This window comes from Anguilla rostrata, chromosome 3 (assembly GCF_018555375.3).
Source record: "Anguilla rostrata isolate EN2019 chromosome 3, ASM1855537v3, whole genome shotgun sequence".
Taxonomy (NCBI): domain Eukaryota; kingdom Metazoa; phylum Chordata; class Actinopteri; order Anguilliformes; family Anguillidae; genus Anguilla; species Anguilla rostrata.
The window spans coordinates 33,660,480-33,732,568 of record NC_057935.1 but is presented as its reverse complement, the minus strand read 5'-3'; the positions used below and the strand labels follow the sequence as shown (position 1 = coordinate 33,732,568).

The following is a 72,089-nucleotide window of genomic DNA, read 5'->3' as shown; positions in this document are numbered from 1 at the left end:
CATAAACAGAAGTACCTGTTATTACGTCCCAAAAGCCAACCCGAGTTCTAATAACCGGGGACAGCAATGGACAGTAACACAGCAAATGTCACAGACAAAACAAGGAGTCAAAATCTACATACAATAACAAAAATAAGAATTATTACAAACAGTAAGACAAACAGAACACATTACCATGTGTAGGGTAACAGGATGGTTCAGGCAGAAAACAGACCAGAGCTAGGCTACTCCTCATCTAAAAGAAAAGCACAGTTCCAAACCTCACCTCCAGGGCAAAGTAAAAGGAGTGAGTCTTCTGGCAAACCTTATTCCTACTCTGGCCTATCTATCTAAAAATGTGTTAAAACAAGAAAGAAAAGAAACTGCCTGACCTCCTGCAACCTACAACAGAAAAGTACCAACACAAAACATAAACAGAAAACAAACTATACTAACTGCAAAATGTAAAAACACAAAAAAGCAAAGTGTATCCTAAAAGGAGTCTGCATCAAAAGGAAATCTCTCTAAAAGCCATCTTCAACTGAAGTGTCTTCAGGCTTCATTCACTTGGCTGTTAGGTGGACACAGGTGCGCATCGTCAGGCAATCAAGCTCCAATCAGTTCCACCTACAGGATTAAGACAGGTATGCGGACTCCACAAAGCAAAGGAATGTAACACGTAGCTATTCCAAAAACTCCATGTTTATAAAATAGAGTTGATCTTTTTTCTAAATACAATGAAAGAAAAATAGATAACAATAAGAATAATCACTTTATGAACAATTCTGAGCTTGCTATGCAAGCCATCTGACATTCATCTGTATGTATCTTGTTTTATTTATTTTTATTCTCCTCTCTTCGTACATGCTTTTAGCTTTTACTTGGTGTGATTTATGTTTCTATGTGGTGCAGTAATGTAAATTTGTTCTGTAGGTGTCACTTTGCAATGCATTTTGTTGTATGTTATGTTTGCAAGTAAAAAAATAAAATAGAAAACACATGATCAGGCATGTGACCAAGGATACAGTCTGAGCATGTCTGTTGAGTAAAACAATTGTACTTCCTGGTTCTGATGTGCTCCTCCTATGTTTCTGTTGTCTCTGCATATTATATATCTGATGAAAAACACGTTTTCAACATACAAACATTCCAAGTTAATCACACCTACAAAGTACTGTCTATCCATCCACCCATTATCTATACCCGCTTATCCTGGGCAGAGTCACGGGGGGTGCTGGAGCCCATCCCAGTGTGCATTGAGCAAGAGGCAGGAATACACCCTGGACAGGCCGCCAATCTGTCGTAGGGCACACACACTATTCACTCACACACTCATAGCTATGGGCAATTCAGAGTCTCCAATTAGCCTACCTGCATGTCTTTGGACTATGGGCGGAAACCGGATTACTTGGAGGAAACCCTTGTGGACACACGGAGAACATGCAAACCCCACACAGAAAGGCCCAGGCCAGGATTCAAACCACTGTGCCACCCCAAAGCACTGTAATAGGTCATTAATTCTTACTGGCAAAATCTATGTACAAGCGTACAGTATATTAATGAGGCAAGCATTTTATGATATGTTTATATGTTTATGTTTATTGGGTATTTTCAGATTAATATGATTGTAAGAGTCAAGATCGATTTAATATCCCTCAATATGTCAAATTCTTATCTGTATTTATGTATATATCCACCCAGCCTTTCTGTATAGTGAATTATGTTTCTTGGTATAAATGTCTGTTTGTTAATGTGAATTTTATATGCTGCTAGGGAAATGTCCCCATGGGGATAATGAAGTATATATTCTCTATCTATGAGTATGTATGTATGTATGTACACTATTTATTTTAAGTTGCAAATATACAAGAACTTGTACATCTTGTAAAATCAACTTGACAACCAAGTATAGTGGGGTGGGGTACTGTTAGTTAGTACTTTGTAACTCCTCCTCGGGCAGCTATAACAGCTTGCAAACGCTTCCTGTAGCCAGCTAAGGGTCCTTCGATTCTTGCTTTTGAAATTTTTCTCCATTCCTCGTGGCAGAACACTTCTAGCTCAGAAATATTCTTCGGCCTCCTTACATGCATGGCATGTTTAAGATCTCTCCACAGATTTTCAATAATATTTAAGTCTGTGGTGGCCATTCCACAACCTTCATCCATCTTTCCTGGAGGTACTTCATTGTTTCGAGATATGCTTTGGATCATTGTCTTGCTGAAATGTCCAACCTCTTTTCAACTTCAATGTCTGGACTGACTTTCAAACATTTGCCATTAGAATTTCTTGATATTTTGTAGAATCCATTCTTCCTTCCACCCGCACAATATTTCCTGTGCTCCCAGCTGCCACACAACCCCAAAGCATGATGGATCCACCTTCATGCTTAACAGTTGGCAAAGTGTTCTTCTCTACAAATGATTCAGCCTTTTTTTCTCCAAACATATCTTCTTTGGTTGTGGCCAAAAAGCTCCATTTTAGTTTTGTCAATTCAAAGCACATTCTTCCAAAAGGCTTCAGGTTTCTCAAGGTTTTTTTGCATACTTCAAACGCTTAATTTTGTGTTGAGGTCGTAGGAAAGGCTTCTTTCTGGCAACTCTGCCATGTAGGTCTTCGTTGTTTAAAGTAGGTTGTTGTCCTGTGAACAAATAGACCTGTGTGTTCTACTTCTTTTTGCAGCTCTTGCAGTGATGTGTGGGTTGCGCTGAGCATTTCTCATTCTATCTGAAATTTTTCTTGGTCTTCCAGACCTTGCCTTGACTTCAACTGTTCCATTTATCGTCCATTTTCTGATAATGTTTCTAACAGTAGAAATAGGTAGTTTGAAACAGTGGCGGACTCAGGCTGTTTGAAGGGCAGGGGCGGAAAAATAAAAAGGGCACCTGCTGCACGACATGGGGCCCCACCAGCACACAAAAATCTATGATGCATCATGTATGATGAAATAGTCTTCATCGTTGATTAAGATTAACATTATGTTATTAGGTGATCCAGATTAAAAGTATAACCACACCTCTATGATAAAACCACACAGGGAACTATAAACCTTTACTATGTTTATTTCACAAACACCTCCAAAGTAGAACACAGAGGGAACTATTAACATTTGTTTCACAAACACACACACACAGGTCATAAGAGGCTTCCTCATTAACATACTCAACTATTTTAAAATATCTGGCAAACAAGATAATTTCCTATTTGACTAGTTAGCTGGTCAGATCACTTGTACACTAGCTGGCTATGTATAATTATCACTAATATGATATAAAATGCTACAGCAGGTATGGTGTTCTGGCTTACCTGTTGGTGTGGCCCTTTTTTTTAGAGAGCTGGTGCTAATTTGAGGAGATATCAAAAGTGCTATGGGCCTCTGTTATGTGTAAATGTTTTGTTTTTGATGAGCTACTGGTCATGAGTGATGCTTTTTTACAGCACTGTGGCCAGACCAGCTCATCAAACAGCATTTCCTCTGCACTTCACTGAGAAAGAACTTTCAAAACATTTGCATGTAACCAAGGCCGGTAACACTTTCACTCTGCAGAAAAATAACAGAAACACATTCAGACATTCTTCTGCGATTCATAAGATGATTTTTCCATTTTATACACATATATTTACATATAAAAAGTAGGCAAGCCATTCCAGCGGTTATTAAATATCCTACACACCGTCAACATACAGGTCATCATCAGCATGCAGGTCATCATCAGCATGCAAGTATGGAACATGCTAAGAGACGGAATATGACATTGGACGAGATATATAAAGACAAAATAAATTAAGCTGAATGCCTTGTGTTTCTGAATGTAAGACATTTCTAGCAAATCACTGTTCATTTTTAAGACATCCTAAAATGGCCTGCATGCCATGAGTGGATAAAATGCATCATTATCAACATAAGCACAAGACAAATGAACTGGCATAATACATTTGGTAAAATGGTCACAGAAAGCAACTAAAATAGCCTGAAGTAAAACACAGTTGTGTTTTTATTCAGCTGGATCATTTGCAGTAATGCAGTGAGGATACATTTGCACACTGCCTTCTGTGTGCTTATGCCATTGCTGGCTTTAGCTTGATGCTTTATGGCTAATATTGCAGTGTGTAGGCTATGTTTTGACTAGGGGAAAAAGTTACCCTATATTGACCTAGGAATTGCTGACTTCCTATGCGGCACTGTAACATATAGTATGTATAGTAGATATAATTAAAACCTCTGGTCATATAACTCCTCATATGAATCATGTGTGCTTATATAACAATTTCACCAGCTACAGAGAAATGTGAAAAGTTTGCAAATCTGGAAATCAGACATTATATTTTTTTTAAAAGACAGTGTTTTTTGTTGCTTTCGGTGGTTTTAAAAAAAAAACATAGTTAAAGGACATACATTCTTATTCTCATCATTTGGAGAAAGAGGCTCTGTAACTGTTTGCAATGAGAAGATACACAGTTGGGAAAATCCCATTGTTTCAAATGACATCCAAGGTCCAGTCACTTTTTGGGGTGGGTGGGACTTCTCTCCATGGACAGGGTAATGCTCCACAGGTGAGATAGCCTAAGAGCAACATGCAGGCATGAACGGTGGGAAGTAGTATAGCAATACACTCCTGAGGGTGCCTAACCTCACTGCTCTGTTAATGAATTATGAATTCATCTTTAGTGCAGTACTCAGGCTGTTTGAAGGGCAGGGGCGAAAAAATAAAAAGGGCACCTACTGCACGACATGGGGCCCCACCAGCACACAAAAATCTATGATGCATCATGTATGATGAAATAGTCTTCATCGTTGATTAAGATTAACATTATGTTATTAGGTGATCCAGATTAAAAGTATAACCACACCTCTATGATAAAACCACACAGGGAACTATAAACCTTTATTATGTTTATTTCACAAACACCTCCAAAGTAGAACACAGAGGGAACTATTAACATTTGTTTCACAAACACACACACACAGGTCATAAGAGGCTTCCTCATTAACATACTCAACTATTTTAAAATATCTGGCAAACAAGATAATTTCCTATTTGACTAGTTAGCTGGTCAGATCACTTGTACACTAGCTGGCTATGTATAATTATCACTAATATGATATAAAATGTAACCCATGGTATCATAGCGATACTAATTTCGGCCACAACGCACCCCAGCATCGTTCAGGCTACAGCAGGTATGGTGTTCTGGCTTACCTGTTGGTCTGGCCCTTTTTTTTAGAGAGCTGGTGCTAATTTGAGGAGATATCAAAAGTGCTATGGGCCTCTGTTATGTGTAAATGTTTTGTTTTTGATGAGCTACTGGTCATGAGTGATGCTTTTTTACAGCACTGTGGCCAGACCAGCTCATCAAACAGCATTTCCTCTGCACTTCACTGAGAAAGAACTTTCAAAACATTTGCATGTAACCAAGGCCGGTAACACTTTCACTCTGCAGAAAAATAACAGAAACACATTCAGACATTCTTCTGCGATTCATAAGATGATTTTTCCATTTTATACACATATATTTACATATAAAAAGTAGGCAAGCCATTCCAGCGGTTATTAAATATCCTACACACCGTCAACATACAGGTCATCATCAGCATGCAGGTCATCATCAGCATGCAAGTATGGAACATGCTAAGAGACGGAATATGACATTGGACGAGATATATAAAGACAAAATAAATTAAGCTGAATGCCTTGTGTTTCTGAATGTAAGACATTTCTAGCAAATCACTGTTCATTTTTAAGACATCCTAAAATGGCCTGCATGCCATGAGTGGATAAAATGCATCATTATCAACATAAGCACAAGACAAAGGAACTGGCATAATACATTTGGTAAAATGGTCACAGAAAGCAACTAAAATAGCCTGAAGTAAAACACAGTTGTGTTTTTATTCAGCTGGATCATTTGCAGTAATGCAGTGAGGATACATTTGCACACTGCCTTCTGTGTGCTTATGCCATTGCTGGCTTTAGCTTGATGCTTTATGGCTAATATTGCAGTGTGTAGGCTATGTTTTGACTAGGGGAAAAAGTTACCCTATATTGACCTAGGAATTGCTGACTTCCTATGCGGCACTGTAACATATAGTATGTATAGTAGATATAATTAAAACCTCTGGTCATATAACTCCTCATATGAATCATGTGTGCTTATATAACAATTTCACCAGCTACAGAGAAATGTGAAAAGTTTGCAAATCTGGAAATCAGACATTATATTTTTTTTAAAAGACAGTGTTTTTTGTTGCTTTCGGTGGTTTTTAAAAAAAAACATAGTTAAAGGACATACATTCTTATTCTCATCATTTGGAGAAAGAGGCTCTGTAACTGTTTGCAATGAGAAGATACACAGTTGAGAAAATCCCATTGTTTCAAATGACATCCAAGGTCCAGTCACTTTTTGGGGTGGGTGGGACTTCTCTCCATGGACAGGGTAATGCTCCACAGGTGAGACAGCCTAAGAGCAACATGCAGGCATGAACGGTGGGAAGTAGTATAGCAATACACTCCTGAGGGTGCCTAACCTCACTGCTCTGTTAATGAATTATGAATTCATCTTTAGTGCAGTGCTTAGCACAGCTGCATCTCCCCCTAGAGACCTGAGTTCAAGCCTCTCCAGATATTTGCCGTTATAATATATATTGTAATTAAAACTCCAGTAACTTTGCTATTAAATTAACTAGAACAACTTGCTGGCTAATTGTTGCTGTTTAACAACATTTTAATAACAGTGAACACGTAAGCATTCTTAAAGTTTTGTACATGTCTCTGCCATCTGGTTCAGAGAAATCAATTCAACAGAAATAGAAAAAACAAGAAATATTTTTGACAAAAAAAGAGTGTTTCCAAGAGTTCCATAACATCACAAAGCAAATGTACGTAAATTTAAATACAAAACACTTAAACCTGATTGGCAAACCAGTCTGAATACCAACAGACAAATTGAATGCACCATACAAGGCTAGATCATAAGAATGCAGGATTAATATACAATTTCAGGAACTATACATGTATTCTACTTTCAGAAGGACAGTCATACATCTGCAACAATAACTTCACATCCTAACTAATAGTACATCATAGACTTTATGAATTACCAAGTAAATTACTTAAATGATACAATAAGAATTATGTAAGAATAAATATCTACAGTGATTTTAGGGTATCTGACAACCTAAAATTTACTATACCAGGAAAATGTCCACTGAAAATAAAAACCCTTTCCACAGATTGTGAATACTGCATTTGTTTGAAAATGAATAAATAACATATTTACCAATGTTTTAAGTTTAATCTGTAGGTAACAAAGGACAAAAAAATTGTCAAGCTCTTTTTAAAGCTTTTTTAACATAATGTATTTGGGTAATGATACTATTTGTAGAGCTGATATACAGCATGAGAGGCTGATTTTTTTCTCAAAGTGAACTACTAGCAGTAAATGAGAATTAAAGAGAATATCTAATAAGGACAAAGTACTGTATAAGATAAACTCCACTTGACTCACCTAGGCTGAGGCTGATCAAGATTTGAGTAACTTAACCTTTTGGGTAAATTTAATGTAGCAACACCACAAATATACAGCTGACACAGTTTATAAAAGTAAGTAATATGACTCATAGCTTCTTAGAAGATATATCAATAATTAATCTTAACATTGGGTGAAATGTATTTTTATGGCATGTACCAGGTCCCTGTAGCTATGCTGAGCAGAAGGATTATGCAAATACTTTGGCTATAAGCAGTCAAAACCTATTCAAGGCATGCAGCCAGCTTCAGCATATTCCATTTACATAGGTCCCGTTATCTTGTTGTACCCATCTCGGCATGCATTTTTCTCACACACAAAGTTTCAATTTTTCCATCAACAAAGGAACACTTAATTATCACTGAATGCCACATTTTCCCCCAGAACACACCCATCTGGTTACAAAATAATCTAACAATCTAATTTTAGATATTAACTCTCCCTATGAAGAACAGTATGGATGTACATTTGGATTCAAGTTCATACTACTGATACATTATTTGTCTAATATCATCTATTACAAAGTAATATTGGCTACAGTAATGCATAAGCCAAAATGTCTCAGAGGTTTCATATATTAAATTGTTGATTATTTCCTTCAGAGTCACAGGAACCCAGACAGGGAGAGAGGCTTGCCCTTAAGCTGGCAGCAACAAGAAGAGCATGGGTCACAATACATCCTGCTTGCAAACTTTGAGCTAGGCTACAGCCTGGCAACACAACTCTGCCTGCATGTATTTTTCACTCATAAGAAAGGCCCTTATGTCTTACAAGAAATAAACACACTCTTTTCAGGACATTGGTCAGCCTAATGTATGGATTTCTACATGGTAACCCTGCAGGATGCTGTGGGTTTAGTTATTCTGTGTACAGTCACCCCCAGTATTTGCGTCTGTATCAGTGTGTATGGATTCAGATAAGAAATTATATTTGTTGAACTTGGGAATAGGAGACAGCATGGGTACTGGTGACAGAAGAAATGAGACACAGCTAGAAGGCCTCCTTCAGTTTGGAGTAGCATTTTTGGGCAGACCAGGGGCTATTAGGTGCTGCAAGAGAGATAAAAAAAAAACATATACAGAAGCACAGTCTCTCCATCACCCCAAAAGTCTCTATGCTGTTGTTATTAACAGAAGCTGCTGATAGTTTTAGGGCTGTGGCTGGAGCTGAGGTTGAAGTTATACTTCAATCGTGGACTGAGGTTACATTGATATATATATATACACACACACATATATATATGCCAGATGCAGTACAGTGGTGGTGCCTTCAATCAGCCAGGGGTCAACTGGCATAGTTACAATTTCAGATGCAGGGCTGGTATGTGTCTTTGTGCAAGATGAGAGGCAATCTATGAATACTGTGGTTTAACTGTGGTCTTGAAAAGTAGATTCATTAACATTGTGCAACATACTTCAGGCCACAGACATGAAACACAGCAGCAACGTTCTTACTTGAGTGGATCTCCCTGTGGGTCGTGGGGGTAGTTAACACATCAGCATGGTTGGATCAACCAGAACGCAGGTTAAGATGCAGTTGTTTACAAAGATCCCTGACATGGACATGGTTGTATTTTGACGCAATCAAAATATTTGAGATGACTACTAGACCTTGCCCTACACTTGAATAGCCCATCAGGGTGTGTCCTCACTAGCCTGGGAGTGGGCGGTAAGCTTATTTGTCGTAGCTGGATGCACTGGTTGGTCATTTAAAGGGGAATTAGCCTACACTTTATAACACTTCTGCTTCTCATGACTGATATTGTCCTTCTAATGAATGTGTCGCCCTTCATTTTTCGATTAGTTATTTTATTTTAAATGTCTAACGTTAGAAACAAAGACTTATTTTTTTTAGCGCAAGTCCACATAGTAGTACGGTTTCCGTTTTTTTCTTCTTCGATTTTGTTTTGCGGCAAAATCGAGAAGAAGTGAAGCAAAACATTCCATTAACTTGCGTTGAAATCGAACAAACTAACATCTGCTAGCTTTTGTTTGATGCGAGCCCAGTTTTTATAATGCCCCTGTTAAACTTGCCTTGAAAGCACATTTTCATATTATTCCACGCGATGCAACTTTGTGCCAGACATGGCTGGATGTAATCAGACACCCCAACATAACAGCCGAAGAAGTTCGCAAATGAGGACTAAGGATATGTAGCGGCCACTTTGAAGCCACCAACTACCAAGGCGACCATCAGAAGTCTGGAGCTGTACCCACCGTTTTCCCATCGTTGGTCGAACCGCTCGAGGTGGGTACTATGCGGGCTGGCTAACGCTATTGCATCTGTCTGTGATACATAGGATCACTACCACCACCAATTGCCGTTTATCCTGGGAATAGCCTGTGGTTCCTCAATTTCAGCCCGCTCCTGACTCGCTCTTGCTCTCGCATGATCAGCCTGCAAATTAGCCAGCTCTTCTTCTGTGTATTCCGGCTCGAATTAATAGGGCACAACAATCCCATGATCAAAAACAAAATCTCCTTTATCCTCAGACATTTTGGTTTCGCTAGCTAGTAGTCATACAACACTATTTCTACCATAGACATATATGTATATATGTCTACGATTTCTATGACCAACCTAATGTTATTGTCTGCAGGTACTGTGGCCCCCCAATCCCTTATCGGTGCTCCATGTTGAAACACCAGCAACACCACGGCGGCCGGCCCTATCGGCGCCGCGGAGCACTAGGACAAGTGGTGAGAGGCCATTACCACCCCAACTACCTGTTGGAGGATTTCAGCACCGGGGAAAGCACTGCGCGGACCAGGTGAGTCCACAGATTCAGCACCATGGACAGAGCTACAGCAGAGTGCAGGGCTGGAATTTTCCACTCTGCTGCAGCACACCTTAAGCAGCTCAAGCTGATTAGATCACAGGGCTTTTAAGAAGCAGCAGAACAACGGAGTGAGAGAGTTGCTGGGGCTTCCGACTGAGCCACACCTGGCTCCTTTCCTCACCTGCTCCTGGGACGGTAAGTCGGCCAACCAGATCTCCTCTAATGGGACTGTTAAATAATTGATGCATTGAATTGGAGTCTTGAAGAACTGAACAATTGAAGAGTTGAAAGATTGTAGGATTGGAGTACTGCCTTGCCTGTGCATCAGGATTTTCACCACAGACGGAGGGCTGGAGGACAATAGCCCTAAGGCCCGAGGGGAAGACTGAGAAGGGAAACAGCCAAGGACCTGACTGCCTGTACCCCCAGCCACCATCTAATGCCCTTCCCCCTTGTATCTCCCCAGGAGAAATCTCTATACCTTGGAGTGGAACATTAAAGCCCCGACCGGGAATAATTTAAGTTCTCCCCTTACCCTTCCCCAGTACTTGTTTTAATAAATATAATTTTGTTAAACCGCAACCTTTGACTTGGATGGATCTGTTCCTAATCCTGTTTTGTCAACTGCGACCTCCACATGATCGGGCAGCCCACAGTACGCCCACATCAGAAGCCGCGCAATGATATGCATCCTCGAGTTCGACACTAAACTGCCTGGGTCTACTTCCTGCATTTGTAAAGGAAAACGACGAAACAGCCTAAAATATTAACATAATGAAATAACTAATCGAAAAATGAAGGGCGACACCATTCAGTAGAAGGACAATATCAGTCATGAGAAGCAGAAGTGTTATAAAGTGTAATTCCCCTTTAAGTAATTTACTTTAACAGGGGACTTAATGCTCCTGAAGCAATCAATATGAGGAGGGGTGACTGGTATAAGTTATTACTAATGGCACTTTATCAATGTAGGTATTGGATCTAGTAATTTCTGTTTGGGAGGATTCTAAGTCATTACACTGATTTAGCAGATGTACAATAAATGCATACCAAAGGCCGTTGAAACAACTATAGAACACAGGTCGGAAAACGCACAATTCACATTCACACAGTAAGCATTGGTGCTATAAGTAAAATGGCATATCATAAACTACAACTGAGGTACGAGTACAAGAGATATGATAAACAGCTACAACATCAAGATGAAGATACAAGTCTTACATGAAAGTGATACTAGATTCAGAGAAGTCCTGCAGAGGAGTTGTGTTACATTTAGTGAACGTACAGTCTGATGATAAGTGTCTTCAGACCACATGGGAAAATGGGCAGTGATTGAGCAGTTTGTTGTGAAATGGGGAGTTTTTTCCACCAATGGGGAGCTAGGATAGAGAAGCTCTATGGTCAGGATGAGTCAGTAGTTGGAGGACAGATAAGGAAGGAGCTCACCAAAAAGACTGGAGGACTGCTGATATGATGGGGTCAAGCAGACAGGTAGTTGTACGATGCGTTGTCGTGAGTTTGAATATGTCTGTGTCTTCCAGCATCTTGAAGGAGGTCAGTGTAGCAGTAGACTTGTTTTGGGGAGTAGAGGGGCATCACTGGATGAGTGAAGGAGTTCCAGACACTAGACCCTAGTCTCAAATGGGGCCAGAAAGTGATCTGCAGAAAAAAAAGAGGGAAAAGAGGGTGGAGCACAAATGAGAAGGGTAAAAAAGTGGAGAGGAGTTTATGGTTAGACACACATGCATTGATTTTAGACTTAAAGTGAAGTCTTAGCCAATATGGTCCCAGAGGTGAAGCCTGCCAGCAAGGTGTGACATGATGCCAGGTCATTGGAGGATCTGGATTTTCCTCCACTTCCTCTCGGCAGGCCTGAGAAATGTTCTGCTGAAGCTGAGAGATTCTGTCAGCCACAGGCAGGGGGGGATGATCGTGCTGGTTTGGAGACAAGAGGACAAAGAGAGTCAAGAGACTGGAAAAGTGAGTAGGCGAGTGAGAGAAACAAAGAAGTGATTTGATACCATGAGTTGAATAGTGGAGAAACTCCTGGTGAATACTAAGTCTAGCTGGTTATCAGCCTTGTGGGTGACAGGAGATGAAGAATGGGTGAGGGTGAAGGAGTGGAGGAGTGAAGTGACAATGGAGGAGCTAGGAGCTCTCTGGTGGGAGGTTGAAGCTGCCCAGTAGAATTAGAAGGGTGCCATACACAGGGAGGGAGCTCAGGAGAGTGTCCTGTTCATCCAGGAAGCAGCTGAGTGGACCTGAAGGATGGTAGAGAACAACAAAATGTAGTTTAGAAGTTACAATAACTGCATGAAATTCAAAGGGGGAACTGTTAAGGCTATTTATAGTAGAGACAGAATTTCCAGGAAACCAGTGCCCCCGCCACAGCCAGAGGCCCTGGGGGTGTGTGAGGAGGAGTAGCCCACAGACAGTGTGTCTGCAGTTATCCAATACACTCCAGGTGGTGATTACCTAATTGAAGTAAGATGATTAAAGGGCAATATTCTCAGGTTAAACTATTCCAAATTAGCAAAACAATAGAACAATGCTTAAATCACAGTGACTGCAAACAACTGTGTTCAAAACTGTAACAAAATGAAGAAGATGATATGCTTATCTGAGCAAGTTGCAACAACACTGAACAAGTCCCCATTATACAGTATAAAACCTATAGTATGGTCACAAAAGCGTCTGTTAGACCTTCTGACATACCTAGGCAGTGTTGTGGACACCACTGGAGGGACAGAAGCCGACATAAAAAGCAGGATCAATAAGGCTAGGGTGGTGTTTAACATGCTCAGGAAGATCTGGAGCTCAAAACACATCTCAATCAACATCAAAATATGCATATTTAACTCCAACGTGAAGCAGGTGATGCTGTATAGATCAGAGACATGGAGAACAACAAAACACACAACAAATAGGCTGCAAACATTCATTAACGCCTGCCTCAGGAGAATACTAAACATCTGGTGGAGAGACAAAGTAAGCAATGTGGACCTGTGGAAAAGAACAAGCCAGGATCCCACTGACTTACAAATTCGAAGGAGAAAGTGGAGTTGGATTGGGCACACCCTCAGAAAACCTGCCACAAACATCACCCGACAAGCCCTGAAATGGAACCCCCAGGGAACAAGGAAAAGAGGTCGCCCCAGGAACAGCTGGAGAAGAAGTGTCCAGGCAGAAATGTGGGGCTCAACTGGGGAGATCTCAAAAGAACCGCCAACAACCGAGAGAAGTGGAGGACATTTGTCAATGGCCTATGCTCCCTAGAGGAGCAAAGAGCTTAAGAAGAAGCAAGAAGAAGACCTTCTGCTCAGCTCATTCTATAGCAGCACAAATGAACATTGTACAGGCCTAAATCGATACATAATTTCAAGTACACAACATAACATTTCATTTACTTCTCCAAGTTACTGGGTTAATGCAAACGTCTGTAAATGGTGGATAGACATTAGAAAACACAATGACTGGTATGATTAGTCAGAATGAGAATACGGGGGGGGGGTCGGATAAAAGCTGGCATTTCAGTCACGGGAAAAATCACATCCCTAGAGTCCCCCCCTTCATTCTGTTGAAGCATACAAACACAAGTTGATCAATAAATGGATCAGTGTATGTGTTTATCTATATTATGCATTTTGCTTGTAAGCCCCCCGTAGTGCTTTCAGTTAGTCCCTAATCTTTACCAATGCTTCATGTCTGATCCTTTGCTCATCTATGAGTTCCTGGCTAAAGTAACAAACTAACACAAGAAAAGGGTGGAGAACTTTGAATTGACAGAGCATGTTGCAGCAAGGGGAGTGGGCTACAAGTAGGAGGGGATTACACATATTTAACCCTCTCTCAACAACAGGATATTCATGGAAATGCTCATTCATGACCAGCAGGGTGACACAACATGTTTTACCACAGTAGGGATGAATTATTCAAAATGACTCAATATTCCAGTTCCACTTCAGACTTCAAAGGCAGTTTATCAACGAAACACATCTTCCTAAGCAGAAATGGAGTTTATGATTAAAAAAATTTATTTCTTTAAACTGCAATACATAATTTCCTCATGACACTTGTAAACATTTTAGATGTTTTTCCAAGCTATCTGAAAGCTATATTGTTCAAACAGACATTAATTCTGATTGAAAATGTAAGTCATAATCTATCAATTAGAGGTTTTTCATTCATTTTCAGATCCGGGAACAACACACATCTTTTGTGAAATTTGGGAACCAAGACGTGACAAACACCAACAAATTTAATATCAAAAAGAAAATCCATGTAAAGCCAGGTACTGTAGTATAACTGCAATGCAAGTATGAGTGTTTATGAATCAAGAAACAATGCTTGATTAGTTTGAACCAACACAGCATCAAAAATGAGCATTTTTTAGAAATGTTTTGCCATTCTCATAATGGTCTATTTCACACATTTTTAGTTCAAAGAAAAGGGGCTTTGCCCTTTGCCTAGGCCTCAAATACAGCCAGTTTTGCATAAAATAGGCACACCACTCACATTTCTAGCCTCAGAGTATAGTTTTTGCATAGTCACCCCCATATATGAAAACCTGGTCAGCTACAATATCTTTCAAGTAAGAAAATGATACTTTGTTCAAAATACATACATACAAATGTAAGCATTAATGGTCTTACAAGCAAGTGTTGCACCTTTTAATCGATCTAGTTATTTAAAAAATGCTTTTTAAGGTAGTGCCTTGACTCAGTTCCTTGTCCAAGTTTTACTTTGTCCAAAACTGTCAAGAATGCTGCATAAGTTGACTCATCTTTTGAGCTTTTTGATATTTCCAAACATAGTTTTAAATATCAAAAAGCATAGTTGAAGATTGGAGTTGCATCCTTCCCTGGAATATTTTACTGTGATAAAAAGAGAGCTAGCATGGTATTGGTGCATGTGTATACAGCTAATTAGGCCAGCTAATTCAGTGAGGCTAACTGGTTGAAACAAAAGCCAGCATGCACATCCGGCCCTCCAGGAATTAAGTTGTGCACCACTGCTTTAAAGCAACAGTGCACATTGATCATTGTGGCAGAATTTTATAAGACTTAGCACAGAAAATTAATAGGTCTGCACTTGCTATGTATAGGCAACTCGTTATAATGTTACAATTCCAAAGCATGCTGACAAACGTTTAATCATTCAGGGCTTTGTCAGTGTCAATGGCCTGTATTCACAAAGTGTCTCGGAGTAGAAGCGCTGATCTAGGATCAGTTTAGCCCTTTGGCTCAAAATGCAAAAGAATCAAATGTGGACAAGGGAAGCCTGATCCTAGATCAGCGGGACTACACAGAGGTGCTTTGAATGATGATGATCCAATGACTTTAGGATCAAGGTGTTCTTATTGGGGTGGCAGGTACGCCGTCCCGCCAAGTCATATACTGCACCGAGAGTTTGGCACTTTTCAGGGTTTCCTACAGAAAAGACCACAATGACCACAGACTATCAGCCCTTAAGAACATTAACTTATGTACCTTCTGACCTCATGAAAATAGACAGAATTCACAAACACATTCACACAATAAAACCCCAAACTTAAGGGACTTTGTTTTTTTCCTTTTTCTACTTTGTCCTGCCGATTAAATCATCACAAAGCTCCAGGCCCTCAAAGAATAAATCTCCCCATTGGACATTTAGCTACATCAGTCAATAACAACATCAGATACATGCAAAATGGCATATAAGCAAGTGCACACATTTAAAAAAAAAAAACTTTACAGTCGCCGTCTTTGGTTTGTGCGGAAAGGAAGTAAGCAAGGTTGTTTGATAACTAATAATTGACAAAAAAATACAACTACTGCTTTACAGCTGCATAATCTTTGTGGAAAATTCATTCATATTTCTGAAATACATTCTCTACCGACGCAGATCAACACAGATTTCCACGTTTAATTTTGGGGCCATCTGCACTAAAGTTATACACTTGCTTGGTCAACTCGCTAGCAAGCTAGCTAGCATTAAACTGGGTCAAAATGCCAAAAGTGACACTGTCTAAAGTGTGGCTGCATTTTCCCCAGAAGGATTCAAACAATGGGATGTGCCTTTGCAATAAAAACGATGTTCATCAATGTCGTTGTTTGCTCATTGTTTTCTTTAAAAGAAGGTATACTACCGGTTCACTTTTGAAAATTGTGTTGTTTTAGCAGGGATATCACTTTCATTTATTTGTCATTCATGACCACATTCCCTTCAGATGATAACACGAAAAAACACAGGGCCGAGTTACTTGAAAAAACGTTGGAAACGGCGCAGGGTTCAAAAGGGCTGAATTTAATAGTTTAATTTATTAATAGGTGTGTATTGGGCGTAACATGCAATAAAGCAATCAGAGTGTCATCTTCCATTAGTTTTAACAGGTGAAATCGGTGCTGGACTAACGCACAGGCCACACCTCGGAAAGGGGTGTCATGGTTTTGGGTGGCTTGAGCATTCTGCTCTATTCCTTTCTACCCCTGCTTCTCCAATTAGAGTTTGTCAGGTCGTTTGGGTTAATGGTCCGTACGCATGCAGAATTCACTCTGCCTACAGACCCCTTCCGCGCTGATTGGTTCAGAGCTCGGCAGGCGTGTAGATTGCGTTAGCTGCGGCACCTGTCTAACGTTACTTAAGGTGTGGGTTCACAGAAAGACGGCGCTTTCGTGTCATCTACACACAAGAGCCGGTACTGGTAACCAAACAGTGCTTTTCAGTGCTTTGTACCTTATATAAAGTTCACGTCCAAGAATTATGCCCATAGGCGTTAATAATCTCTTGTGTGAAAATTATATAAGGGAGGTATCTGGTTTAGCATGTCCATGACTCCTTTAGTCAGGATTGTCACGGGGTAGAGAGTTAGGAGGAGATCGGTTCTGCGAGTTGTGCAGTTAGTCCTATCTCTCCGAGGTTTTTGAGTACAGTGCCCAGAGGTTGGGTCTGCATCAGCTCGCTCCGTTGGGCTATTTATTTTATTTTCGTTCTGAGTTTTGGAGAACCTATCTACTCCTCCCCCTTGGTTCGGAGTCCTCTTTTTGAGGTTCCCTTATTTAGTTGGGATATTCCCGTGGAGTAGTAGCCGTTTCTGTTAGTTTATCTTTACCCTTCCTCAAAGAGATTTTGTGGCGTGCTCAGCTTTTAGTGAGACGCTTTATTAAGATCTCTGTTCGGTTGCACTTGGTCTCCGTACACCAACCCTTACAAGGGGCCCAAAAAAGCACCCGATGAGACATTATTATGTCTGCAGTGCGCAGATTGTGTAGGCTAATTTAAATGATCTTGAAGCACAGGTACTCCTGGTTATCGGCGCATTGCCCCAAGTGTAAGAGAGCTCCCAGTGTTAATACAATGACATGATCGATGATTTTTCAACATTTACATATCAAAATTTACACGGAGATGAATCCACAACCATATCTCAAAAACATTCCTAAAATACAAATGCCTTGGAATGCTATCTAAATGTACATGTCGACTTTAAAGATGATTTGAGCGAGTCCTGACAAAACTGAACTGATCCGGATGAAAGAACAGTACCTGCAAGAGTAGTCAAACAGACAATCTTTTGGGTGTCTTCACATAAATCTAAGCAAAATAACAAAAAAGTTCCAGTATGTTCACTCATACACACACACCTCAACACCATTGAAGTAGTGGTGGAATCTCACTTTACAGAGGCGGGGTCTCGGAAACTCACAGCCAGATGGATTAGCCAGACGTACCACTCCACATATAGCTCCAAAAAACGAGCCGTCTCCATTTTAATCAGTAAGAACATTTCATTTTCCCACAATTCAACATTGACTGACCCAGAAGGTCGTTATATCATTATCACTGGAACCATTGGAAAAAGACACTGTAACTCTAGCAAATATCTATAACCCCAAAGCAGACTCTTCTTTTTTCCACTCGTTATTCTCAGCACTATCTATTTTCCTGATTTACATATCATCCTAGGTGACGATTTTAACATAGTATTGGATCCACACATAGATTGCTTATCATCAACCTCCACCAAAAAACCCAACCACTCCTCATCCTTACTTAAACAGTACATGTCAGATTATGGACTGATGGATATCTGGAGACTGAATAACCCCAGTAATAATGAATACTCGTATTATTCACCTTACCATAAATCATACTCCCGTATAGACTATTTTTTGGATAACAACTCTATTACACACAAAATAACTGACCCAGCCATCCATAGCATTATCATCTCTGATCATGCCCCCAATAATACTAATCATCAGTATTATTTTCCTAGCAGAACACCAACCCCATCCCCCTCCCAGATGGCACTTCAATAACTCTACTTAAAGACAAAGAATTTCACAACTACTTCAATCACGAATGGGCATCCTTTATCGAATCCAATAACACTCCTGGAATAACAGCATGTATATTATGGGAAACTGCAAAGAATGTCATGAGAGGAAAAATAATATCATACTGTACATACAAAAAAGAAGAAATCGCAAAAGAATATAACCTATAAAAAGAGGTGAAGAGAGTGGACCTTCTGGCCTCTCATGCGCCTACCTGAAAACCAAACATGAACTAAACATACTGAACCAGAAAACCGAATGTATTCTCCTCAAACTCCGACAGCAACATTTTGAATTTGGAAATAAAACAGGTAAACTTTTAGCAAATCAGCTAAAGCAACAAACAGAGAAATTTATCATTACCTCGATCATATACTCATCTGGAAATATAACTCAAAACCCCTCCATAATTAATGACTCTTTTAGATCTTTTTACTCAAATCTTTACACTCCAGGCCAAAACACCTCTCCTTAAGAAGCTGAAACATTTGAGGAATGTCTCCCAACCTAAACTAACCAGAGTACTCCATCTTATGCCCAACAATAAATCACCTGGATCAGATGGCTACCCAGAAGAATTTTATAAACAGTTTTGGCCTCTCCTTTCACCTCTATTCTTTAAAGTGAAATCTGAAATTCACCAAAATACCACTATACCCCATCATATGAACACTGCCTATATTACACTCAACCCAAAACCAAATAAGGACCCCACTCAATGCTCAAACTATCGCCCCATATGATTAATTAACACAGACACAAAAATTATAAGCAAAGCTTTATCAGTCAGACTGGAATCTGTAATTTCATCATTAATACTAGATCAAACTGGCTTCATTAAGGGGAGGCGTTCCTCAGAAAACAGTTCCTCCCCCCCCCCCCCCCAATCTAAAGCTACAATCACTTAAACCTCAAAAAATGTTATCCCAAATATACAAACTCCTAGCATCTGAACACAGAACAATATCAATCCCTACAGATAAATGGACCACAGACATAAATAACCTACTAATAGATATCAATTGGCAAAGCATATGCAATAACACATTTTCTGTGACATGCAATTCCAAAACCCAACTAATACAGTATAAAGTTCTTCACAGAACCCACATTACCACCCACAAACTTTACCGCATGGGCTTCCGCCAAAGTAATACATGTTCATATTGTCCAACCTCAACAGATGATTACTTCCATGCCCTCTGGCTCTGCTCACACATCCAACACTTTTGGTCGGAGGTCATGAGCAGGCTATCTGAGATCCATGCCCCATCATTGCATTACTTGGCGACGTCTCTACATTACATACACCCAAACATCTCAAACCATTCATATTAATATCACTAACCATTGCCAAAAAGACCATATTACTAAACTGGAAAGACAGAACCAAGGTATCCATAACCCACTGGCTCAATCTACTAACAGACCATTCAAATCTAGAAGAACTTAACGCATCTTTGAAAAACAACATTAAATCCTATGAAAACACCTGGTTCCCCTTTCTACAAGACCTTCAAAACTGATTCCTCTTTCCACAAATGGCCCCTAATATATGACTCACATCCAAAAAATAATTATAAGTATTATTATTCTTTTCTACTTTTATTTATTTATTTTTCTACTTATTTATTTTTTCTGTTATTTTATTTTCTTTCTGCTCTAACAAACCTACAAGAAAACACCATGTGCAGTTTGCCCCATCAGCCTGGTTTGTCTGGTCTTGTCTGTCTTGTTATGTCTTGTTCCTCATCCTTTATATGTAAATATGTATCTATAAAGAATGATGTATTTTATTTTATTTTTTGTTACTGGGATGCACTCTTGTACTGTACTTCATATTGTGTAATTCTGTATTCATACAAAATAAAAAATAAAAAAGAAGTAGTGGCGGAATGAAAGTACAATTACATTAATAAAACCTCGCAATGATCAATAGCCTACTAAATTTGGAATACGTCTCTAAAAAAGCTGTTACTTAAATAGAATGTAGAAGAAAATAACAAACCCACTTGTACTCTGTGTAATCAAAAACGCTACCTTGGTTCTCTGCCAAATAATTAGACTTCTGGTGCCTTCTTTGAAATAAGACGAAATCCAGATTACCTGTCAGTTATTGACTAATTTCAGTGCCAACCATTTTAGAACTCTCTGCTTTATTTTTATTTAATCTTTATTTTTTTTTTTTAAGCGCACGGGAATAAAACATTGTAATACTTGCATGAGATTACGACAATAAAATTGAACTGGTGAATCTGAAAATGAATTTATTTTGACAACTTTTGTCTCGATGTAGCCTGCAACCCCCGACATCAATTGTCATGCCAATAGACCAAAAATTCTGTCTGGAAGCAAAAATAAAGATTAAAAATTTGCTTTATTCAAATTGTTAAACTGTAGGCTAAGACACTAACAGCAAAAGAATACAGATATTCCTTGGTTTGGAGTTATACTTTTATGTCAATTACGTCAATTATTTTGTTCACACCTTTTAAAAATATAAAACCATTGCTCAATGAAGTTTCGGTACTGTAAGCCAATTATCATGAGAATTTGGCAGAGTTTAAAATGAATTGTTTAAACACGCTTTGAGTGAAACTGCCAAACGTTACACAGAAACGCCCTTCTTAAAAACATAAACATCGTTACGCAATTAATTCAGCACACGTACAAAACACCATTATTAACGTCCCATATGTAACCTATTAAGTAAATTTAACAAATGAAAAACCCTACGATTTTACGAAAAGACTGCTAGCTCGTTCACTTTATCATTTTTACGAATTCAATTTCTTGAAAAATAAAACACATCCATCTGTTCCAGCACAATTCCATTTAGCAAAACCTATTCTGTCACACTCCAATTTTTTCCTGCTACATTTTTACTTCCCATGATCCACAAGTTACAAAAAACCGTCTCACGTGACAAAGCTCTCAGTGCCTGTTATGAAGCATTATGGGAAGTCGTGCATAGAAGGGGGCTGACCCGAATTAGTGCGGTGTTACTAGGCTCGCAATCCCCAGCAGGTAAAATACAAAGGAGTGGAGTGGAATACGTCGACGTTTTAAGGAAGTTATCAGAAGTTTTGTGATTGATGAATTGGAGCGTTTGATGGGATGAAATAGCATCTGCTTTCCGACCACTGACTGTACGTCTAAGAATGTTAAGGCCTGTTTAATTGCTTTACCTCGCTTTGCTAGCTTGTTACTTTAGCCTACTAACTTTTCACGTTTGTTTGTCCAACGGAAAGCTAATGCTATACGTTGTGGATTGCAAACTGTCAGAATACAGTTCTATAGTGTTTGTTTCACTCAGTGTGACGCTAGTTGCAACGAAACAGCTGCAATTCAACAGTTACAATGTAGCATGCCATCAGCAACTGGGAAACGTTGTTAGGCAAGTTGAAAAATATTTTGGCTAAGTTAAAAAAAATAAAATAAAAAAAGAAAAGTATCCACCTCTACTAACGTTCTCGGGTCGTACAAACGTCTAGTAACATTAGTTGCGATGTGGATTTCATCACACTCGTTTGAAGTTATGGCAGTTCAGTAAGCGTAAATGTGGAATATAGGCTACATAGCAGAAGTTTGCAATTTACGCAGTGGATAGTTTGGTTATTAAATTATCTAACTTGTTAGACTGTATCCACAAACATGTTGAATTGGATCAGCAGGCAGTGAATTTTACTTCGCCATTGCTAGTTTTAGAATATATTTGGCTTTAGGGTATATATAAGCTATTTAAGTTCGAATAGTTTCTCAAGGTATCAAGCCACTTATTGGAGAATACTAAATGTTATTTCTATTAATGTCGGAAATTCGATATTGGATTCGTTTGTTCTAGTTAGCAAAATAAAGTGTTTTCACTGGTGAGAGTAATTGCTGTTTAGCGTTCCAAAATAGTAACAGAGTGTTATCTTCCGAATTCTTAGTCTCCCTATCTGGGTTGGCTAAGCTAGTTATCTGGCTTGTGGCTAGGTATATTTTCTGTACCCAGTGATAATAAGACTAGAGGTAATGTAACGCTTGCCGAATAGCCACGAACTGTCTGGAGGTGAAATATTATGAATGATGTAGGCCTATGCAACGATAATATGGAATGTTTATGAAGTAAATGGTTGTTTTGAATTGGCTAGGCTATATATAGCTAAAGATTTCACTGTCGTCGGCGAACGGGCGGTAAAGTGGGAAGTATAGGCTACGCTACTATCTGATCAAACTTGATTATCAAGGCTGTTACTGCACCGTGCGTTTATACATTAACATTGCAACAAAGTAACCGTAGTTTAAAGTTGGTTTTCTAAATGCACGTGTGTCGGCAGGCGAAGTTATTTTTTTCAATTTATCGTTCGGGAAGGAAGAAAGTGTGTGCCGAGAAGAGGACTGCTCTACATCATACACAGAGATGGGGGCTGTTGTATCCCGGTGGAGGGTATGTATGGGTATTTGCATCTTTCACTGGGAGGATGTGAAGTTCCCAAGTTTTTTTTATTGTCTGCTTTGGGGACATGGTTTATTAAAATATAAAGTGCTAAATATTGTGTTTTGCCTTTTCAAAGATTGCTCTTAACCTATGTTTTTTGCACGTGTCCCTTTTCAAGGGAACTTGTTTTCCGTGCATTCTTACGTATTGCCCAGTTTTACAGCTGGAGAAAAGGTATCAAAATCATACACGGTGGTTGGTCGGTATTTAATTCTTTGAATGGTGCGGTGTTTGGGGTTTGTGAAATACTAAACGAATTGTGCGCTATCTGTAGGTAGTTTTCCCAAGACGTTATTTTGTGTAATGTAGGCCTAGTCCTCAAGTGATATTATACTTTCCTGGTGTCAGCTTTTTATGTCTGCACCATTATCTGGCCTTTTACTCAATGTTCTCACTTCCTGTTATTTTACAACACTACATAAATGCTTTCCTGTTGATAGATATTAAATTAATTTGGCTGATTACACTGTTGCCTTTCCATGACTGGAATGTGATTGTGATCGGTTAAGACTTTATCAAGTTTGGACCTATGGAACGTAAAGTCTTTTCAACATGTGCTTTGACCTATCATTCAAAATGTAGTGTTGGTTGATAATTAGATGCTAACTAGGGATGCGCTGATATGATCATTTCTGACCGATACCGATTCCGATTATTTGTTTCTGATTGTACTGGTTGTTTGGTTCCGCTTCCATAAGTTTTATGAACAACTGTTTAAGATCTTGCCATTGTAGTAAACACAAATTTGATTACATATTTTTCTAAGTAATGCAACAAAGTTAAGCATTTATTTTATGACATTTCTTCACATTCACCCAACTTAAAGTGCATTCTTCCAAATGAAGGTGTAATCTTTAAAAAATTTCAGTGTTTCCCCTAGAAGGCCTGGTGGTATGCACTGAAAAACCCCAAAATGGGTGCAACACACCAGGTGGCATATTGGTGTGGTTGGATGGTGCAGTGGGCAGTCTGAAATTAATATTTGCTTTCAAATATCTGTTCGCTCTTATTCAAGACCTAAAATGAACACTGAACATGGAAAACAAAATGTGATTACTTTGTATCTGACAGGAAAATGAAAACCACCTCTTCAATTACAAATAAGCAATAGACTTTTTTACTTTTGATTGCCTGGACATAATCAGAGTTGACCCTCTGTTGTTTTCAAAATATTGGCCGATCAGCGATTGTAGTAATATCAGCTGATGCTGATTGTTGGCCGATCAGTAGATGTATCCCAAATGCTAACATGCCAATGTGAAATATACAGTTCTGGTCACCATTATTGGCATCCATGAAATTTAAGTACATCATGTAGAATATCTCCTGAAAAAAAGGAATCTAGTGAAACAGCTTTGGTCTATAGACACTCATGTTTGGTACAGAACAGCAAATGATGAAACGATAACAATTTAAAAAAACTATAGGAGGAAAAAACTATAAAAACTGAAAGATTGCCATGACACTGGTATTGGCACCCTTCAAATCAGTTTGAAAAAAATAATTTTATTTGACTCACCTGTGATAAATTATAATTTATCACAGGTGAGTCTAATTTCTAAGTGCCCATAGGACTTGAATTAGCCAATGAATGATGACTTTAATGCTTAAAAAAAGCCACTTGTTATTCCCTGTTCTTTTTTCACAATGGTGAAGACAACAGAGCTGTCTGAGAGCATCAGAAGTGCTATTATCACATACACAAGGCCATCTCCAAAGACCTTGGTATCCCTGTTTCAACAGTGCACAACGTTATTAAGAAGTTTGCTAAGCTTGCAACTGTCAAGAACCTCCTTGGACGTGGGGGGAGGAGGAAAATCGATGAGAGAAGTCTTCAAAGGTTGGTGCGAACTGTGGAAAAAACACCACGTAAAACATCCAAAGAGCTGAAGGCTGACCTGGAACAATCTGGAGTCATGGTTTCAACGCATACCATACACCGCACACTAAACCAAGAAGGGCTTTATGGGCGAAGGCCGAGGGAGGACCCCACTGCTGAAAAAAAGACATAAAAAGGAACGACTTATCTTTGCCGAAGAGTACCTGGACAAACTACAATCCTTCTGGGCAAATGTTCTGTGGACAGACGAAACCAAAATAGAGCTTTTTGGCAATGCACACCAGCGACTTGTTTATAGACGATGAAATGAAGCTTATAAGGAAAAGAACACCCTACCTACAGTTAAGCATGGTGGAGGATCCATAATGTCGTGGGGCTGCTTTGCTGCCTCTGGTACTGGAGGCCTTGACTGTATCGAAGGAATCATGAAATCAGAGGATTACCAAGGGAATTTAGAGCGAAATGTGCTACCCAGTGTAAGAACTAGGTTTGGGTCGAAGATCATGGGTTCTCCAGCACGATAAAGACCCAAAGCACACATCCAAAAGCACTCAAGAATAGTTGAAAAGGAAGAAATTTACTGTTTTTAACTGGCCAGCCATGAGTCCTGGTCTCAATCCCATTGAAAACATTTGGAGAGAGCTGAAATCTGCCATTGGGGAAAGGAATCCTGCACACATTCAAGAGCTTGAAGAAATTGCAAAGGAAGAGTGGGAGAAACTACCAGCTGACAGGTGCAAGAAGCTTATAGATGGCTACAAGAAACATTTGGAGGCAGTCATCTAGGGCTGCCACTAACAACTATTTTTCTATCGATTAATCTATCGATTATTTTACCGATTAGTCGAGTAATCTAAACGATTAATTTTCCTCCAAAAAAATCAAATTGATCATTTAATTTAAGTTCATTTTATTTTAACAACAACAAACTGTATGTGTCATTGTATAATGCAGCACAAAACAAAATGTAAACAAAGGTTTACATATTAAAGTGCAAAACTGTAGGTTTAAACTGGCAATTCCAACATGATAAAAATAAATAAAAAGAGGGCTTATTATTTAAGTCAGTAGTACAACTCCAAAACAAATCCAAGTTTCTATTAAACCCATTATCAAAGTAAAAAAGTTAGGTCTGCATATTAAACGAAGTGCAGCATGTTTAGAGTGTAAGAGACGATGGCGTCCAGCTGAAAGTCCAACTCAAATATTGGAATCAAATGTCTGTTAGTCATGTGTTCTAATGTAAGAATGTCAACACATGTTCTGGACTTAGGCTAGCTCTTTTCTTGGAAACTTTTCAGTACTAACTAACACTTGCATTACAGTGTGCAATATCCACATTATATAATACCACTGACCTATTTAAAGACACTCAATTTCAAAAATAACGTATATAACCGAAATATTTTGAGCAGCAGTACTTACATAGCAATGATAAAATTTTATCTGTGTTCAGATAGACAGAGACAGGAAATCAATGACCGTTCTATCCAGAAAACGATGTCAGATGGGTCTATCAGCAAACATATGGCTTAGCTATGCTCAGTCCTCAATGATAGTATTTTTCAACAAATTACGAGAAATCGCTGACAACGTTTCGGTAGGTGCAGCGTCTTTTACTGCTGCCACAGAGTGAATGCGTAAGTGAATGCGATAAGAAAATGTTCGGTTACGCTGACCTAAAATACGCTATTCCAAAAGCAAATTTAGACATGTTATACATCATTAGAAAGCTTACACTTTCACCTACTGAATAAATGGATTGTCAATCAATCCAGACTGTATTAAAAGGGCGACAACGCCATAAACAACACGTGGTATTACGCACAGCTATTTTTGGAACTGAGTCGGACTCTGCTGCAGCCGCCAACTGTAGCGTTGACTGGAGCCGACCAATGACTGGAGCCAAAACTGACTGACGTTACGTAGCAATTACGTTGTGATATTGAAGAAAAACATTTGTTATAATGAATTGAAGCATTTTAGAAATAAAAACGGTAAATTCATTTAAAAAAAAAAAAGTTTTTGTTATGGTTATGCATAAAAAAGTTCCTAGTTTTTTTTACATTACATTACATTACATTACAGGCATTTGGCAGACGCTCTTATCCAGAGCGACGTACAACAAAGTGTATAACCATAAAAAACAATGTGTCGGTTTAAAATATTGATGTCGACGCATTTTCAGTGTCGACGTCATCGATTACGTCGACTAATCGCGGCAGCCCTACAGTCATCGTTGCCAAAGGGTGTGCAACCAAATATTAAGGAAGGCTGCCTTTATTACTGTCCAGGTCATATTTTCTATTTCTTCTTTGAAATTACTACATGTAAGTTGAAAAATAATGTTTTTTTTTTGTTGAATTACTTTGGACATCCTATCAAAATATTCTGATGATACAAACTTGGTACATTCCCATTTATTTCTGAAGATATTGTACAGGTTATACAAAAAAATCAAGGGTGCCAATAATGGTGACAAAAAAATCAAGGGTGCCAATAACTGAAATAAAATTTGGGTGGTGACATAGATGAAGATGAAGATATGTTTTTTAAAAAGTACAAGATACGTTGCTTCTTGAAAACTTGTAAAGTAGCAACTGGCAACAATAAACCAATGTACTAGCAATTGAGAATGGCTTCTCACAAAATTGTATGAATGCTAAACAGTTTGACTAAACTAATGGTTGCACGCTAGAGTTCCAAATATGGGGGGGAATTTAGTAAAACTCACTGCAGAATGACTGCAGTGACCAATGCCCTCATTGGGAACACAGTTATGTCCCTTGTGTTGTGACTACCTAGGATTGGCCACAGTTTTGGATTATTATTGCTCCTATGCCACTGTAGTCAGGACTGGCCTCACTACCTCTTATAAAACTTGCTTTGCTGATGGTGGGTTATTCCAAGTGACCTTTGACCTAGTTTACCACTTGAGGCCTCTACACCAGTCATTTGAATGTACATTTTCGAAGCCTCCATCGCGTCTTGCCCTGTTTTGCCTAGAGATTTGAAACCGTTGGCACTGTATTCCCTTCCTCATGCACACAAGTGGCCATAGCCGGCCAATGGATTTTTCACCAGATTGAAAATGTTGTAAAATGCTGAAAACGTATCTCTCTGTAAACTTTGCCCAATTTAAATAATTTTGGTACACAGCATGTTTAGATGATGTTTTAAAATATTATGAAGGAAGCTGGTATGCAAGAAAACATTGCTGCTGTAAATCAACAAACTTAACAGCAGGTGTGGTTTCTCACACAAAAGCTTATGAATCGCAATCTGTTTGACCGCTGAAAATAATGAAAGTTTATATGTACGCTTATGCCTACCTAAATACTCGGCTTCCAAGCAGGGCACATTTAAAACACATTTGGCACTATAGAGCTTTAAATATGGAACAAATATGGAGCCATTCTCTGCACAGGAATTTCAGACTTGTAGTAACTTGTCCCTGCACTTGAAAATGTTTATCTTCTGTATGGGCCACTGCCACATTAAAGGCGCAGTATGTAAGTTTGCTGTAGAACACTTCTGTTTATATTTGGTAAAATTTCCTTCACATCCTGACAGATATCAAAAATTTGAATGTCTTAAGAAAAACATCTGGTCCCTCTGACTGCCCCCAGCTCTGAAATCAGCCACTCCAAATTTTACCATGCCTGAATCTTCACAACCAATCTGGACAGTTTTCTGCTCTGTCTGCTTGTCAGCCATGTTGCGCATTCAGACACTGCGGAGACAGGGTGGGCGGAGCTACATAAGAGCAGAGCAGAAGTAAGGTTACTGCAGAAATAGCTAGTGCTAGACCTCCAAAAGTTTCAAACTATATTTTACCCTGAATTTGACATTGAGGCTTTCAGATTATGAAATCCAAGATATTGTTCTGCTAAAATAAGATGAAATCCTGAAACAAAAAGTTTAATTTTTTTGAGATAAACATTGATTCATATGAAATTGGCCATGGTAGCTTCTGACTGATTATGGTAGAACAGGTCACGTATGTCCTCTCTCTCCAGTACTCGGATGTCAGGCAGCACGCTTGCATGTGTTTGGAGAGCTAAGGGGCGGCTGTGGAACATTTTTTTCCCCAAAAAAAAGTTCTCGCTTGTTTCTCCAAACTTACGTACTGCACCTTTAAATTGTTTTTTTTTTTTTTTAAATTACCCTCTAAACCGCTTGACGTAACAACAAAATTATGTATGCTGGAATTATATATTTGCAATTTATTAAATGAACTGTAGTCCTGAACTTTCATATGCAGCTACATCCATTCTCATAGAAACAAACTGTAAAACAATACATAAGTTAGTACTATAATGATCAAATGTTTAGACTTTAAAAGCAATAGATACTTTGTAAGTTGCGCAATGACATCCACCATAAGCACAGCAGATTTGGCAATGATGTACTCGCTGGGTCACTAAAGACTGGCTTTGATATCGACTGGCTTCAGTTTTGCTTTTAGTGCTTGGCCCCAATTAATTACAACTTCAGCTATATTTATGTAATGAACATTTCACTTGAATTTATTCAGATTGTGCCTTTATCTTAATATAAGTCATGAAAAATATTAACGGAATTTGTTACATTACTGATTTTAATTGCACCTGTCCTTCTACCTGTGTATCAGTTTTTGCAGGTTACATTTCTCAAGGCTTTTTAGTTAAACCCTTTTTTGTGTGCTTTAAGTATGATATCCAATCTTGCATTTATCTTTATTTACAGGCCAAACCGTCCACAGTGGATATTTTGGAAGGAATAGAGAAGGTAAACCTATTTGCACTGACTTTCTTTTTTCATCACATTACAGGCAGTTTTAAAACGACTTCTCCAGCCTAGGAAAGTAATGAACCCCTTAGGTCACCTCATGGCAGTCGAGGCATTATCAGTCATGGAAGGGAGGTGTATTTTTGGATGCTGCACTTCACTGAATGAGGGTCTTGGTTTCATCAGGGGGCTCTGGCTTGGATTCCAGCAGTAAGGGGGATCAGTATGAGTTTAGGAGTGACAGTCACACATGTTCCCTGTCTTGCACTAGGTTACCCCCCATTTAGTTGGCAGTGGGCACATCTAAATAACCTTCCCCTTCAGATGTCTTTGGGTGGAGATTATGCTGTGCACAAAATGTTTGGCCTTCCCTCTCATGGTTATTAAAAAGTGTTTATGAATTGCTATGCCGTTCACTGTTTTCAAGCAAGCATTTGAGTAAATGATCAGGCTTTTGAGAAGCCATATTAAGTTTCATTCAACAGTTCTACATTTGCACATTTGATCCTTTATTTTCCTGTTTTTTGTTCCCTATGGTATTACTGCATGATTGATTATTTTGCATTTTCATCAATGTTCAGCATTTTTTTTACTTCTGTATGTTAACAGGATATACACACTCTTGAGGAGTTTAGGGAAAAAAACCAGAGACTGTTGAAATTGTGGGTGGGACGACTGCTGCTGTATTCCTCTCTGCTCTTCCTAATCAGCGCTTTTTTAGTGTATTTTTGGTATCTTCCTCGACAATGGACAAAGCAATTAATAATTGCCCTTCTATTTTTGGCATATCCAATCCTGTAAGTAATTTGTTTTAAATCATTTTATTTAATTTCACATTTGCTATTACAACACAAAAATAATACAGAACATGTCATACTGCTTTTCAGTTGATACTGACCCTTTTCTATGCTTACATATATATGAAACCTGAAGTGGACATTACTTTTGATTTGCTCCTTAAAAAGCCTCAATTACTTTTGACTCGCTTCCAAATATGCCAGATTTAGTTGTTTTCTACATTTTTGTTCTTTTCTTTTCAGAGTGTGGTTTACAAGGAAGTTGATGATTTCTGTTTTTTCAAAACGAACAGAAAGAAACAGTAAGGATTTTTTGTATTATGAGTTCATATTTAACTGTCTTTTTAAAAAAAGTTTCCTTTGTGTAGACTGATTTTAATTAAAATTCAGTGATAAATCAGGATTAATCAATGAAAATTACCGTAAAGCACATTGGTTTTAAACTAATAATGTGTCTTGTTTTTGTATTTCCAGATGAAAAATTAGAAGATCTGAAATCCCAAAAAAGAAAAATTGTAAGTCAGATTTTCTAATTACTTTTCATTCTGTGATATATTATCTGTGTTCCATTGAAGAAATATGCGTTTCTTTTTGGCCTGAATGACCTCTTCCCATTATCTGAATGCAAAACATTGGTGTTACAGTTCACATTTACTGAGTCTGGCCTTCTGTTCCATTAATAACTTGGTAACCAAGTTAAAATAACCCCTTAACATTTACTAATTTCCATGAGCGACTTATAATAGCGCTAACCTTTTAGACTTGTCAAGAATCCTTGCACTGTTCACGTGTGTCATAACCTCTTGGATCCATTAGCAAGTAACTCATGTTTAACTGCGCCTAATTTCCCTCTGTAGGGCACTACAAATTCCCTCCTCAGCAGTCGTATACGCAGTAACACGGGAGATAGAGGCTGTTATAAGCCATTACAGGAAGTTTCATTCCTCCTATTGCCTTTATTGAGTTTTTGCAGCGCTTTGCAGCAAGCTAATTGCTACTGCTAATAAATAATCTAAAATCAATGCAGACAGCGCTTAATTGGCAAAGAGACTTTATTCCGTAAAGCACTCTGCTAACGACCGTCTTTAAATTAATAGCATTAAGTGCTGAGAGGAAATAAATCTGAGAAATTGCCTGTCATTTACTGTCATGTCTAATAACTTCCAATAATTATGGCTGATGGATTTTCACACATTCCATTATCGAAGTTGGTGCATGTAATTATTCTTCTCATTATAATGTAAACAATTAGCAACATTTGGTGTTGCCTAGAAATAAAGCTGTTAAGCAAAATTAAGAAGCATTAAGGTTTGTTGATATTTTCCAAGCTTGCAGATCCCTAATTTCTGACAGAACACTTTTGGCATTGTAGTAATGCAATTTTTTCTTCTCCCTAGTACTAAGCAAGTTGAAAGAAACTCAGGGGAATCCTTATTTGTATTGATCTGAGGGTTAAATTTACAGACAAAGGATTGAAGGTTTTTTTGTTCTAATGGGATATAAAGGGAATCAACAGAATTTTTCCCACAGTTGCTTTGAGATAATACCTTTGTGTTAAATTTTGGCCAAAAGGTTGTATAATTTGGATATAAATTTCACTTGAAACCACTTATAATTTTAGGTTTTTGAAAAATGTCTAATTTAACTTTAAATATTAATCTGAAGGAACGGAAGAGGGGTATGGTTCTGACTTGTACTACAAAACACAATTTACTATAGTAAGTCATACGCACTTGGGACTGTTTAAGGGCAAAATAAATTCAATGTCTCTAGATTACTGGGGAGCATTATTTCTATAAGAACTTTGCCTATCATATTGAGATGCTGCAATCCAACTCCCAAGGTTCCTGCCTACTAAAAGGAGATTTCATTGAATGAATGACACCCGTGATTTATTGGTCCGAACCCTTTTTGGCACACTTTTTCAAGTGTGCTGAATTCTTTTACTTGTTACCTCAAAATAAATTTCCACCTTCCTTGAAATGTAATAATAATGTAAAAATCAAGGAGTTAATCAGTTACTTGTATTTCATTGTTGTCATTTGATTACATAAAATCGCCAGGACAGTTGAGTGCCCACTTGTGTGTTACAAATCCTCTTCTTTTTTTGTTTTGATCTACTTTGGCTTAAAGACACTGCAGTTTTATGAATGGTTTCATTGACTTCCAGAAATATATTTTAAGGACACACTTCTACCTGGACCCATGCAAGTGAGGTTGGTGATTTGGAGATGCACGATATTATACCGGTATGGAAAGACACCAGAACATCGTAGATCCATTTGGTCCATGCATTGTTACATTACAGGAATTTCCAAGCATTTCCTTTGTTCCTATTGCAGTAGCTGCTGCAGTTCTTAAAACAATTTTTAATCTTCATACAAATGAACGTGAATTAATTGTGCTCCAACAAAGTTAACTCAACAGAAATGAAAACTGCATTTTGGGGTGTCCTACTGCATCTTTGAAGTATAATGTTAATGCTAACGCTAAGTTAAACCTAGTAATTGCTGGTCCAAAGTTTATTTGCACTTTTGCACCATGGCAGTTATCTAAGTTGATGAAGTAATTGCCACTAATTAATCACTGATGATGATTGACAGTGATGTTCACAAGCGACACTCGTGTTTTATTCAGTTTGATTATTTATTTCCGTGGACATGCTGCAGTGTTTTCAATGTTGTACATGGGCATGATGGGTTTTGTTAGAAAGTGTGGGAAATGTCCACATTAAAAAGTAGGGCAGTTACATAATATTGAACTTGCACAAAAAAGTTTGAAAAAATAAAGATAAAAATTAAATTCAGGATTTAACTAATAACTAATCATGATTTTTGAATTCAAAAGACGAAGCAGCATCAAACAAAATAAGCAGAATAAAACAAAAACACTGGCCCTTTTTGGATGAGATTGTACACCCCTACCTTATATGGATGCATTTTTCCTTTTTACTCCAGTAAGTAAAATTAAAAAAAAATATGAATAAAGTACAAAATACTCAATCCTGGGCCTGTAGAGCCACAGAGGCTGTTGGTTTTGTTATTTTTCCCTAAGATCAGTGACCGATTCAGACGCATGAAACCAGGTGACCTGAGTTAAGTGTGTAACTGCCTTAAGTGATCATTTTCTGTGCTACTCAAGTTCTGAGTAACAATGAAAGCCAGCAGACCCTGCAGCTGTCCGTGGCCAGGAATGAGGACCACTGGCTTGTTTTTATAAATGATTTTATAAACAATATAAAAATTGTTTTGATATCTCAGTTAGAAACTCAGTTGTACAAGTAGTCACCTGAGTGTGCCATTGGAGTGCCTATGGGGAGGATATCCATTGAAATATTGAAAGGTCACATGGTGGAGACAGACTGGTCGCTCTAGTTATAGGGGAATCCTGTTATAATGTTTTAATGGTTAATTCTACTGTTTGCAGTGCATTACTACTTTTAATTATTATTTTTTTAAATTCTTTAACTCTAGTTTAAGCATATTCTGTATTATAGTCTTAAAGAGCTTTTGTTTGATTAGAAATGAGGCCGCTTAAGTGTGGTTTGATTGAATTGCATATGTCCTTACATTGGCTAAGTGCGCTTGATTGAATCTAGGTGAATGACTTTATACCAGTCTGAATTGACAGTAACTTTGTTCTTGTTGACATGGACCGTGTCATCAGAATGCAATGGATTGAGATGATACTACAGCTCTCAACGGCCCGTTCACATGGTGCCAATGAGCTCGCCCTCAGGGGATGGTTAGACGCTGTCATTTTAGTCCAATCTCTTGCCAATAGCAGTTAGAAATTAAGTCACTCATGGGAGGGGGGGTGGGGGGTAGTGGATATGTTAATGCATACCATTGCATTGTAATGTCCACTTTTATGCAGATGATAAAATCCTATATGCCACTGGCTCTAAGCTCAGTGTGGCCATCGCCAATTTGCAGTCCGCTTTTGATGGTTTTCAGATGTCCCTCATAGATCGTAAACTTGTTTTAAACTCTGATAAAACAAAGTGTATCTGTTCCTCAAAGACTGAACAAAAAGTTTCCCCCTATGTTGGTATTCACACTCTCCATGGTGCGCAAATTGAGGCTGTTGATTCTTACAAATATTTAGGCTTTTGGCTGGATGGTACACTGTCCTTTAAGAAACATGTGGAGAACCTTGCTCAGAAACTTAAAATTAAATTGGGATTCCTTTATAGAAAGAAAGCATGCCGTTCTCCTACCAATAGGAAAATTATTATACAATCAACTGTTTTGTCTGTATTTTGATTATGGGGATATTATCTAAGGGCATGCTACCTCTTGATGCTGTCTATCACAGTGCCTTGCGCTTTATTACTGGGGATGCTTATCGTACTCACCACTGTTTACTTTATGATAAATTTGGATGGCCCTCCTTAACAAAAAGAAGAGAGTGGCACTGCATTTTGCTTATATATAAGGCCCTTATCATGAAACTGCCCCCTTACCTCTCAACATTAATCACGCTGAAGGTCAAGAACTATTCCACAAGATCTGATTATTTGATTTTAGACACACCACGTGTGAAAACCAAGTTTGGTCAGTCCTGTTTTAAATTCTTTGCCCCTTTTATTTGGAATTCTTTTCAAGATGCACAAGGGCATAAACTAACATCCCTTGTCACATTAAATAATTTTGAAGATTTTTATACCGATTTTTAAAATTCTGTATGTAAATGTTTTGATTGATTGTATGCTGTCTGTTTGTTAATTGTATCGTGTGCCTGAACTGTACCTGTCTGTTTCTATGCCTGTATGTGCTATACTATGTATATAGGTCTCACTTGAAAAAGAGATTCCAATCTCAATGTGATTACCTATTTAAATAAAGGATTATTATTATTAATAATATTAATAATAATAATAATAATAATAATAATAATAATAATAATAATAATAATAAAAATGGGGGGGGGGGGGTCACCAAAAATAACTAGGTATTCTTAAAAAGCATTTAAACAATATTAGTCTTCATTTTTCCTTTAATTGTTTACTTAATTGATTATTCTTATTCCCCATTGATACTGATGCTGGTTAGTTGTCACTGATGCCTTCATCATTTGTTCACCATTTGATCTAAATGAAAGAAAATCAAATAAAATTGTTCACAAAAAAGTGAGAGAATGTAATGGATTGAGTACACTTGCTCACATCCCCCTTCAGAAACTTTTCTTTCTGAAACAATTATGCTCTGTCTGAATATAGCAGTGTTCCCCACATTGAGAATACGTTTTGAAGTATGGGCAAATGCTGTCATGGTGAAGGATCCAGTATCTACGTGTCTGTGTTGTGTAATTACCACAGCGTAGGAAAGATACAGATGAAGGGGAATATTGCGTAAATGGGAACGTCTTTGAGAAGTGGTCCATCTGTGTGTTTTTGCCAGGTAATTGTGACAAAAATAATGAAATAAAACTGCTTGTTGGGAAATGAATATTATATAAATAAACAAATGATTGAAACTGCATTCTTTTCGTGCTTCAACATGCAGGTTTATGAAAGGCTTTGTGTGCAAAAGGTGGAACGAGAGGGAGGTTCAGAAGATTAATGAGGAAGTTGTCTTCAGAGAAAAAGTGTTTAAATTTGGCTTTAATTGAAATTCTTTGATATTGTAGAATATCTTGTTTTACCATTTCCTTTTTTCCCCATTTTTGAAAGAGCGATGTGATTTTTCACTGTTGGCTGCACCATTTCTTTTGCAGTGCAGTCCACCAGTTGAGCTCCTTAGTGTTAGTGGCCGACTGGTATCTGAAAGGCTTGAACATTGCCTTTACATGATGCGAAGTATAGTTTGGCAGGAAGCACCGTACCCCTTGAATCATCACTTGGTATTGGCTCTTCTGGTTGATTGGGTGCCTGGTCAATCCGCTTGCACAACCTGAATCGGTAGCTCTGTCCTCCTGTGCCCTGACCTGGCGGGCGGCTTGACACGCATGTTCGCTTGCACACTGCGTCCTGAGTTGACAGAAACCAATTCCATACCCCCCTCCCGTTTCCAAAAAAATGGAATGAGGAAGCATCGTGCTGTATTAACAGCTGCCGTGTAGTTGTGGAGCGAGAGGCAGCTGACCTCTGACCCTACTTGAAGAAATCTAAGATCAGGTGTGCCTGCAGAAATTGAATACAAGCAACCCACTTGATTGTATCCAATTAGCAACTGTATGTTTTGAGTCCACAGAGAGAGGGAGGGCTTATTAGTTCTGATTTGTTTTATTTTCTTATTTTTATCAACTATTTCCCTCAAGTACTTAATTTCCACTGCACTTCCAAATCTTTAAGCCAGCTTTTGAATGACCTATACTTGTGAGCATACTCACTATACTGCCTTGTGCATCATATTCACAGCTGACATTTAAGGTTGTGACCTGTAATCTGACCATTGTTTTTATTGGCTGAAAGTGTCTGTACATTGCCCATCATGGCTACCCCTTTAGAATTCTGTCTGTTCAACATTTAGAAATGATAGATACCTCAAGGTTGCAGGCTTAATATAACGTTGGAATCACTTTAATGGCTTTATATCATATATCAGCCTATGCTATGCTGTAACCTGAAACCTGTCTTAAAATGGCTGAACCCTTGTAATTTATGATTGTGTCAATCTACAGGAAACAATTGGACCACTCTTGGGATTAAATCATCGCCTTTTCTGTTTATTGGCAAAAATATGGAAGTTCATCTTTTTTTCCTGTTTGCTCTGGTTATCTGGAATCTGTGATGGTGGTACTCATAATATCCTTCTTTTTTAAGCTTGAAGAGGTCATGGAGACAGAAACCTATAAGAATGCGAAAATGATCCTGGAAAGATTTGATCCAGAGTCAAAGAAAAAAGTTGTAAGTTTCTGCATGGAAAAGCAATAGATTGATAAACACGTTTATGAACATGAGAAGGAATGACGGAAATTCTTATCTGTTATTTTCAAGCTGGAGCTGGAATCCACACCAGTTGGGCCCCAGATGGCTCCTAGACCAGGCCAAGGCAAGTGGCCATTTGTTGTGTGTTTTTTGTGTTTGTGCTTGTGTGCGTGTTTGTGCTTCTTGTCTGTGGTTCTGTGTGTGTGTGTGTGTTTTAAAAATAGTTTTTTTCCTCCATCATTAGAACTTCGTCAGCGCAATATTGCCTCTCGGGCCCCGGTCACAGGGACCCCGGTCAGCGCTGCCGCCCGTCCCCCACCAGCCGTGGGCACTGCCCCTTTGGGGCCGTTGCCCCACTCGGCCCCGGGCGGACCCCCTGAGAGGAGCCTGGCTGCTGCGGCTGCCCAGCAGAGCCTGATGCGGAGGCCCATGAGCCCGGGCATGCCCGTCCCGGGAATGGGTGAGTAAAGCCTCGTTTACACTTTATCGCACGCTTTCAACGAGTACCGCATGATTAAATTAAATGACACGACTGACAAAAGTGTTGTGCTCCTCTAGAATTTTATGTCACAGAAAACAACTTATCTTGGTGTGATTGGACAGCCAGATGGAATGCCAAAATTTGTTGTCGTGGGTGTGTTTTTTTTTTTGTTTTTTTTTGCTCTACTTTATTATTTTGGTTTTGACTTGTGTTGATAAACATGGGAGGGATAGAAGAGACTGTCATAAGTTATAAAGTAATGACTGTGTCATGTAGGGACAGGTGTGGTTAATTAAATCATTAATCCGGTTAGCTGACATTATGAAATAGTTGAAATGCCTGTCTTCACCCAGCATGTAATGCATCTGCTTCAAAAGACACACAGAACTTGTTTTTCCTTAGATTGGTTTGTGACTTGGACCACCTTCTTTTCCATGCATGTTTTTTTTATTTTTAAAAGAAGGTAAATTTCCTCCTCCTGTATAATCTCAATAATTTCACTGTGCACCGCCGTGTTTTCAGGAATGCGAACCATAGCAGCTTGCCATCTCTTTCCTGTAGAGACTGCAGAACCCTCCCTGTAGGCCTTCGCTGAAGTATAAATACCAAGTGTCGTGCAACACCATCATTTTTGTTGCACAACACTTGTTGAATGTGTCGTGCAGTGAAGTATAAATCAGGCCTGGGGTTGCCCACAGGGGAGTCGCATGAGCCTGGGTCCTGAAGAATCCCCCCCACAAATAATACTGCAGTCTTGTGGGGCTGGTACTGGGTGCTTTATAGTCTGACGCATTCATATTTCATACCATACTCATTTCTGCTTCATACTGATTTGCAGTTTCTTTGAAGTTAGATGATGACAGTCGAGTAAAAGCTTGTGGCAAACAGAAATATGCTCGCCAAAACATGTGGTGCTTCTTTTCTCAGCACATTGAAAAAAGCTTGTATCGCTTGAGCAGCTGGGCGGCTCTTACTTGTAATTGTGATGGTTTCAGAAGTTTCTTGTGCTCCCAAGTGCATTTCTGTGTACTGTAAATAAGCCTCCTTGTCTTTAGATGTAAAGATTTACATAGAAATCCCCCCAACCACTTCTGAGCAGCTTTACTGCATTTCTCAAAAGATGCCAGTGCTTAATCTGAACGTTTTCACATTTTGTGTTTATTGACTGTTTGAAATGGCAGTGACTTGAATTTGAATTTATACAAGGCAACCATCTGATGACCTGGTTTTGTTGTTTTTTTTTTTCTTCCTTGACTTACATTGGCACAACTCTGGTCCATATGTTGTCAAACACCCATAGCAGACTCAAAAAGCCTAGAAATCAGAAGCCTAGAATCAAGACTGTATACTACACGCTGTGTTATACCTGTGCTTTGAAAGCAGTTGAACTCGCCTGACTAATCAGAAACACATTTGAAGCCATTTGTCCAAAATGTTTATGGTGCCCTAAAATTGGGAGCATATTGTATAAAATTTGCTGTAATTTCCACCTGGTGAAGCAAATGTAAAATGTAAAAAAAATACCCCTTAATGAACGCTGAGAATTTTCACTAGCAGTTGTTTGATTTCCAAATCTAATATTGTGGAGAACAGAGCCAAATCATGAGGGTTAAAAAAAAAATGAATTTGCCCCAAACATTATGGAGCTTACTGTGTGTCTGTGTCTGTCTGTCTGTGTATCCTATTTTTGTATATTATATACTTTATATACACTCCTGGGCAAAAAAAATGGGCCAAGCCCAAAATGGCAAAATATTAAGTTTTTAATGGTCTTAACAAATCATTGGTCAGGAAATTAGCAAGAATTAAGCAAATAGATAAAGTAACTTAGTATGGGATAGCGCTTCCCTTTGAAGCCTTGTGGGTAAACTTGCAGACAGCTTTTTACAGAAAGAAGAGTCAGTGTTTTCCATTAAATGTTGATTGCTTCAAACAGTTGATGAGTAGTTGAAAAATGTTTCCCGGTTAGTTTTGTGTTTAATGTGAGACCAAATATTCTTTATAGGGTTCAAATCTCTCTGACCAGGCCAAAACATGAGCCTGATGGACTTGTTCTCAAGCCACTTTTTGGTGGTCTTTGCAGTGTGGGCAGGAGCATTGTCTTGTTGAAAAATAACATCTGATCATTCCTCTTTAGAAAACAACTTCTCAATTGTGGGAAGCAAGCCTTTCTGCAATATTCTCCTGTATTCCCAAGCATTAATTGACTTTTTACAGTGAAGCAGCTCACCAGTACCAGCAGCTGAAAAGGCTCCTCACACCATGACACATCCATGCTTAACTGTGGTAGAGATGCATTCACTATTGTATTTCTCACCAGATCTTCGACGACGCCTCTCTGGAGCATCACCATGCAACTCAAATCGTGATTCATCACTCCACACAACTCTTCTGAACCACTCTGAATCAAACTTTACATATTCTGCCAAAAACTCAGTTCTGTCTTGGATGTTTTTCTGAGACAGCAATGGCTTTTTAACACATCTTCTAGACACAAAACCTGCATTAGATAACCTTCTTGTTATTGTTCTTCTCGAAAGAGTCTTATTTTCTGAGGTCTTGAATTCTGCTGACAGTTTTTGTAGGCTTTTTTTCCTGTCTTTGATAACTGTAAATTTCAGCAGGTGGTCATCCCTGCATGATGAGGCTTTGGGCCTTCCAGATCCTTTCTTTCTGGCAACATTACCTGTTGTTTCAAAGCGTTGACCTATTCTCTTAATAGCTGATAGAGAAATAGGGATTTCCTCTGCCTTTAGGGTCTTGTAAACTTAGCTACAGTTGGCCTGACGAAGACCAGCTATGCGGTTTCTGACAGCAACCCCTGCATGATGTTTTGCTTTTTTGGAGCAGATTTTCTTGCTCCGCTGTGGGACTCACAACACTGCATACTGTTCCATTTATGAGCTTGTTATCAAGCCCTTGATGGGCTGCATCAGGTGTGGCAGATAACCAAACAATGACTAATCCTTTAAGAAAAAAAAACACCCAGAAGATATTTTTGGAAAATTTTGTACACCCAGACATGTGTTAGTTTGAATTTTACATCAAGAAGTTTAATCATTATCATGATTTTACCTTTGCTTACAAGAAGACTATATAAGTGAATTTCCCTGTTTCTAGCTTCCACAAACCGTTCACTGCAGCAAAAGTAAATGAGCAAATGGTGGCACAGGAGGTCTCAGGAGTGCATTTGTTTAATACTTGCTAATTTTCTGACCAATGATTTGTTGTTAAGCCATTAAAAGCTTAATATTTTGTCATTTTGGGCATGGCCCATTTTTTTTTGCCCAGGAGTACATATGTACAATTGTTTGTTTATTCAGTTTATGCTTATGTGTTTTATCTTCTGGTATAAAACTTAAATCAAGTTCTATCTCACGCAAATTAGTAGTGGTTGAAAGATGGCCTTTTGTTCTCAAACTTGAATTTGCATTTATTTTTTAATGTATTCCCAGTTAAGGGTGTGTTTGTTTGTGTGAATGTAATGCATACATATATACATACATACTACACGTGATGTTCAGGTGTCCACATACTACTGGTCATCACAACCACATGTGCTTGTTGAACATCTCATTCCAAAACCATGTGCATTAATATAGAATTTGTCCCTCCTTTGCTGCTATAACAGCCTCTACTCTTCTGGAAGGCTTTCCACTAGATTTTGGCTGTGGGGATTTGCTTCTCTTCAGCCACAAGCATTAGTGTGGTTGGGTACTGATGTTAGGTGCAAGTCCTCACTTGCAGTCAGCATTCCAATTCATCCTAAAGGTGTTTGATGGGGTTGAGGCCAGGGCTGTGTGCAGGGCAGTCAAGTTCTTCCTCACCAAACTCGGCAAGCCATTTCTTTATGGATCTTGCTTTTTGCACAGCTGCATTTTCATGCTGAAACAAGAAAGGGCCTACCCCAAACTGTTACCACAGTTGGAAGCAGATAATTCTCTAGAATGTCATTGTATGCTGTAGTATTAAGATTTCCCTTCACTGGAATTAAGGGGCCTGGCCCAAAACATGAAAAACAGCCCCAGACCATTATTCCTCTTCCACCAAACTTCACAGTTGGCACTATGCATTTGGGCAGATAGTGTTCTCCTGGAATTCCCCAAACCCAGGTTTGTCCATCAGACTACCAGATAGTGAAGCATGATTCAACACTGCAGAGAATGTGTTTCCACTCCTTCAGAGTCCAATGTTGGTCTGCTTTACACTACTCCGGTCAAGCTTTGGCATTGCGCGTGGCAAAGGTTTTCATGGCCAAGCAGCCGCACACAAGCTTGTTTCATGAAGCTCCTGGTGAACAGTTCTTGTGCTGATGTTGCTTCCAGAGGCAGTCTGCAACTTGGGTAGTGAGTACTGCAACTGAGGATAGACTATTTTTGTGCACTACAAGCTTCAGCACTCGGTAGTCCCGTTCTGAGAGCTTGTATGGCCTACTGCTCCACAGCTGAGCTGTTGTTGCTCCTAGACATTTCTACTTGATGATAACAGCATTTACAGTTGACCGGGGCAGCTCTAGCACGGTAGAAACGTGATGAACCAACTTGTTGGAAAGGTGGTATTCTATGACAGTGCCACGTTAAGTCACTGAGCTGTTCGGTACGACCCGTTCTACTGCCAATGTTTATCTGTGGACATCGCGTGGCTGTATGCTTGAGTTTATACACCTGTTAGCCATGAGTGTGGTTGACATAGCCGAACCCACTATTTAGTACTGGTGTCCACATATTTTTTGGCATCATCTCTCTACCCCTCTCTTTATCCTACTTTATCTTTTGCTACCTCTCTCTCTGTCTCTCTTTCTCTTCATCTGCCCCTCATTCTTTCTCTGTACTTCTCCCTCTTTCCCCCTCTCTACCTCTCTTTACCTTATGTATTGGCATTTCTTTGTGTGAATATTTTTACTGTATGTATTGGCTTTTCCCAATATTTAAAGTTCTCACACATTGAGAGTTTTGAGTTCTTGGTCTGAAAAATGTGAAATCCAAAAGTTTCTCATTAAATTTATTTTTTTAAACTTATTTTTTCTTTTAACCTCCTGTAGCTCTGTGCTATTCAGCTTGAATTAACATGGCATGGCCATGTTTGCGCAAAAAGCATTGATGAAAGTAGTGAATGGCTAATGCTTCGGAAACAAAACCCCCCATATTTTTGTAGACTTTACACCTGAAATGACACTGCTTCAGTTCGGGCTTCCTCATAGGTCTCCCAGCCACTGTCAGCACCGCCATGGTCATAGACTCCTGACGGACTATAAGTGCTTTGGCTGGATGCTGCACCCTAAAGGCAAAATACCCTTTACACCAGTTTTACATAACCTCAGTGCTAGTGCGCAAGGTATTCTTCCTCAAGCATTCGTTTTCTCTATTACACAGTGCCAAAGTTTTCTGTGCTGTAGCTGGATGGCCACTAGGACTGCCTTGTCAAATATTGCCAGTCTGGCAGAACATTGAGATACACATTGGTTCTTCTTAAATTTTAAAATAAAGTTAAGATGTTCAGATACACTCGGTGTTACTTAAGGTGCGTTGAGCTCAATTTTGCTTTTGTCAGGGTTCACTAAATCAATAGGTGTTGATTTCAAGTATCTTTTTTTTTCATGGCCCCAAGTACCATTCTTTATTCATAAATGAAACTGACCATGGACATAATGCAGAAGCTGCAGACAAGAGCTGCTCAGAAGGGTTGGGAAATGTATGGTTTATGCCTCATATTTCCAGAAATAGACAAGATATTGTGATAAATATGGTCATTGTCCTCAGGGTTTAAAAGTGTCATGTTCTTCCCCCCCCCCAAAGTGACCCCTCCTAGTGCATAGATTTTGAAAATGTGCTTTGGTATTTTGGTAATGATCTGGGTGTAACAGTGTGTCTAATTGCTTTGTAGAGTGTGAACACAAAGGAGTTTTGTCGTGCAGACTCTGTGTAGGAGATCTAATGTCTGAACTGTGATTAATGAAGCAGGCGTACATTTTTTTTTCTGGGTATGCATGGCCCTGCTGGATGCTCTAAAGCAGATTAAATGATGCAGTTTGGCCAGAGTGATTTCTGTACTTAATGTTTATACTTGCACTTTGTTTTTGCAAAATGGTGCCAAATGCTTCCATCAGAAATTGAGAGTGAGAAACAGTTTGACTCAGTCACCACAGCGCTTCCATATGTTGGTAAATTAATAAGCAGCAGGTAGCCGAAGCCTTGCCAAGCTCCACTGAAATGACCAGTCTTCTCGTGATGATCGCTCTTGATGTTTAATTATATTAATTACCGCTCACCAAAACAGCAGGTCTTCTCCTGCACGTGATTCTTCAGGGACGCCCATCCACAAGTAATTATTAAAATCTGCCCGCGTCTGCGCATTCATCACTGTTCCTCCCCGCTAATGGCAGATTAATGGCTCGGGTTGCGGTCGTTGAGACATTTTGGCGGTAAATTGTATTGTGAGGCTGAGGAGCCTTTTAACCCTGACCGCGCCTGTGGTGTGTGGCAGGACTGCACCCCCCAGGCCCGCCCCTCGCCAGACCCATCCTCCCCCGGGACAGAGGCGCCATGGACAGAGTCATCGAGTACCTGGTAGGAGACGGCCCTCAGAACAGGTAACCCCTGCTCTTGGATGACAACGCTCCCGTTTCTTTTTTTTTACATTACCATCTTTAAAAAGGAATGTGTTCTGATTTCCCATGTGCGTAATGATGCATGTTATTGATTTATGTTACAATTTCAGTTTGTCGTTCTCATGAAGCCTCAGTAGCATTGTGTGTTTCTTATTGGTGATTCTCATTGACGGTACGAAACAGTTAATCACTTTTCACCTTTCCACTGTCTCCTTTTGCTCTTTATTTAGATATGCCCTTATATGCCAGCAGTGCTTTTCCCATAACGGCATGGCGTTAAAAGAGGAATTTGAATATGTTGGTAAGATTTAGAGAAACACGGCTCTCTCTGTCAGTCTCCATCAAACACAGTGCCTTCATTTGCCCTCTAGTGTTTGTCAGTACAGTATATCATAAGGCTCTTAAAATCTGCTGGCACCGCCAGCCTGTGTAAGCAAAAGCTGAGTGTATCAAGATTGAATATGTTAATAAGGGCAGCCCATCGATCTGGTGCGTTTATGCATCTTTGATGGATTTTTAGAATATCATTGCTTTCATTTTCATATATATTAATATGGGCGTCCATATAAAAAGGCAGGACAATGATTCAGATGACTGTGTGCTTTCTGAGCGCCGTGTTTTACGATGTCCCTCCCTCCGCAGCCTTCCGATGTGCTTACTGTTATTTCCTGAACCCTGCGAGGAAGACACGGCCCCAGGCCCCTCGACTGCCCGAGTTCAGTTTCGAGCGAAGGACGCTCCCCGACGTGCCCGTCCCAGGACCGTCCTCTGGGCCCAAGCAGAGCGACCCCCCCTGTGTTCCAGGTAACCCAATCCCAAGGTGCACTGTGTCCTCAACGAGGTTGCAGGAGCCGATAAAGGTAGTAATGTCAATGCTTAGAATGAATGTGGATTATAACTACCGAAACACGGGGAAATGGCCATATGGGCGTGGCTTTGTTATTTATTTTTATAACCTTGTCCTTTTCTGAATCACATTAAATACCTGTCATAATGCACTCTGTCTGATTTTACATTAATATGTGAATGTGCACCGGAATATGAATACTGGTAGCATGGTATGTGCTCCAGCACATCAATGTGTGTAATGCATAGCAAAACTTCCTTTAACCATGCTTTCTGTATGTGTTTCACTATCTTCTATACCTAATGATTGCTTTGAATATCTGAAGAAAGCAAAGGGACAAGGCTGTGGTTTTGGTCTCTGGTGTATCTTTAGCCATAGCCCCTGGAGTGATGCAGTTCCACAGTCACCAGAAAAAAGGTTCCACCAGTCACATTTCTTTAAATCAGTTTTTCAGTCAAATTTGCCAGTGAATTAGAGTGGTGCTGGATTTACAGCATCAAGATCTTTGTGGTCCCTTGGTCAGGAAACCTTTAACACTAGAACGGCCAAGATTCCATAAGATACCTTAAATAGCCAGGAACGGTCAATATGACCGTGACATGTAAATAGTGTAAAACATTGCAAATAATGTCAACAATTGTAAAAATAATACTGTAGTTGTGTTGGCGCAGGTCATAAGAAACGTGAACACACCATGTTTGTATGTCAAATAACACAATAACATATTGATTTATTTATTGTATCTTAGTGGTACATCCTGTAAAAAAAAATGAGAATGTGCTTTTTGTAAACAAACACCACATTTGATATATATATTGTTTTGTGGCCAAGAACGGGAAAACAGAAAACGGGAAATGACTAACCGTTGTTATGTTGAAAGAACAATGCCCAAAACCTCCAAAAGTTGTCAAATGTCCATTAAAAAACAAATGTTCAAATACAAAGTAATAGCGTAGTATGGAAAGAAAAATAGCCTATAGAAAAGATATGAAATATTTCAGTGTGATAGACTATTGCGGCTCACTGCGCACATCAGTGGTGTTGCTAGTCGGAGCTGTATGCAAGTAGGCTATACGCCTTGTGGTGTCTTTTCGCAATTACATCACACGCAGCATTCAAAATGATCAAGCATACAGGCAAGATAAACAACGGTAAATTTGACTGTTCATGGCTTTTTAAGGAGTAAGTGTTTATAAATTTTTGTTCCCTTCTGCAATATTGATATTCAAATGATATCAGAATGTTCAATACATATGTTTAGGTAAAGTCACGAAGGGGGAGCCATATGGCTTACATGATGGCAGAGATATCAAAATATTTAAAGTGAAAATGGTCAGATTGACTGCTGCAGTCATTCTAGAGTTTAACATGTAAAGTGCACGCACACACACAAACACATGCTTTTCTTCATACATGGTCTCCAAAAAGTTTCATCATTCAGCCTTAGTTCTAGAGTGTAGTCTCAATATCATTAAAGCAACTGGTGAAGTTCTTCTAGCAGTAAAGAAAGAGGTCTGACTTGATAACTCCCACATTATATATAGTCCATAAAAATTAAATCTAAATATACGAATCGAATCATTATTTAATATAGTGATTTTTTTTGTCTGCTCCGCTTCCTGTTCTTCATTTTCAGTGATACGCCTCCCACAACATCCGACTCCTGTAGCCTCTTCATGGGCGTCGTCTTTGTATCTGCCTCTATGGGACCCAGCACATGCTGATCCCTCTCTTTGGATATTGGGAGTCCAAGAAGTAAATACAAGCAGGGTTAGCCAAAGCATTAGCTTCCACTGTCAATAGGCTGCATATACATGCATGCAGTAGATGAGTACCAATTCTGTAATTTTACAGTTAGCTGCTCCTTGATCATCTGATGCTTCTGTCCTCTAATGTAACTCGGTGTCATTCTCCTACATTTGTTTCATTTTGGCTGTTCAAATGCTATCATTTTGAAAGGGACATCTGCTTAACACAGTGGAGGAAGTTTGAGTAAATTATGATTAGTGTCTAGATAAGTTTCTACGGAGTCCATACGGGTCTTTGAAAACAGAAATTTTGGATGTTGGAAAATTCAAGGTCATGCACAGGCTCATTTTTTGAGTCCAGAAGGCGCTTCATTTTCTGTTCATATTTGGAAAACCCTTTTTCCTGTGCTGTACAATGTCCTGTTCAGCAAAATCAGACACTAGTCAATCCAGTGATTCCAGTGTATTGTTTCACAAAGTATGTTGATATGCACTGGTTACAATGGCCTTTAATACCACTTAGTTAGCAGTAAATATCTGTTTACAGTTTTCGCTCCTCCCCTTATTAACGTGCTTGTTAAACTGGTAATGTTTTTGGAGTCGCCTGAGTTTGATGCATTTTTGTGTTTTTAATCTTCTTGATAAAGCTGATCTGTGGTCTGCTGCACCTTTGCTGTTGGTAACTGCAGAGCTCAGAGGAATGGCTGAAATCATAAATGCGTCCTTGGTGCTCCCCCGTCCCCCCCGGCCGCCCCGGCCCCCCAAGTCCTTATGGGAAATATGTGCATATCTTATGATTTGCAGATAATGAAAAGCTGGAGGATTCTCCCCCAGTGTCAGAACCTGAGCCACAGGAGAGCCCGGTCACTGAGGAGGCCCCAGCCACAGAGGATCCTGGTACCCCCGAATCGGAGAAAAGCCCCTCTGAGAACACTGAAGAGGAGCTGGAAGTTTCCCAGATGGAGGTCGAGTAGCAGGAGTCAACCCCCCACCCCCTCCCCCCCTACACACACACACACACACAAACTCATGTCAACACAGTCATATTGGTCCAGAGTTTCAGTTTGGTGGTGTGAATTGCTCATGGTTTTTTACATATGCTTTACGTGATGGCGAATAAATCACGACACTGTACACAAGAGCGTCTGAAGACCTTCTAGAAATGAGTGGATCCCAAATGCTGGATGTATGCGTGAGATGAAAGGGAAGTCCGGCTGTCTGCCTTTGCTTATGTATGTTTTTTTTTTTTTTAAGTTTAATAAAAGAACAGACTCAGCCATATTTCCTGTGCCAAGAGTTTACATATCGTATACTGTAGCACTTGTGCGCATACGGCAATAATGACCCAAGCACAGGAAGATCTTAAGTTATTGCTTTTTGAGTGATCAACTAAATGAATTGTGGGGATTTTCCACCAATTTTAGCTGAGCAGAGAAATGATTTGCTGCACAAGTACCATTCTGTTTCTTTGTATCTCATTGAATGTCTTTTTATAGTGTTACATAGCACAATGCATAGAATACAATAATATATTGTCAAACATAATATGTAAACGTATAAAAAATGTTATAGCGCCATTTCAGAAAGTCATGTTGGGATTTTTGGTACTCATGGCGCAGTGAGGCCATCCTCATGTTTCCCTGGTAATGCCACGGTGATGGAAGTGCCATGAACAACACTTATTTATTACTACTAAGAAAAAAGTATTAAGAACCTAACAGTCTTTTGTGCCTGTGTGTATTTTAAATATTCTCATACAAAAATGAAATAAAATGAGCTATTTTCATGTTTTAGGTTGTATCCATTGTGATTTGTGTGCACCCACATTTTATAAACTTCTTGCATACACATGTCCACTTTTTCCCCCCAATCATTTCTGTACTTTGATTCATTGTCAGGCCGTGCATCTCCAATGTTGAGATGATTGAAATTAGAGTTGTAAAATTACTAAAGTGGTATAATTTTGGTGGTGTAACTAAATTCTGAATGTGTTGAACCTGCAGGATATAAATGTGTGTCGATGCCATTTAACAACCTCTCAGCCTCCATGTTTCCTTGACTCTGGATCTGGCAAGACCCTGGTCACCATGTCTGTTCCGCTTCCGTAAGCACGTGGGTCCTTATGAGGGAAGCTCATTTTGGGACCAACGCCCCATTGCAAATGTTTCTTGTTAATCCTGCCCCCCCCCAGAGACCCAGGTGTATGAGTTGAGTGGAGGGCGGGAGGGGGGTGTTGTGTAAATAAAAGTGGGAGGGGGCTTTAATGCGAGAGAGAGCCATATTGACAGGCTAAGCGCTGAGCGCAGAAGAGGCCGAGGCAGATGGAGGGTCGTTTAAGAGAGCCGTCGCCTCTCAATTAACAAACCGACGGCTCACGAAGAGGCAACGGCGATTAAAACGGCCGTGCCTTCATGCATACGCAAGCAGGCTCCACGAAACATACAACAAACCTGTGTTTAAGAAAGAAAAAATAACCTTTTTATAAACTGCAAACCGCCTTTTCACGTTCTAGGGGGTAAATATAGAGATTTGGGCAGAAGCGCTTGCAAATGTTTACGGACATTTGATATCCTGATAGCCTGGTGCCAGCCGGCTGTATACACATTAGTGAACTTTAATTGCAGGTCAGTCCTCATCCTCACTAGCCCGTATGGATGAGCAAACCTTTTACTCCTCAGTGAAAGGCTGTCCTGTGTTGAAATGAGGTAATAGACATGTTAGCAGGCTGATTTATCTCCCACCCGCCACCCTGTCAGTGTCCTATCTGGCCATGTCACCAGGGGACGGCAAAAAATGGACGCGTTAAAGCACATTCCATTTTCATTAGCCTGCCTGTTTTAGCTTGTGATCATTTTATTTTAGCTCATTGATCATTTTGGACAGTGTTAGATAATGGCGCTAACACGCAACCCCTGGCCAGTCTTGATTGCTTGACCCTCTTCATTTGCAAAGAGTGTCATCTCTGCCGAGCCCGGGAGTATCGCCCCGTTTTCTCTGCTCGCAGCTCGCAGCCAGAGGGGTCATTCTCCCATATGTTTCTCTGGGATTTGATAATGTATGTTTACACAGACATGACCCTCTGTACTCTGTAATGCATCAATGTGACGTGAACAGTAACTGGCCCAATTGCACCACGCTCTGTTGCAGTTTGACCTCTGAAGAGTGTGGAAAAGGGAAAAAATGTGGCTAAGAGGGTAATGTTTGAATCTTTTGGCTGATTGTATTGTCAGTCAGGCTCATGCATGGCTGTTTGCTCTGTAAGGTGCATGTTAAATATCTAAAGGTGTAAAGGTGCACATTCAGTCATTTGTTCCACAGGGACGTGGCTTGCTGTCAGCATTACGCCATTTTGTCAAATGACATTAATCTTGTTTGACACTGGGTACTGTGCTATCAAGAAAAATAATAATTGGACCAGTTTTGAAATTCCATTTTTGTAAACGTTTTTTTTTTTTTGTTTGTTTCAGACAGTCATTCTTGTTTCACAATACAAAAGCACCTTTATAGAGTTTTTCACCAAAGGAACAGATGGAGTGAGATTACATACAAATTCAAGGCAATACATCTTACAGAGAAATGATAAAGTCTTCATCAAATCCATCTTCTGCTCTTTGAAATGGTTTTTAAAAAATAACCTTGTTTTGTACAGACTCAAAATTGATCTACAGGATTTGCATGAAATTTTAAAAGATTCATCATTCGTCTCCTGCCACCCATGGCAAATCGTGTCCTAGTAGCCAGTCATATTTACCCTCATATTATTTTCAGGAATTGAATGTTTACTGTGTATGTGTTTAATATGCTAAAACAAATGTGGAATATCTTTTCAAGTTGATCAATCATTGTGACTAGTCAGCATGTCCTATTTGAAGAAAAGAGCCTACAATTTCTAGAAAGCTACAATCTGTCATTCACACTGACATTAACAAATCTCATCTAAAACGCGCTCGCACTGGGATCCACAGGACGAATTTAAACAACGTTTTCCAAGGACCTGACGTCAAGGTTTGCCTGGACATGAGAGGGATTTCATCTGCTTAGTTTTATCAGCTAGATGCTAATTGATTTCCAGGGATGACGAATGGCACACATGGCCTTGCACAGTAGTAATTCTGAATCCAGTATGAAAATGTACAACAGGGCAATCCCAAGGTCCATAGTTCTTTTCACATCCATCTTTCACATGAGCATTCTGGGGCACTTGACTCAAATTTATACTGATCTTTTATTTATACCCTGAAAATATGGCAGATAAAAAACATAAGTGTTCTTGATATTGTGTTTTGTCATATCTAGCAGCCCAAGATTGAAATCCTGAGAAACAATTTTCTGAAGAAATGAAACACTGTGGCCTCCTGAACCCTGGAGGAAAATAACCTGGCTATTTGGGCGGAATATGAAACAGAGGCTCCAAATAAGTAAAATAGACAAGTGCAGCCCAGCTTGTCACTGTTCCTCTTATTGCCTTTAGGGGCAAGCACTTCACAATTCCCCCCAGTCTTAAAAGAGCCCCTTAATGCCATCTCCATACATCTGCGCCAAATTCCATTGTTTTGTCCGTCCTGCAATAAAAAATAATCCAAAAGTGTTTCTTTCTTTAATAAGCAATGCATTATTTAGCTGTAAAGAGCTCCCCTGCCAATCTGAATTGACAGATCCTTAAAGACAGCTTATATATAATGTCCTATGTATGATAAGATGGTGTCACGGAAGCAATTTGCATGGCCAGGTTTCTTTATGAATATTAGAGTTCTCCACGGGAGGCTGATATTGGCGTCATTATCAGAGTCATCATGCCGTTCTCCTGATTCAATCTCCTTCTGAGGGAAATTAAAATCAAATTTAGGATTTATACAGGAGCTTGCAGAGACATCTTATGCTACGCAATAGGTTCTGAGCAGTTGGTTTTTGCCTATTAATTCTAAGCTGCTTGGTCTTTAAATGTCACAAGACAAAGTTGACTGGCAGTAATATATCTGACAAAAGGTCATCAAACATTAAGAATGCACTCATTTGAATGGAATTACAATTGTAAAGCACAAATCATGGTTTGGCTGGAGCATTCTCCCTGTACTGGTATTTTTTTATCCTCCATTTAATTTACAGTTCACAATAGCAAGATCCAAGCACCAGACTGAAAAACAGCTTTCTCAAGAGTAATGATGGGATTATTGAGACTTTGGGAATGTCGAAATGGGTGGTGCATTGATATTTGCCATGTGCTGTCAATGGCTGACTGAACTGAACCAATGATAGAACTTAGCAAAGTCTTTCAGTTGGTTTACACGAGTCAGTGATTGACAGGACATGAGGGCACCCGCAATAGGATTGGCGAAGCTTCACTCTCACATCACTATTCAAAATCAGCGTCACTTCAGTTTTTAAAGCAAATTTATGCTTACTAGTAAATATCATGTTGAGCTATTCAACCTCTCTGCTCATACTTGGAAATGAAATGCACTCCTCCCACTAATATCTAACCAATCATAGCATGGCGGACAGACAGGAGCATCATTACAGAGCATTAATTTGTTTTTGTCATCATTGTTAACAGTCCTCTAGATTAGCTTGCCTCTCATGGCATAGGACGTCCATTACAGTGCGGACGCAGATCCCTTCTTCCGTCTCTGAATGTGATTGTTACAGCAGCTATCTTATTTTCCTGACTCCTCCCCTCCCTTTGGAGACTTATGGCCCCAGAAAGTCCTCTAGTGTTCTTTAACAGGTTCTGGGCCCTTTTGGACCCGTCTCATTGCCAGAATGGCATGGGAATCACCTCGTCTAGGCTTGATTTTGGCTCTAACCTTGAACTCTCACAAAAGTTTCTCACAAGAGGCCTGTCAACGTGTAAAAAGCATAAACATTCTGTCCAATAGAATGCATACATGCACCCCTTCTTTAAATCAACCTGTTATGCTAATTTCATCTATGAATTCAGTTTTTTTTAAAATTTATGTCTATTTTGTTTTTGAAGTGATATTAGAGAGTCAATGTGATGAGAACCAATGGACGAGTTCATCCTTGCTTTTAAACCTGCATTTACATGGAAACATTGCACAAAATGGTGATGGCAGATTAAACACAAAATATACCCATAGGTACAACTGCCATTTAGCGGACATTCTTATCCAGGCTGACTTACACAACTTTTTGCATTTCATTTTTTATTTTACATTGTATCCATTTCTACAGCTGGATATATACTGCAGTGCAATACTGTGCTATAAACTTGTACTATATACAGTTCAGGTTCTGCACCTTGATCAAGGGTACAACAGCAGTGTCCTACTGGGGAATGAAACCTGCAACCTTCAGGTTATAAGCCCAGTTTCCTAACCATTATTACCACACTGTCTTTCGCATATAAGAGAGAGATGTCTGCCCTTCAGTGCAACAGTCATGATGAAACCACATACATGCCCTTAAAACCCACTCTCAAGGACATAGACACTCTCAGGAAGAATTTGTCATTCCTTATTGGCTTTGACCCTTTTGGTCTGAATATTGCACTCTGTGATAGAAACTGTATTGATAAAAAAAAAAACACTGAACAGATAGATACCTTGGATTTGTTGTATTGTTTTGTTTTTTTCTATAAGAAAACCCCCCTCTGTTTTTTTTCTTTACAATTATGAAGAGGTGACATTGAAAACACCTCAGGGAGATGGGCGGTTGTTTTGTATGTCCTATTTCACAACGATATTCAGCTCATTTAACCTCTGACCCCTCTTTTTAAATGGTTTGGCGATTTAAAGCACATCTATGTCAGGGCAGGTTATTTGCATAATATCTGAAACCCTGAATAAATATTTCCTGAATATTGACTGCATCAGAGGTGGCAGTAAAGATGCTGTGAATGGCTCAGGTATTGGAAATCAATGAGGAACATAACTGTAGATTTACCAAAACAGCAAATACACCCACACCCTCAACCTTGTTTTCCATGTCAACTTGGAAAAAAGATCAGGCAATTGCTTTGTTGTTCTGGGTATCACAATAGTGTAGATAATCCAGAGAACAACTGAGGGGAAAAAGGGAACTAAGCAATGCTAAGAGCAGCACAGTATCCTGATCCTGGTTGGGAATGGGGAATGGTTGGCTTGGACTTATACACACCCCTGGCAGTACCTCATGTGGAAATCATACAAAGCATCCTACAGCCAGCAGGTTCATTTTATGGCTTCATCTATTACTGCACTGTCATTGTTAATTGTCTTCTTTTTACCTCTGCAGGATTCTCCAAATTGGTCCTATCGAATGTGACAGGAGGAAGAGCATTAAGCGTCTGACAAGATGATATCTAAGTTCAATTTCCTACTCTTCACCTGATTTATACCTGCGGCAGATCATTTTCCTTTCTGTCATAAAGAGCTCTATAAATCAGCAGTGCTTATAGCAGCACTGCATACCAGGGTCCCCAGATTTGTTTCCTCTGCGTTCACTATTAGGAAGCCATTACAGCCAAATTTTCCTCCTTCAAACAAAAATTATGAAATTTAATACCAATGAGATTAGGGAGATTAAGAGTAGAAAGTACATGAGGACCCATTCAGTATGAGCTTCTATCTAAACAATCTGTGCTGAACTCAATAACAACAGGGCTTTTTTTTTCTCTGACACCATTATCCATCTGTTTGGACGAAATTGCTGTATCATGGTATAAATCTGTGATACAAGTGACATATCCTCTAAAATAAAAGGGAACATTAACTGCTCTATCTTCTAGAGGCCCTGGGACTGGCTGGCTATAAGCTCACTCAAGTGTGATGGCAGTTATTCTGTGTTTTACTAGACTGAAGACAATTATCCTTTGCTCCTCTCCCTTCAGAAGACAAACTGCCAGGGCTTCAGCCGAAATGATCTCAAATAGATTTTCCAAAATGTCTGTCGCTAGATTGCTTCCATACATTATTTCTATTAAATGGCTTGAAAAAAAGAAGGAGCTAATCCACAAATCAATCTCTGCATCTTTTGCCATACGGAAATAAAACTTCTGTGGGTTTTAAAATTGGGGCAGAGATGTTTGTGTTTTTTCTTTGGGGGGGGGGGGGGGTATCTTCTTCATTTTGTCCTTCTGAATCAATGCTGGGACAAACCCCTCACCTCAGATGGAGGGCTTACGGCATTTTCTGTAGGAGGCTGCATTTAACCTGAGCCACTTTCCTCTTTGGGCTTCAATTGTTTGTCATCGCTCTGCCCACATAAATGTAATTTGCGGTAGCTTCATAACCACGCAGATTGAAAACTATGACTGTCTTTCAGATGCCCTGGCAGGGAGGGTTATAATTCTTTCAAGTACAGACCGCTCCTGGACACCTTCCATACTCTGCGGGGTTTCAGCTAGCATCAGCAGTGCATCATTTCATGCTATACAAGATATCCATCTACACAACGGTTATTCTAGTCAGGAAAATACACTTAACTGTGCTATGTTAATACAATCAGGGAATGCTGTGGCCGGGGGGGGACACAGTAAGCAACGATGACTGCATGTGAATGTCAGGTTATGGGGCAGGGAAATATCAGTCAAAAATACATAAAGGCATAAACCATGCGCTTACATGTGGCATTATTTTATCTTGAACTTTAAAACTTGAAGACCTGAACCAAAGTGTCTTTCTTACTGTGAATTACAAGAGCTGGGTATAACATGAAAAGGTTCTATTTTCTTGATAGCAGAGGTATAAAAATTGAAATTGCAAGAACAAAAATTATGGGCGTCTGTTATACAGAACATATCTTTATTTTATGATGTTGATTAAAGTGTAGCGCATGCAGTGCATTTAGACAGCTTCCATTTTCGAGAGAAAAATGTGTTTGGGAGCCACTTTCTTAGGGGACTGGAATCTGATTTTATTTAAGTATGCTGCTGGTTTCAGGCAAAAAAAAACAAAAAAACCAGTGGATGCCAAGCACTTGACTTAATGTGTTGTCACAAATAAAGAGAACAGCATAAGAGATTAAGATACTGAGCTGCAATTCAGCATTATAGTCATGCCCATTTATTACATTTACTCTGGATAGCTTAAACAGCCATGCATGACTCAATCCATCTCTGTTTGTCGCAGATAGAGTTTGCTAGATGAAGTTATGCAAAAAGTGCCACAAACATGCACAATTTGTGCTGAATTGTAACAATGGGTAAATTAAAGAGCTGCTTCACTGATTTTTATGGCTTAAATGGAAGAATTACACCTTTTCATGGTTCTTTATCATCGGTTTGACTCCCTCTGTATCACTTTCACAATTTGTCTATTTCCGAATGAGAATAAGACAATTATTTGCATTCATATGCAGACAACCTATGCTTGACCCAAGGTTAAAATTAATTTAAATTCATCACTGAGGAAGGTAAGAAAGCTATTTGGTGGGCAGCACAAGAGCATTCAAACTGAGGTACCTACATTAACGTAATGATCACTCTTTGCAATTAATCTTCTAATCTACATATTCACTGTTAATATTCTGAATGAATAGTCTTTCTGTGGAACTCAAGCTTAATTTAAAGACAAATCAATCAATTTCCTGCATAGACCAGCAGAAAACACATCATTGGCAGGCGTGCGGGATGGTAGTTCTCTCAACTACTGGTCAAGTTAGACAGGCAGAGGAATTTTAATTGACCCCTAAGATTAAAAAGGCAGAATAAAGTCAATTTGTTTAAACCATAATTAATATTGCAATGTGAGTACACACCGGAATTATTTGATCAAAAAAAAAAGAAGATTGATTTAATGCATAGCTTTCTCTGTGATCTTTGTTAACCCCTTCACCACTTTTTAAAACAATTCCATTGAATAAAAGTTTAATTCGGCATTCATTTAAAATTACCCTAACCCTATCTTTGTCACAATGTTTACGCATAACAAACTGCCCTACATCGATCCTATTTCTTGACATATTAGACTACAGACATTTGTTTAAGCTATTTAATGTTAGCAATGCATTCCGTCTTTAATAATACAATGTCCCAAGACTGACAGTGGCATTGCATTGATGGTTTGATAGTGAAACGCAACTGCTTCATCAATGAACAAGCGGTTAAGGTTTTCAGAAGCCAGTAAAAAGTTGACAGTCTATCACCATTGTCCTTGCCCTCTGACCTCGGTTGAGTGTGTTCCTATGAATTGAGGAGAAATATTCCCTGCAAAAAACAAACTATCGCTCTAAAATTCTGACAAGCTCATAATTTGCCTGTTACCTTTGTGGGACATATTAATTTCTCTTTTGGATTATATTATCTTTCAAGTGCACAATAATTATAAATATACAGTAAGCAAATGAGAACAAAAGCATCATCTTGTCCCTGTTTCAGAGGGGATTCTTTTCTGTTTATTTCATTTCCAACCATGAGTGGATTATGTGCTGCTATAAAAGGAAACACAACTGCTTCACAGTTCAGCTGAGATACATGCAATATCAGTCAATGGAGTGGAAATAAGCCTGAAAACACTGTTCACCCTTGTCAATGTGCATGAAAGTGTGCACAAGAGATAGAGTCCATGGACTAAAGTTAATCTCCGAGGGCCTGAAACCTTCGTGCGAGTGCAGTCACCCACCAGCAGACACAAGACAGGGTAAAGTCTGCCAATAATGGAGCCTCATCAATGAAGACGTTGAACTTGGCTCGGTTTCACTTAAGCTCTCATCTACTCCACCCCTGCACCAGCTGCCAAGAACATGCAAACACTGTTGCTAATGCTTCTGTGAAGCCACTGCACTGCAGTACTCATGAATGTAATAATCTCAATAAACCTTGTGGGGGAGGATAGGGGGGTTAACACTGTCATCCTCGCAGACATAAACCCTGTAATGCTGTGGTAGTAATTGCTGTGAAAATTTGCCAGGTAGCCCTTTACGGACATATTCCCAAACTGCAAAGCATAATTAATAGCTTTACAGTATTCATGGCCGTAATGCTCATCAGTTATTAATTAGCAATTCATTTTACTGAATAAATAATACTTATGATTGATGATGGAACTTGTAATTGGGCTCTGAGAGCAATACTCCTGGGAGAGCCTTCACTCTGAAGAACGTGTATTAACTACAGCAGTGAAACAGCAACTACCTCCAACAGTAATACAGTCTATACAGAGCAACTGTGACACAGCCGGGATATTCCTGTTAAACTGGGTGTGGGACGGGAGAACTCAGAGAGAAACAATATATGGAAGTGCAAATAAAAATTAAACAGAATTAAAATCACCATGTAAATCAGTGCTAATAGTTCAGACCAGTAGAAATATATTTGATTCCTTGGTTTACCTATTGTTATGGACAATTTGGCATGTAATTTGCCTTTCTACAAAAATAATGCATGGAATAATTTTTGGATATAAAAGTGTAATTTTGTGTAATTGTTCATGAAAATCTATTTTGTCTATCGCATCCTAAACGAATTCCTCGAATTTGGAGATCAGAATATTTTCGTAACTGGAAAAAAAATATATATATATTTTGGAATGGAACAGATACAATGGCTTAATATTTTATTTTATTTTTAAGTAGGATTTCTGTACTAATGTAAACAACACAAATTAAACATGTTCAGATGTTATTGAAAGAAATAAGATTAGAGATTAATGCCAGAGACATTTCTGATTTATTGTTGTAGTCCCGCACTTGATTATGTAATTTGAGTAATTATTAGGTTACATTTAAAATTTAGACAATGACCATGTGCTCGGCGTAATCCGCATTTAATCATTCAACGGGAGAGGACTGTCATTTGAGGACCAGGCTGCTCAACTTGATCACGAAGAAAAGCGTTTTTCTGGTTGAACAGTTGAAACGCCTGAACAAAAGCGTCACAATCGCAACACACGTGTACCCGTATCGCCACCTTTTACACCTCCGGTGTTAAAATGCTTAAATGTTTCTATTTTTCTGATTTTCAGTTTTATGATTGAAAAAGATATGTCAATAAAGATTTTCTGCGAAATAAAGATTAGATACTACAAATAATTAGTCAGTGTGGTGTCTAATCTAAGAATTTATTTATGTTTTGTGAATAATGTTTCGTGAACAGTTGGCTACAGAGAACAGCAATGATAACTGTGAATACTGGCATGCAGTAACTAAGAATAGGCCTATAATAAACAGAATATCACATACGCGCGTTTAACATTACCAAATAGCCTACCATTTTTTCAGATATTCATAATAACCTACATTATATTCATTGGTAAATATTCATTGACCATATATTGCAACATCTTGAGAATTTTCGACATATCTTTCGCAGATTAAGCTCCGCATGACGAGTGCCCAGACAGGACGGGGCAGACGACTTGTCAGCGCGAGGAAAAAAGTGAATAGGGGATGAACAACGATCTCACAGAAGGGCGGTTGACCATATGGTACAGTTTCAATATATATTCCTAGCTAGGTTCTTCAAAAAGGAATACAGCCTATGTCTTGTCAAGAAGATTGATGGTGCAAGTCCTAATTTTTCGTAGGCCTATTTGTCCTTTGAACAAAACCGGCTAAATTAGGCGCATTTAATTATGTCATGAGTTGTAGGGCTATTTGGCTTTTATTCGTAGGCTTCATTCTCAATGTCGAAGAATTGTGCACCCGAGGAAAAAGTCATGTAAATCTGGACAAATATTGCAGATGTTAATTTTTTATAACATTCCACAAAGAGGATGAAATACATTGCATTGCTTTATAAAGGAACACGTCTAGGTTGCTATAAGCTAATATATATATATATATATATATATATATATATATATATATATATATATATATATATATATATATATATATATATTATTAAGCAGGCCAATATTTAGTAAAATAGAACGTGTTTTTATTTTATACATCGTTAAGCATTAAAAGCTGTTAAATATGGCCTTGGGTTTGTAGGGAGACGAGGAGACATCGTCTGAACCTAAACCTAGTGGGTGAGTCACAAAAAACAACCTTCTAGGTGTGTCCCAAAGTTTTCAAAGAACTCACAGTAGAGGTAAAAAGAGCCATTTCATATGTTAACCCCAACTATGGCCTAGTATCGGGAATAGTTGGGGTGGTGTGCGGTTGAGTCAAGGGTTTAAAACATTAGAACACAGCACCCGTGCCGTGGCTTAACAAGAGCGCTAAAGAATGTTCAACAGCTGTTCAAGAGAGGGGACCCGATTGTAATGCTGATGCAATTAACAAACTCATAGGTGTAAATTAACTTCCTACCGTATCGTGTTCAGTTACCTCGATCCTTAGGAACAAAAGCCAACTATGAACAATTGCTTTGATAGCTATACAGTGTAGCTAATCGGTAAAATCTCGTGGTTGCTATGTTACGAACGTCTCCCGAGGCGCAGTACTGCAGCATGCACTCTTATGACGGAGGAGAACTGTGAAAACTCAAGCCATCTATGGCTCCTATTGATTTTACACGGGAGATCCGAGCACTGATGATAGGCTTTTGATATATTTTCCTGCTACAGCAGGTCCCTGGGTGCATTGAAGAGAAAAAAAAATCTGTCAATATGCTTCTATTATGATCTCTTGATCTGCAGCCATAAAAAACCCTTTTGCTTCAGCCCTTATTATAAAATGATGCAGGAGACTATTGCATGTCAAGTGCAGTTGTGGGGCTGAATATTTACTTCATTGTCTTTCAGCCTCAAATTGCAGGTCATTTGCATGCCGAAAAATGATGGAACAGAATTTCAGAGCCTAATTAATTTGATTGACTCGCAGCAGGAAGGGATCAGCTGTGACATCATGAGTCTTCACAATAAGTACCCGACTGATGGGCAGGCTGCATCAATAAGGCCATCACTGGCCTTGCTCACCTGTCACCAGGCAGGGAGTGTGCAATAGGAACCCCCTGTAGACTCCCTGCTAAGCGGTTTCTGCCCTATTAGCAATTTATAATGGTGATCAAGAAGTAGTCAACAGCGAATCAAGACAACTGTCTGCCCTTCTGGTTAATTGGCCTCGTGTTTCTTTTTTGATAAATGGCTCGTGACTTCTGTAGGGTCCCCTGCATTTCAGCACCTTAATAGACCACACTGATTAGATTTACCAACAGATATTGGGTCAACAAAGGGAGAGAGGGTGCAAAAATGTTAATTAATATCAATAATGGCCAATTATTAGTTAGACAGAAGGATCCAGGCTAGTTGTGTGCTCTAATGACTCAGAGCTAACTTGAAGGGAAACACTGCCTAAAATTAGCATAACTGTGTATGCGCACTGCATGGCGGTGCCCAGCAAACAGCTGTTCTGTTAGTTATTCAAATAGAATTCCTAGTAGTATCAGAGGCTATAGTTGCATAATCAGCCATTCTTCTTGGCCATTTTGAAGACACTAACAATGCCCTTGTGACTGGTGTAGACTTGTCCCTCTGGGCTTTCCAATCAAACGTGACCGCATGTGGACCTGTCATTAACACAGGAGTTAAACAGGAGCTCAGTTGAGCGCCATGAGCCGCTGTCGAAATATGCTTTGTGTTGCAGACGTTCATTTTCCCCTGGCCATGGCACCATGTGGTAGATTTAAGCTTTTTTTTTTTTTTTGTCTGAGTGTGTGTGTGTTTGTGTGAGTTTGGAGGTTGGGGGAAGGGTGCCATCTATACACAGACAGTAGGTAATGGTAGCTTCATGAATTATAAATGCACTGAGAAAGAGTTTACTTGGTCTGCAGGGATGAATCTATTTCTGGTGTAGTATACCATTTTTGTTATTGTTTTGTTGTTTTTGTTTCCCATGCAAACCAGCGGCTCCTCTCAGGATGTGAGGAATTCTGAGAGCCCGCACAGAGGAAGTGATTTATTCTGGAATAAATTCTGTGTCAATACTGAATAAATGCATGAAATCAGAGCATACAAGAGAGGAAAGGGCTTTTCAATTGCTTTAAAAAGAGAACTCTCATGGGCTTAATAACTAACCAAAGCTAACCACAGCAGGCCAAGTATCTTCTTGTAAATTAATTGTAGCCTTTTTTGCTGAATACATTTATTTTCCTCTGGAATCTGAAATGGTTTTTTTTCTTTCTTTTTCCTCAGCATCATGTTAGTCTTTTGTAGAAAAAAAAAATCAGCAACATGCCATTTTGTAGTGTCTTTGTACATGTTTTTACCATGGAATATATGATATTTTCTATTCTTATTGACATAATTGGCCTGTATAACTAGCAGTTGTATGACTGTGTCATCGTTCTGCAGAAATGACCTGCCCTGTCAGGCTGCTGGAACAGCCACAGAGCCTGACCTAGCCTGAGGGACTCTTGACTTTAGAGTTCAGTTCTGCTGCAGATTTCAGTAGAGAGCCATTGGAGTAGAAAGTTCAAATGTTGCTTGAAATGTCAAACTGAAGTGTGTGTCTTTGTCTCATACAATTCTTAAGGGCCTTCAGCTCCATGTTCCTGCTTCCATGCTTAATATCAACTGGCCTCAGTGCTTCCCAGCCATCACACTTTACCCAGGAGTGAATGCACACATCCTAAGCGGTGTCTGTGATCTATTCAGTGACCATGTATGTGATAATAATATGAGGACATTTAAAGAAAACAGGTAAGTAGACGTATATTGTTTGTATGACTGCGCAAACCCTTTGGCTTTAACTATATTTCTTCTCAGTTTGAAAGGCAACTGTATCCTATCCAAGATAATCCTATATCCTCCTCAAAGATAGGATTATGTTTTTATGTGACTAAGCTTTGGGTGCTTGTGATGTTAATTTAAATGGAGGAAGGGCAGTAAGTTACTGTGGCAATTACAGTTTTTTCCCCTAAGCAAAACCTCTGCCCTGTGCCAAGTCTAGCAAGCTTTTTAAAGTAAATAAACAGTGCAATGTAGCATCATCATTGTCAAGTAGAATCCAATATTCTATATGTTGAGCTGTGAGCCTCTGCTTGTTATTGAAGCTGAAAACATTGGGGACTGGAAGCAAATCCTTTTTCAGCACTTGTGTCTTCTTATGAAATCCATTCCTTGTAACCTGAGGAAATAAAAGCAAAGATTTGTATGTCTGCTCCCTCGATAGGAGCTGTAGTCCTCAGGTTCAGTTATTAGTACCAGATACATAATTTCCACTGGGGTCAGCTGCAATTTCACCAGTACACAGGAAGAACAATGGGATGTCTTACCTATTAAAATAAACGCGCAGCATGAGAGGGGTGGCAGTGTTTGTGATGGAAATGTGTGCAGTGTGTGGGCTATTTATCCAGAGGTTTCGGAGATAGAGAAGTTAGGTTTTGACTCAAGCCTAGGGTTGTGTATTTTAAACCTAATAAGACTGAGTATTTCACACACACTCAACTGCTGAATTTGAAAAGGGCTTCTCTTGTTTGTGGGTGATCAGGTCTAGTTATACTTCTCCTTCCATCATAGGGAAATTCACTTGGTTCATTAAATTCCATACAGTACTATTAATTGGGTAGAATCAAGGACACATTCCCCACTGTAACACAAACCTTGCACCAACATTACCCTACATGTTTTAATGAGTGGGATTTCATGGGCATTACACTTTAAAAGCACAGAAAATATCAATATCTGGTGAATAAATAAATGGAAAATTAAATATTTCATATTTTCACTCAAAATGCTAATTATGAAATCTTATCATGGCTAGAATGAATGAGTTACCGGATCTTTTTGATCATATACATCATTGTAGATGTCATCTACTGTACACCACATCTACTGTAAAACTGTAACCTGGACACATTGTTGATGATGCTCTCTCGCTAAGGTGTTTCCCTGAAAGTTGGAAATTAACAATACAGTAACGGATGTCGCATTGTGATTTACAGTCCTTTTTGTGTATTTCCTAGAGTGATGCATTTAGAAAGATTTATCTCATGGCATATCACTCTTCAATAGAGGGAATAATATGGTGTCAAGCTAAATTATCCATTAGCAGAATTGTGTGTGTGTAATTTATGATTAAATGTGTTGTAGAAAAACATGACTGTTATTTCTGGACAATCTGTTTTGCACCTATAAGAAAAGTCAGGGAGACCACTTTGGTTGATAAAATCTAATGCAGGTCATGAACTATAGTACCAGGCTTGAAAATGCTTTTGTAAGTGGCTGCAAATGTCTTAAAACATAGCACACGTTTCTGTGTGCTAATGTCATAAGGGAGAAGGAACCACAGTGAACTGCGCTGTCTGCTCTTGCTTAGTTAAAGTTTGCATAGAAGTGTCAGTGTGTCTCATAATGCAGCGTGACCTTCTCTATTATAATTTTTCAGCGTGTAATTCCCACTAGTGACTTGTCATGTTTGAGCAGGGCTTGGGAGGTACTGCCGGTTGTAGCGTCCTGATCTCAACAATGCACAGCAGGTGGGGGTGACTCCATTGGACAACTGCAGGTCCCCCTCTAGGGCAAAACAGACCTTCCACAGTGTGCATGTGCCTGGCCTTGTGAAGGGTTGGAATATTTTTCACCACTGACTTAAACAGTGCGACCACTGACCCACCTTTGCTGCAGATTAGTTGTAGCTGAGCCAAACTGGAGGTTGTTCAGCAAATTCACCCAGGCAAGCATGTTTTGGCCAATATCACTTGCCACTGCAATTTTTCCAAGATTGTAGGTGAGTCAAGTAGAATAAGCCTTGATTGTTTATCCTGTGTAAAAACAATAACAAGGAAGCTCCTTTAACAACACCTACAGATGCAGCACAGTTTTGTTCACATGACCAATAATTCAGTAATATATGTTATATAAATAGTTCATGCTAGTTCCACATAATGTATAATTAGCGTAATCTATCCTCGTCCATTACAAGTATATGATTGAATGCATGAATTTGTCAAGGAATACTTATTCATTTTTAAGCAAATAAAGTAACCATAGATGGGGTGTACAGGCCCATATACAGCACATATAAATACAGGGTGTGTCACTGTAAATGCAGCTTACACCAGCACCGCTGTGCTTATGTAGTGCTACTTACAGTGAAATTCACTGGGTCCAAATGTTTGACTTATTCACTGTATGCTGAAGTACTACTGTGCCCTGATTGGTCATTGAAAACTGGATTATGATAGTTGTAAACTGTTGATACACAGTAATGTATCAACAGTTTACAGCAATGTCTTGCCAGAGGTCCCAATTTTGAAAAGACAAAAATTATTTGTTGAGAAAAACAAAATTGGGTCATCAGAGACAAAAATTAAAAAAGTGAAAAAAAGTGAAATATTGGATTTGTATTTTAAAGAGCTTTCTTATTCCTTTTATTCCTTCTAAGTCTTTTTTATTTCCTCCCCTGCATTAGTTAATATAAAAACAGCATATGTTTTTGCACATTGCTGCATTCAACAGATTTTCCTCGTGGTATACATGACTGGCATTGCACCGCGGTTGTTGTGTGAAATGGTTGCCGGGTTCCTCTCTCCACCGTTTCGGGGGGCCTCCGGTGTATAAATTTTGCTTTATGGTCTGTGCTTTTCCTTTTTAATTCATTGCATTCAGATTCCTCTTTAATGCAGTTCTGGTGTCCCCCAAACAATGGGAGTGGAGACAATGGAAGCGTAATGATAGATCCGTGTACCTACCATCTGCAAGAGCAGCTGCTCCCCTGCATCTGTACAATATGCTGCAGCGCGGAGCCTCAGTAATCTACATAATAAGGAGAGGGCTTATTCCAGTCTAGTTAATAATCACAAGCAATCGATGCACTTCATTCCCTCACAGTTGCAGGAAAAAAACAACAAAGTTTGGGCATGCCCGCCGTATCCCCTAGACACGCCAGGGTCACGGTGTAATGCTGAGCTGTTGATTCTGCCTCAAGCTACAAGATTTTAGCCTGCACTTAATTTCATCTTTTCATGAATACCATAATTAGGACACTCTAGTTCATCTTGTGGCTGCCTTCTCTACTTTAACATGAACACTTTGCTTTTTGAAAAACGGGAAAAAGCAGGAATTCCTCTGGGATAGACAGGAGGGGACGAAGCCCTAACACTCCAAGACATCATAGTAAGCAACGTGATCTCACCCTTCGCTCTTCCCTTTACCCAGAAATCAATAAGGCCTATCACAGCATCCAGAGGACTAGCTTAAGAGAAGTGGAAAAAATTACTTGATATTGCAGCCCTTTACCAAAACGTGGCATCTTCTGCTCAGGTGGCTTTCATTGCAGTCATGGCCTTCGGCAAGCCTGAGCAGGGAACAGCAGCAGGAAAGCATCAGGAAAGTGTCAACCTCAGTCAGAGTTCTCAGTTCTTACTCACTCCTGAAAGTCTGCCATATCATTCAGAACTACAAGGGGTTGTTTGTTTGTGTGTGTGTGTGTGTGTCTGCGTGCGTATGTGTGTGTGTGTGTGCGTGCGTATGTGTGTGTGTGGCATGCATTTATGATGGGGGGTTGTTTCAGAGCTTTAACTGGCCCTTGTCTTCAAGGTTGTGCTGTTTAGCCAAGTGATAACATGCGACCCCAGGGGGCCTGATCACATACCTCATCGTTTTAATCATGATTTGCTCCAGTATCAAAACATCTGCTTGGGCTCTGAGTCACAGTTTATAATTTTGTTTTGAGCTTTTATCACACTTGATGGAAGATATGCATAATTTAAATTAAAAAAACAGATGAGTTGTGTATTTATCTAATTAGGTTCAGTCTGCGCCTTTACAAAAAGGATAGACACACATAGTTGACTTCTAAAAAATCAGATCATTTTAAATGATAGATATAGGGTAAAAATAGATTGTATTTATCATATTGTATAAGTTTATTACAATAAATTAGGCTTTTTATCATGTACAGTGGTATTTAGCAAATGTAACACAGGCATTGTGGCTCCAGAGGACATTTTAGTAGCCAAATTAATGAATGAATTAATTAAGACAGGATATAAAGTAATTCCCAGGTATTGATGGGACAATTTTAATGAGCATTAAATAAGTCTGACTTTGTGCACTTTTGTAAAGTTTAATTAAATACCTTTGGGTGTAGGGACATTAAGATTTTCCATGAAACTCTCATTTTTATGAATTTAATCCAATTTATTAGACCCAGTAATGGACCATAAGCAGTCACCAAATTGATAGAATGGGAAGCACACTATAATATTGATTGGCTGAGATCTCCCCTTGGTGCTTCCTGGTTAAATAGCAAATGCTCATTAAAAATGGAACTGCATTTATTGTAGTGCGTGATCTTTGGGTTTGGCGGTATGTACCGCGAGGCTTACACAGTGCTAGAAGAACAGTCCGCGCTCTTATTTGCAAGGCGACCTTTGCGTCTCCCAGAGTCCAGCATCAATCATTACAATCAGGAAACTCCTCTAATGAAAGCTGTATTATTGCTGGGCGTTTTACATTTTGCTCATACAAGTCTGCATGGCTTCAACGGCTTCCTTTTGGGGACCTCACCCACCAAGCTAGCATAGCCCTCCAGCGGAGGCTAGGGGCTGGGTGCAGCTGCTGTCCCAACCCCCTCTGCCCCCATCACACAGGGCAATTAGGCCAGTAGAAACAGAAGAGGAGATGGGAGGAAACAATGGTATTCATTAACTCAGCAGGGGTTAAAAAAAAAAACAAAAAAACAGCCTGGTAAGGCTATATACACTCACCGGCCGCTTTATTAGGTACACCTTGCTAGTACCGGGTTGGAACCCCTTTTGCCTTCAGAACTGCCTTAATTCTTTGTGGCATAGATTCAACAAGGTGCTGGAAACATTCTTCAGAGATTTTGGTCCATATTGACATGATAGCATCACGTAGTTACTGCAGATTTGTCGGCTGCACATCCACGATACGAATCTCCCGTTCCACCACATCCCAAAGGTGCTCTATTGGATTGGGATCTGGTGACTGTGGAGGCCATTTGAGTACAGTGAACTCATTGTCATGTTCAAGAAACCAGTTTGAGATGATCTGAGCTTTGTGACATGGCGTGTTATCCTACTGGAAGTAGCCATTAGAAGATGGGTACACACTATGGTCGTAAAGGGATGGACATGGTCAGCAACAATACTCAGGTAGGCTGTGGCATTTAAGCAATGCTGAATTGGTACTAAAGTAGGCAGTATACTTCGTATGAAGTAGAACTTTTTGAGCAAAACGAAGCAATCAGGACAATTGACGAACAAAAAGACGCGGTGTTGTGTGTTCGTACGGTGCAGTGTGCGACGGCCTCCAGGGAGAACTTTTCGAAAAGTTTTTTCTTGTTCTCCGACCTCCCCCTCTCAGCTATTGGTCCAAATATCACGTAGTTGGTTACGTCACGGTTGAGAGTTCAGAGGGCTGAATTCACGTGCCAATGTACGGAGAGTCAACGCCAATTTCTCTTCTGTAGAGATGGGAATTCTGTGAGTTCCCGCATGTTTGATGAATGGTGCTACTCGTTTCAGCAATTCATCAAAACGCCTAGCACACATTCAGAAATAAGAGAAAGCGGACCCCCTCGTCTAAACTCGCATTTGCCGAATGTACAGACAAAGCTCTCCATTCTCCGTTCTACTCTGATTTTGAGGGCGAACGTACCATCTTCTTTGCCTTTCTCTTCTTTTGCATAGCTAGATAAACTAAAGCCACTTTAAACACTTGAAACCTTTTTTTTTGTGTTGTGATTTCGCGTAGCCCTTCTCTTTATACATCCATGGCGTAGCCGCAAGACGGAGGTCTGGTTGAGATTCCAGCCCCGGTTAATAGCTGCCTCGTAATTATTCACGCCCCAGCGGTGTGGAGTGACTTAAACGGTACGGTGTTCTCACTGGGTATACCGACAACCGTGTTCGTGGACATGTTCGCCGGTGGTTCTCAATCCTGAAGTTCTTTCTTCTTACTGAATATACTGCCAGCTTAAGGGGCCCAAAGTGTGCCAAGAAAATATCCCCCACACCATTACACCACCACCACCAGCCTGAACCGTTGATACAAGGCAGGATGGATCCATGCTTTCATGTTGTTTGCTCCAAATTCTGACCATCTAAATGTCGCAGCAGAAATCGAGACTCATCAGACCAGGCAACGTTTTTCCAATCTTCTATTGTCCAATTTTGGTGAGCCCATGCGAATTGTAGCCTCAGTTTCCTGTTCTTAGCTGACAGAAGTGGCGCACCCGGCGTGGTCTTCTGCTGCTGTAGCCCATCTGCTTCAAGGTTTGACGTGCTGTGCGTTCAGAGATGCTCTTCTGCATACCTCGTAACGAGTGGTTATTTGAGTTACCGTTGCCTTTCTATCAGCTCAAACCAGTCTGGCCCTTCTCCTCTGACCTCTGCCATCAACAAGGCATTTTCGCCCAGAGAACTGCCACTCACTGGATATTTTCTATTTTTTGGACCATTCTCTGTAAACCCTAGAGATGGTTTTGTGTGAAAATCCCAGTAGATCAGCAGTTTCTGAAATACTCAAACCAGCCCGTCTGGCACCAACAACCATGCCACGTTCAAAGTCACTTAAATCACCTTTCTTCCCCATTTTGATGCTTGGTTTGAACTTCAGCAGATCGTCTTGACCATGTCTACATGCCTAAATGCATTGAATTGCTGCCACATGATTGGCTGATTAGATATAAAAGATATTTTAAAAGAAGAGAAGCGTTCTTTCCTACTAGGCAAATCCACCATTATAATAGCAATTTGCCTAATGGTGCGAGTATTTTTTACAGTCTCTGGTGCGAGTGCACCTGGCTTTTAAAGGGAATGGGAGATGACACTTTGATTGGTTTGTTTCATGTTATGCTCAAAACACACCTGTGATTAATTAAGAGACTAAGTACAACCCCTTTGAACTTTGCGCTCAGATTATCCGCCGTTAAACTAGCAAAAGTGGATTTGGACACGCCCTAAATGCACTTGCGCCATGCGCTTTAGACTGTGCGCTTAGATAGTTAAAATATAGCCCTATATGTGCCTGTCTGTTTTCATGAATGGTTGTGAGTGATTTGACCGAATGGGTGTTTTTTCAGCACTGATGGCAGATTCTTGCTGTGACTTTGGATATTCTGCCATTTTCTGACTCATAACTTTCATCTTTCAGGGCACCACACCCTCTCCAGTGACTAATTACACAATTACAGTCATATTTTAATATTTGTGAAGACTTTTATTATCTAACCCTCAAGTAGTGTGGTTGCCAGCAATGTGTTGAGATGGAGAATTCTTCTACCATTTTCACTATGTAGTGATTAAATAATATAATGAGACTTAGGGCTCTATTTTAGGTAATCCTAAGCTAAATGTAAGTTTACTGGTCATTTGGTCTGGCGTACTGATAAAATTTCACTCCAGAATTGCTAGTTTCACCTTCCAAAGAGGCATGGAATGCTGTAACAGGAGTTTTACAGAGTTTTACCTGACAAAAAAAGCCACTGTGCTAAAGCAGTAGCTTCAGGAGTTCAAACTCACAAAACAATTTCAAGATCCTTTGTGCTCCTGTCTTTCTGTCAAAATGTTTGCCCAATGCAAAACTTAAGTTTCATTAGAGGGTAAAAGATGGGCAAAACCATTGGTCATAGTGCAGTCAACCTCTCCCCTCTACTGTCAAATTTTGTTAAATCACTTAAGTTATTAACTGTAACGATGTCAAACCATTGTCATTCTCACATGCTCTGTTTACATAAGTTATTTTAATCAGCCGTTTTTGACTGTCAAACTGAACCCTGTCAAACTCATCTATTTTCACATGGCTGTTTGAAGGTGTGAAGGTTTTTTGTAAATCTGGTTCTAGATACGATTATTTATTGGCATACATTGAAGAAAACTCTATATTCACACCCCAGGTATTCACCATTTAAATGTGCTCTGTGTACTAACTCAGTATATGAAGAGGGAGTTTTGTAGTCTTAAGCAAGATGTTTCACATAACAGTCTTGTTATTTGTTTATTAGTCATATTTATAGTGGCTTCAGCTTTAATACCATTATAAATTTGCAATGTGGTAAGAGAAGAACTTCAATCAATCAGTCTTTTTAAATACACTAAAATATTGTTAATCTTAATGCTGCCACAACTGAGCAGTAGCATGTGTTGTATTAATAATGTCATGTTTTTAAATTTGCTTATCAAATATAATCATGTAATTATATTCATGCATTTTTAAATGATCTAAAAATAAACTCCCTTAAATGCAAGCATGTACTGAATTTCAGAAGCAATTGGATTGTCACAGAAGCTTTTAGAACTCATATTAGTGGTTTGTATATAAGGTGGTTATATCCAATTTTAGTATTTGTTGTTATGTGTAAAATCAGAGAGACTAGTATTATAATATTAAGGACTCAACCCATTTGTGTCATAATGTCCCTTACCAAGAAATTGAAGGCTATTAGTAGCCTACTATCTAGATGGAAAGAGGATGGAAGAATATTGTACCACAAAGTGCAGTGAATGTGGTTTTCGAAACAACCTAAGACACACTGATTTAATCAAACGTCTTTGATTTCTTAAAGATCTTGTATTGAAATAAAAATGAGGCATACCTCTAATATAACAGCTGTATATTAGATTATTATGAGCCACTGATGGCTCCATGCACTGAATGTGAATTTAGATTGGGGCACTAAAGTTTTTTCTCATCCTCTATAAGTTTAGCTCAGACGTTCATACATTCTACATTTGTATAATGTCAGGCTCCATATCTTTATAAAATGCTTCTGATGATGACGTGTGAGGCACAGCACCAGAAATGTGGATTTGTGCTGTAGACATGTACATTGGATGTACATGTGCCTTTGTGCCCAGAGCTATTCCTTTTTGGGGATGACACTCAAATTCAATACAGCTGGCTTCTCTTCCTCTAAAATGTGAATACCAGGGAAGAGTGTAGCCTGCTGTTCATTAAAAAACAGTTTGGTTTTCATATTCTAGTGTTAATTCCCATTTGGAGAGGTTGATGGAAAGGTACCACAGGGCAGGTCATATCACTTTGAATTATTGGTCAAGTGTTGTGCATATTGTCATTGACCTGAAAAGTGGTGCATATTTTAATCTGTAGTTTTGTGGTATTTGTTGTCTATTATGCTTTCATTCTCATTCATAATACGTAGTTTAGTGCATTTTTGTAGTCTTCACTGCTTTAAACCTCATTTGAACCCCCAGCCCCCACTCTGTTTTTGGTAGCTGTTCTTGCGTGCAAGC

General features: G+C 39.2%; 1 protein-coding gene and 1 long non-coding RNA gene across 7 annotated transcripts in view; both read left to right on the top strand.

Annotated features, from left to right (window-relative positions):
* Positions 1-21,484: 21,484 nt before the first annotated feature.
* On the top strand, positions 21,485-48,834 carry lnpa (limb and neural patterns a). Of its 6 annotated transcripts, none has more exons than XM_064327251.1 (13): positions 21,485-21,627; positions 22,923-23,032; positions 29,652-29,693; positions 30,303-30,490; positions 30,734-30,792; positions 30,965-31,005; positions 37,257-37,340; positions 37,431-37,485; positions 37,606-37,821; positions 44,326-44,431; positions 44,680-44,750; positions 45,092-45,253; positions 47,849-48,834. In XM_064327251.1, exons 1-13 carry the CDS (start codon positions 21,492-21,494, stop codon positions 48,016-48,018), a joined length of 1,440 nt encoding a protein of 479 aa, XP_064183321.1. In that variant the 5' UTR covers positions 21,485-21,491; the 3' UTR covers positions 48,019-48,834. The 6 variants fall into 6 exon arrangements, with proteins under 6 accessions (XP_064183321.1, XP_064183324.1, XP_064183325.1 ...); XM_064327254.1 differs by having other exon boundaries at positions 21,503-21,627; positions 22,958-23,032; XM_064327255.1 differs by having other exon boundaries at positions 21,549-21,749; positions 22,962-23,032.
* A 12,521-nt stretch (positions 48,835-61,355) lies between these two features.
* Positions 61,356-72,089, top strand: part of LOC135252033 (uncharacterized) — an 18,696-nt gene continuing 7,962 nt past the window's right edge. The window contains exons 1-2 of the long non-coding RNA XR_010329272.1: positions 61,356-61,546; positions 62,402-62,568. This is a non-coding gene — a long non-coding RNA (uncharacterized LOC135252033). The remainder of the gene's footprint in view (positions 61,547-62,401; positions 62,569-72,089) is intronic.

Coding starts and splice junctions, on each gene's coding strand:
- lnpa (XM_064327251.1), top strand. CDS start 21,492: ATGATCCACAAGTTACAAAAAACCGTCTCACGTGACAAAGCTCTCAGT. Junction 23,033..29,651: donor CTGTTGTATCCCGGTGGAGG/GTATGTATGGGT, acceptor CTTTATTTACAG/GCCAAACCGTCCACAGTGGA. Junction 37,822..44,325: donor CATGCCCGTCCCGGGAATGG/GTGAGTAAAGCC, acceptor GGTGTGTGGCAG/GACTGCACCCCCCAGGCCCG.